Source organism: Salvia splendens, chromosome 19 (genome assembly GCF_004379255.2).
Source record: "Salvia splendens isolate huo1 chromosome 19, SspV2, whole genome shotgun sequence".
Lineage (NCBI taxonomy): Eukaryota > Viridiplantae > Streptophyta > Magnoliopsida > Lamiales > Lamiaceae > Salvia > Salvia splendens.
In genome coordinates, this window is record NC_056050.1 from 13,053,642 (window position 1) to 13,125,303 (window position 71,662).

Here is a 71,662-nt window from a genome sequence, read left to right on the forward strand (position 1 = left end):
TTAAATTGTAGTAGTGAAAGCACATCTTTGAAATTCTCATATCTCATCTGTTTTCTCAAATCAAGTAAAATGTGATATGTTCTTTCTGCTATCTTTTAATTACTTTCTTTTACATACTCCCTCCATCCCATAATAATTGTCACTCTTCTTGTGGGCACGATTTTAAGAAATATAAAGAAAAGTTGATTGAAAAAGTTAGTGGAATGTGAGAGCCACTTTTTTATATTGGTTTTATAATAAAATGTGGGTGGAGTGAGTTAGTGGAACGTGAGACATACTTACCATTTATGGTATAAATGAAGTATGACAATTATTATGTGATGGATCAAAATAAAAAAAAGTGATCATTATTGTGGGACGTTAGGAGTACTTTCTTTTACATGCTTTATTGTTTTCTTAGTAGTTTAATCATCTAAATCCCATGTGTCCAAATAGTTATAGGAGTATGAGCTGGATCCCAAACACTAAAAAGGACCCTTTTGTCTTCTCTTATACATGGCTTTCTTCGTTCAAAGTTGAACAACATTCACCTCATTTCTTTTTTCTATTTTAATTCGTTCATAAACGTTAATCTCTTTCCATTTTTGGTAGTCTGAATCACCTCTAATTCGTTCATAAACGTTAATCTCTTTCCATTTTTGGTAGTCTGAATCACCTCTAATTCATCTCGTGCATTCCTTTTCACACTCCTACTTCTATCATTTAGTTTTTTTTATTTAACTAATTCTATACTCCCTTCGTATCCAAAAAATAGAAACTATTATTTTCGTTTTAGTTGATCTCCTAAAAATATAAATATTCTATTTATGAAAATTTCCTTTTCTCAATGAAGTTGATCTTTTTCTTATTTTATTAATTTTATATTAAAAGTTAGTTATTCATAAAAAAGTTTTGTTTTTTAGGATGAAGAAAGTATTAAAATTCATACAGTTCATTATCAATATTTAAAAATAGCACACTAATATTTTAAGAGATCCATAAGAAAGAGCACATCTCCCAGTAAAGTCAAAGAGAAAGTCACTATTATTAGGGCTGCCAATTTTCGACACAACACGATAATCCGACACGAATCCGCACAAAATTATTGGGTTGGGGTCAAGTCTTATTGGGTTCGGGTCGGATGCGGGTCGGATAAGGTAACCCAGTAAGAAATAATATTAATATTTTTATTATTATTTTAAAAATATATATTACTTTAATTTTTTAATTTCTTATAAATTAGGTTTAAATAGTATAAATTGAATTTTAATTGTGTAAATTAGGTAAAAAATAAGGTTTAATTGTGTAATACCAGGTTCGAGTCGTTATTGTGTCAACCCGTATTATATCGTGTCGATAATGGGTTGGTGTCGGGTGCGGGTCGTGTTCGGATTTGAAGGCAGCAGGTCAGCTTCGTGTTCGGATTTACGGTTACCTTAACAGGTCGGGTTCGGGTTAGGCCTTATTAGGTTGGGTCGCTATCAGGTTGATCTGATAACGACCTAATCCGCACGATTTACCAGTGGCGGGTTCTTGAAAATGCGACTGCGGTTTTTCTTTTGATTCAAGTTATATGGAAGAGATAACTGAACCAGATGGATCGGTTAGCAAATGTCGTTGCCACTTAATCAAGTTGATCTCGCTTTCGCACGCCACCAATGTAATTTATGAACTCCCAGTTTTGCACTACTTTAACAGTAAAGCGGCAAGTTCGGGGTCGATCCCACAGAGAAGCTAGTGTATCAAGGGTGTGAGTAGTGAACAGGGGGTTGGATGCTGCCACGCTTTACTTTTGGGAGTTTTTAACTACTGATTTTTCCTTAGACAGAAAAGTAACTAACTACTTGTTCAAGGGAATTTTAACTATTGGGTCAATTGAATTTCAGACTGGAATGAAAATTAACTACTTAGAACAGTAAACATGATGATCAAAACAGAACAACTTCGATTTTATACTTAGGTTCCAAACGAGTACGGCGAACATTCGAAATACAGAAAGATCGAAACTTTAACTATAAAGCAACTTGAAATTAAACTAAGCTAACACTTCGGAAAATACGAAACAAGTAAACCGAGAAGATCCTCGGCATGAAACTTGAGACAATGCTGACAGATATAGGGTATTCTGCAACGCTCCCTTCGGTCACCCTTTTCTCTAACTAAGCATTACTTTATCTAAGCTATCTACAGAACTGAACTAAACTAGAGAACTAAACTAAACTAAAGACGGAAAGTAAAAGATCGGATCCCCTTTGTGTGGTGGCACACCCTCTATTTATAAGCTCGGCAACGACCTCTAGCTGGATAACTATCTTGGCAGGGAATATTCGCTCACGCTGAGAGTGAGCGACTCATCGATTGCTACGTGCTTTCCTTCTAGAATGACGATGCTTTTCAGTAACAGATTCATGACTCAGCTCCGTCCTTGCGTCTCATATATCAGCACATGTCTTCTTCTAGAACGTTGTCCTTGCTAACAGAATGATGCGTACCATCCAGCTCATTGCCTCACATGTCCTTCTTCTGGAAGCCAGTGGGCCCCTCCTTGACTGATTGATTACTCCCACTGATCAACTCCCCCGCTTTCTGGACTTTTTCGCCTATTGTACTTGCTTGATCAGTTTGGCCTAGTTGCCTTGGTCAAGCGGCATTTTTGCATATTTAACACTTGCTTTGCGCGATAAAACCGATCAAGTAGCGTACATTTTACCCTTAAACCGATGCATGAAATGACCATTATCAAACTGCTCACACTTAAAATATACTTGTCCCCAAGTATAAAGAAAAAGAAAAGAAAAAGAAAAGAAAAAGAAAAGGCAAATTTCAGGCATGGTTTACTCATTTCAATAAAGTAAAAGAAGACGAAAAAGAAAACAAGACTCGAAATGAAACATATATTCACATAGATGCATTAGATCGAATAAATTTCCAACAATCATACCCGAGGTCGAGGTCTGTCCATTTGCCAGCAGCTTATGTTTCTTCTTTTTCTCTTTTACTTGATCAAGGTGTCAGTTTGTCAAGATTGCTCAATTTCAAAACCACTGTTGCATTCATTTAGTCACTCATTTCTCACCAGAGATGTTAGGAATGTTCACTCGGTATTGCCATAAATTTAATACCTCGAATCGAATTGCACAAGATAGTTCCTTAAGGTCTTTGTCTCGGGTGTAGTGGGGCTTAAGGGTAGTGGTGTATCAAGGTAAGGTCCTAGGGGGCTAAGTTTTAAAATATAAACTGTAAAAAGAAAAAACACATGAGTCAAGAGACCATAGGTTTGAACCTTTTATTTTGCCACTAGATACCTCCCTTGGTCAAGTGGCGACTTTTAGCCTTAAATTTTTGGCTTATTTTTTCTAACTTTCAACTTACCGGGTCAGGTTACAACTTTTTCCTGCTCTATTTTTCTCAACTTTTTTTTGACCTGATTTATGACTTGATCAACCTGATTGGCTAACTCACTCAACCCGGCTACCCTTTTATTTTTACTCTCTATCGTACTACCCCTTACTTTGAAATGACTCATCTCTTGACCCCTTTTCCTCATGTGTTTGTAAAAGAAAAAGTGTATGGATATGTGTTCTGGTTTCAAAAGAACGGGTCAAAGTGTATGGGCTCCACTTAGCTAACTAAGTGGTGCCTTGCTTGACGAGGGGGGTTCGTGAAGCGAAAGAAGAAAAGGCTCAAATTGGTTAAGTCTTAATGCCTTTAGTCCTTACTACTTGTGCAATTTTCATCTAGATATAAAAAATTCAGCCTCTCGTAAAATTTTTTCTTTTGTAAAAATAGTAGAAAGTGTTCTGCTTTGGCTTATAACTCACATATAGAGAGGCTTCAAAGTAAGTTTAAAAATTGAGCATTTCCTTCATACTTGCGTCGTTCAAACTGATCAAGTTATTTTTGCAATTAAGTTTCTACATGTAAACATACTGATTTCTTTCTCTAACTCTTCTGAAATTAATCAAGTCTTCCACTTATCCAATTTTATGCATATTGCCTATTTATTACTAACTGATATTTTGTGTTTTCAAAATTTTGACATGTATGATTTTTATTTTCAGGAACTAACCTTCTCCCCTCCCACTGCATATGAACTCTTCCTCGAGGGACTGAATGCAGTGGAAAAGGGTTAGGTACAGGCAATGACACAACAGAAAAACAAGGAAAACTTCTCACACATAGACCAGACACTGGGCTAAGTGTGAAATAGTGCCGACAGTTAAACATGTCAATAAACATAGAGAAACAAAAATCAAAACAGATATAGGCATACCAACAAACACAGACAAAAACAAACATGTATAACATCTCACACTTAGACCCAACACATGTTTAAGTGTGAGGTGGAGCAGAATATCAGTCATACAAAAAAAATAGAATTAAAATTTTTTTGAGATTGAAATGAGCTGAGATGGAGGGGTTGTACTTAATGCTTTTGGGAAGGTTGACTGAGGGATGCTGTGGGTGGCCTGGAAGATGATGGGCGCCGAGGCAGAGCAGAGCTTATACAGGGAGGGAGGTGGTGGTTGGCTAGCAAGGGTCTGTTGACGAATAGCCACCAGAATCCTAGCTTGAGCAACTAGCTGGGCATGTGAGTTCTCCACCAGCTGCGTAAGCATCTGCTCTATGCGGAGCTTCCATTCGCGGTCAGCGCGTGCAGTCTCCTCTGGGTCTGCCCCTGTTATGGGCACCATCTCCAACCTCTACCTCTGTGGCCTGGCTGGGCTCGTCGGGCGATCAACCGGCCTCCTCCTTTCCTCGCGCCTGGTCTCTTGCTGCTCCATCTGCCTTCCTGCCTAGCTTTTGTGTAGAAGCGAAGCTTCCCGCCGGGTAGCCGTTCAAGTACAGGTATTCTGACAAAGAAATCCAGGTTAAATAGCTTGGGCTTAGGACAATGGCTGGGACGTTCCACGTCCCTGTGGAATACAAGGGTCCAATTCCACTTTAAATAGGCCCCGAGAAGATTGCAGACGTTGAGGTGTCGGGCTGGGCGAGTGGCAATCTGATTTATCAGTGCTCCTTCATGCTCCTTCAAGCCAGTAGCCAAGGTGCACCCTCCTCTGCTCCTTCATGCTCCACATAAAGTAGAGCTCGGCCAAAGTAATGATTGCCAGGGTATTGGCTTGGCCAAGGAGATTGCAGGCAAGATACACCTGAGCAAGGCGGAGGGCCGGATCAGCAATATGGGTTCCTCTGGACTCAGAGGCTTTGAAATCGGGGGGTCGTTCGTTACACAAGGCCTGCCAGACGGCCTGCTGATCGAAGTCCGGCTTCCTCTGAGGAAGACCAATGTCGCGCCTGAACCATTCTCCACTAGCGACCTAGGCCTCTGTATAGAGTCCCATCCTCATAGAGAACTCGTTCAGGCTCATTGTTCAGGAGACGCTCCTGGCCTCCAAGTTTGTACTTCCGGTAAACCGGAAGTACGTGAAAATTTTTTTGGCCAGGTTCTCGGAGACCAAGGTATTCTCGATCTCCAGCAGCCATTCAAAACCAATGCCGGTAATGTACTCGGTGAATCTCTCCTCAACCCAGAGTTTCTTGCCGGCCTCCAGGGCTAGCTGGTGGAGTTTCTTGCCGGCCTTCAGTCGCTTCGTAGGCGTCACCCTTTGGTGGATCTAGGTACATCTCCTCAGCCCATTTTTGGTCTTCAAATTTCAGCATCCGCTCGAGGAGGTCCGTAGTCAACACCACAGTTTGTCTGGAATAGTCGATGGTGGGGGGTGTTGTAGGCCTTCCTAGTTGCCTGCGGGATGTTCGGGCCCATCGGAGCTGCATTTCCTAAGTTTCACTGCCCTCATTTCCTTGTTGTGGAGGGGCAGGTCGGTCTGTATCAGCAATAACAATGCCCCGGGTTACAGGGCGCATCCTCTTAGGAGGAGGAGGAACACTTTCCTTCCCCTTCCTCTTTTTTTCTCTCTCTCAGCCTTCTGACGGCTGTCCTCAACAGCCTCAACCTGTGCCTCTCTCCCCTCTACGACCTCTTGGGCCTCCGGCTCCTCCTCGTCCACTAGTCGCCACATTGCACGGGGCTTCTCCACCTGCTCCTCCTGCGCCCTCTGCATGCTGGCCACCCTGGCCTCTATCTCCTCCATCAAACGCTCTATGTTTTCCCGATGCGCCCGACGGCGCTGCGGCTGTTCTTCCCTCTCCTCTGGATCATTCTCCACCGCTTGGTGGAAGACCCAGTCAGCCTCCCTTGGTTGCAGTAGGTTGTCACTGGGAGGCGGTTGAAGGTCCTCCGTGGAGTCGTCGTCTATGGTCACAACTTCTATCGGTTGTGAGGACCCTTGGAGGTGGGAGATAGAACTCCCGTCACTAGGTGGTGACAAGGCATTTTTTAGCAGATGTGCCCCCTGCATGTGGTGGCGGTACAGATTCTGCTCCGTCGGCAGGAGTGGCGGCGGGTTGCGCGCCTCCCTCTGCTTCTTCATCGGAGTCCCCACTATATTGTACCAGTGGGAGGACGGGTGTGGGTTCAGGTGCATGAAGGGGGGCTTGTGTTTGGGAGGTAGATGGAGGGTGTCGGGGAGGATTTTAGGAGGTGGAGGTTGTGGCTTTGTCCTTCGATAGGGATATTCCAAGTCGGGCTTTTACGGTGGCGTAAACCGTCGCGATATCTATCTTGGAGAGCATACTCCGGAGGATTCTCGTCAGGGCCGTAGGGCCTCTTCATTCACCTCGGGAGGTGGAACGGCGGTGGCGGTTTGTGGTGGAGGATTAGGGTTAGTTATTTGGGGTTGAGAGGAAGTTTCCCGGTCACCACTTTCGGCGCTGGAACTGGAGGAGGAGGATGAAGTCGGGAGTTGTTCAAGCAACATTGTCACTAGTAATGGCGGTAGGTCTTGGTGAAGAGGATGATAACTTGGGCAAAGGTTTTGATCTTGGGAGAATTTGGATGAGAGCAAAAAAAATGTACTGTAGGCGGCTTGGGTAAAAGTGGTATACGGATTTGAAATTTTCCTTTAATAATGATATCGCGGCTGTTAGGATCTTCGACTGTTGAGATCCCTGCGGCTTTTCAGATATTTGCGACTCTTCACGTACAAGTGCGCCTTTCTGAGTGCCAGGTGGCAAAGCTTCTCCGATAGGCTTCCTTCCTCTCTCCAGTACTGTTCTGTCCAATGCGGTAGTTGGCGCTTCCTGACACCTTTTCAGGAACTGCGCACGCCATTTCATCACCTACTCTGATCAACGAAAGTACAGTACCACCAATTAAATTCGAATTGCTCTTATCAAGTGGACAATTAATTTCTGATAAAAACTCAAATAGTTCCATTTGATCAACTTCCGTCTTTACTTCCGACTTTTAATTTCTAAGAATTAAAAACTAATACACAAAAAACTATTTACACTAACTACAAAGGATTTGACCGAGTTCCCCTGGGATGTCTCTTGATTAGTTTAATAGATTAAGAATTTGGTGCTTGATCAAGCAGATTACCCATGAGTACCCGATCACTCCTTTTACCTATTCAATGGATAAGATTAGGCATGGTCAGTGTAATTTCTTCCACTCTTCCCGCTTCGATCTTGTCTCTGTAGGGCTCAACCCGTTGACTATTTACCACGGAGGAGAACGATTTGGAGGAGTCTCCTTGGTGTATGTTTGCCTCATGTGTGTGCATTGCCATGATGGTACGAGGGTCTGCCCATTTTGAATTCCGCCTCATGGGTATCTGTTTGAGTTGACACTGGAAGAGTAGCTCTTTCTGCCCCACTATGAGCTCTTTCTTTCTCAAAGCGGGGTCGAGTCTGCGTTGTCGATCAAGGTGGGATGTCACTCCTTCTTCTAACATGGCGGGATGCATGCACAGATCTGGGTTAATCTTTATCAAGTCTGTTGTTTTCCACGTGACCACCTCTTGACCCAGCCTCAGTTCTTCAATCAAATGTCCTCCCTGTCCTTGCAGATTTGGTTTGACTAGTTTTTGATACGTCTGGTTGGACAGACTCTTGAGGGTAACTGGCGATACAGGTAGAGACAATAGTTGCCTTGTAGGTGCGGGACATTCCTTCAACATTCTTCTCAATGGGGCGGCTTGGTCAGGTGGTTTTTCAATCCTTGCCAGTTGAGTGATCTCTTTTGACTCAGCTGGTCATGGCGGCTTACAGAAATCCATAATTGTCCTTTTAATGGCTTGATCATCTATTTCCCCAGTCATCGTTGCATCGAACATTCAACTGCTTCCTTCTTAAGGTGTTCATCTTCAATGGAATCAGTGGACGGTCTTTTGAAGAGTTCATTTCCTAGATACCTTTACTCCAAAGGTCTGATAGTATCTACCGATTGTATGCTCTCACTGTCCTGTGGCTTTCTCACAGCTTCATCAATGTCGAATGTAAGCTGTTCTCCATTAAAATCCAGATTCATCGTCCCACGCCAATGACTGTGCTGGCTGTAGATAGGAATGGCCTTCCCAAAAGGACTCCAATAGACTCCTCGGCTCTTGGCTCTGTCATCTTTATGACGAAGAAGTTGGCGGAGTACATGAATTTGTTTACCTTGACGATTTCATCTGGAATTTTGGGTGAACATAAGACCCATCTGCTAGCTGTATCATCATATCGGTTTTGACAAGCTTAGCTTTTCCCAGCTTTTCTTATATAGAATACGGAATAACATTGATGGAAGCCCCTAGGTCGCACATTGTGTGCTCCATTCGAACGTATCTGATGGAAATTAGGAGCGTGAACACCCTTAGGTCAGTCTTCTTTGGTGGAAGATCGCTTGGTTGCTGTTCAAGGGTACGAGACTATCCTTCTTTCGTGACTTGATCAAGGGCTCTGGACTCAGAGCCTTTTTCATGATTGGGTCCGTCTACGGGTGCTGGAGAACTCGCATATAGGCTTTGATAAACTCTTCCTGATGTTAGAGATACTGCATTGACATTCTCTCGTCCAGTAAGTTGCTGCACTGTAGCTGGAATCTTTCCTTCATTTCCCCTCAGCTCGCCCAGCGACATGGTGACCTGTGATAACTGCTTTGTAAGCATATCTAGTGCAGTCCTCTATTCTCTCTGGGCTTCTTGGATTTCCCGCATTGTATAATTAGGAAGGTGCGGTACTATCATATCTCCTTGGCCATCGTTGGGTGTCGGTTGTATCTCTGATTTGGTGGTCCCCCACTATGGTTGGGCTGCGGGTAGTCAGATTGCCCATAATGCTCTTGCTGGTATTGCGGCTGGGTATGTTGTCGGTTGCTTCTTTGGTGTGGCGGAACATTACATACCATTTCGTTGTTTGGTTGCCTTCCCGGGTTGTTTGACTGGGGGCATTGCTGTTTGTATCCCCAGTTTCCCTCATTCTGTCTGCTTGACCAGTTTGGCTGCCCTACACTGGACCAGTTTCCTTGAGGTCCACTTGACCAACCTGCCTGTCCTCCCTGCATTCTGATCCCTCCGCTATTTGTCCTCTCCTGGTTTCGGGCTGGCCAGTTGGGCTGCCCCTCAGAGGGTTGCATTTGCTGTGTCGAGGGTTGAGGTGGTTGGCTTTGACTATGATCAGTCCACCTAGAGTTAGGGTGGCCTCTCCATGGAGCGTCTCTCTGTTTTCCCTGGATCCGGTTGCCATTCGCATTCCAGTGGCCGACGGAATTCACTTGGGCTTGCGGCTCCGCCTCAGGGGAAAACTCGCAATAGTAATAATGATGCTCTTCCGGTGGTGGTGGCGACGCATACTGCTGCTCTTTGGGTGCAGGTGGCGGAGGTGCTATGGATTTCTCTACTGCCTCAAGCAGCTTCTTCTCCATTTGCTCGAATCGAGCCTCCAATTTTTCATGACTGCGTGCCTCTGCTGTGTGTATTGCACTTCTTCGGTACTGGCCTTGACACGTTTCGTACGAGCGCTTGGCCTCAATGAGCCTCTCCAGGATGTTCTTGGCTTGGCTGAATGGGGTTTTTGAGAAATCTCCCTGAGCTGCTAGGTTAAGATCATTCTTGCTATCGAATGTCAGTCCACCGCAGAAGATCGAGTAGATCTCCCGCTCCCCCAGCTTGTGGTTGGGGCATGCTTGAAGCAGCCCTTGGAATCTATCCCAGTATTGGCCGAGGGGCTCATCGTACTCCTATCTGGCTTCTGTAATCTCCCGTTTGAGGGCGCTCATTTTTTACGCTGGAAATAAACGATCAAGGGATATCAATCGTAACTCTGCCCATGTCTTGATGGACCCTTCTGGCAGTCTCGACAGCCATACTCCAGCATCACCCTTCAAAACGAAGGGGATGGCTTTCAGCCTATAATCTTCAGATGTAGATCCAGCCGGTACGGGCAGGATATCACAGTATCGGCGAAATTCCTCCAGGAAGGCGTACGGACACACTTTTGAAAGGCCGTAAAAATGAGATAAAACGACCAGTACTCCTGACTTGATCGCGATGGTCCGCATCGCAGGAGTAACGGCAATGGCATGTGTGGGTTTCTTCTCGTCATGAGCGTGCAGAGAGCCAATTCCTGAGTCGTTGTCGACGAGGGCCATCTGTGCTTTTGCTTGTTCAAGTGGTGGTGGTCTGGACTGCGCATTCTGCTCTCCTTCTTCTTCGCTGGTCGGTTGATCAGCAGATACTGCTGCTGCTAGTGCGGCTCTGTAACGAGTGGTAACTACGCCGGCTTCCTAGACTCTCCAATGAGTGTTAGTGCCTCTGTATATAGGAGGGTGATTCCAGTGGCCGCCGCGATGGTAAATTCTCATCAACAGAAGAAAAACAAATGAGAAAAGAAGGAAACAAAATTATATACACATATGCGCTACACACAAACATAAAATAACACCATGCTTCACCGGCAACGGTGCCATTTTGGCGGGCTCTTGCAAATGCGACTGCGGTTTTTCTTTTGATTCTAGTTATATGGAAGAGATAACTGAACCAGATGGATCAGTTAGCAAATGTCGTTGCCAATTGATCAAGTTGATCTCGCTTTCGCACGCCACCAATGTAATTTATAAACTCTCAATTTTGCACTACTTTAACAGTAAAGCGGCAAGTTCGGGGTCGATCCCACAGAGAAGCTAGTGTATCAAGTGTGTGAGTAGTGAACAGGGGGTTGGCTACTGCCACGCTTTACTTTTGGGAGTTTTTAACTACTGATTTTACCTTAGACAGAAAAGTAACTAACTACTTGCTCAAAGGAATTTTAACTACTGAGTCAAGTGAATTTCAGACTGGAATGAAAATTAACTACTTAGAACAGTAAACATGATGATGAAAACAGAACAACTTCGATTTTATACTTAGGTTCCAAACGAGTACAGCGAACATTCGAAGTATAGAAAGATCAAAACTTTAATTATAAAGCAACTTGAAATTAAACTAAGCTAACACTTCGACAAATACGAAAGCAAGTAAACCGAGAAGATCCTCGGCAGGAAACTTGAGACAACGCTGACATATATAGGGTATTCTGCAACGCTCCCTTCGGTCACCCTTTTTTCTAACTAAGCATTACTTTATCTAAGCTATCTAGAGAACTGAACTAAACTAGAGAACTAAACTAAACTAATGACGGAAAGTAAAAGATCGGATCCCCTTTGCGTGGTGGCACACCCTCTATTTATAAGCTCGGCAACGACCTCCAACTGGATAACGATCTTGGCATGGAATATTCGCTCACGCTGAGAGTGAGCGACTCATCGATTGCTACATGCTTTCCTTCTAGAATGACGATGCTTTTCAGTAACAGATTCATGACTCAGCTCCGTCCTTCCGTCTCATATATTAGCACGTGTCCCCTTCTAGAACGTTGTCCTTTGTAACAGAATGATGCACACCATCCAGCTCATTGCCTTACATGTCCTTCTTCTGGAAGCCTGTGGTCCCTTCCTTGACTGTTTGATTACTCCCCTTGATCAACTCACCTGCTTTCTGGCCTTTTTCGCCTATTGTACTTACTTGATCAGTTTGGTCTTGTTGCCTTGGTCAAGCGGCATTTCTGCACATTTAACACTTGCTTTGCGCGATAAAACCGATCAAGTAGCGTACATTTTATCCCTAAATCGATTCATGAAATGAGCTAGCCCTAACTGTCATATGTTTATAGGATTTTAGTAAAATTAATAGTCCTATAGCCCGTTAGCATTTAGTAGCGTATTTAATTTGCATGCCATGAATCACTCCTTCCTTGTCCATGTAATATTATTTGAATTACCGTTTGTTGACAATTTCTATTAATTCCCATGTAAACTTTAAATCCAATAAAGTCACCGGCTATTAGTTCTCTAACTTTAGACTATGTATTCACCTCATTTTTCTATAAATGTGCCAACAAATTTATATGATTTCCTAATTTCAATACATGTATTTACTACTCTCATTATAGTACTCCCTCCTTTTATAGTTTAGACAAAATTTCTGGCATAGAGAAATAAATACAATAGAAATATAATAAAATAGGAAGATAGAGAACAAAATAAAAGATAGAATGAAGTAACAAAAATGATATATGTTACCTTTTTTGCTAAAGAAGAAATTATTCAACTATAATGAGACAACTCAAAAAAGAATACAACTCGGCTATAGATGGACGGGGAGAATATTATGTATTACTCCCTCCGCCAAAATCTGGCACATTTTTCCATATTAGGTTGTCCGTCATTTAAAGACACATTTACCTTTTTTCACTTTTATTAAGTGTAGTCACACTCCACTCACTCATTGCCCTCACATTGTACTGAAAAGTTGCTCCCTCCGGCCCATAAATATATGAGCATATGATATAATATGGGAATTAAGACAAAATTGGTAAAGTAAGAGAAGAGAGGGAAATGGTAGTTAAAGTAGTGTTAGTGGATAGTGAGACATCCATTATTAGTAGTGTTTTAATGGTGGTATAAGTTGTAAATAACTTGATGTATAGGGTAATAAATGAGATAACTTTCCATAAATGGAAATGTCCGTATTTTTATAGGACGAATGAAAATAGAAAGTAAACATATTTTTATGAGACGGAGGAAGTACTCCTGCCATCCCCAAAGAATATGAACTTTGGGTTCGACACGAGTTTTAATGTAAAATTGGTAAAGTAATAGAGGTAGAGAGAAAAAATAATTAAAGTATTGTTAGTGGATAATGAGTCCCACCTCATTAGAGAGAATACTTTCTTAAATTAGAAACTGCATATTCTTGTGAGACATACTAAAAAGGAAAGATTGCATATTCTTGTGGGACGGAGGGAGTAATATATAAAAATGGAATTAACACTACACTAACTTTTTTATTCATTTCTTTTATAACGTCAAACAATATCTTAAAACTCATGCCGAGTCAAAAATGTATCTTTAATTAGCGGGTGGAAAGAGTATGTATTAATATGATACGAATATTGAATTTAATAATTCATACCCCCTCTGTTTTTCATTTATAGTCTCATTTTGATTTCGATCGGATTTTAAGAAATTGTTTGACTCTGTGAAAAGAAAAATGGGGGAAATTAGTGGAATATGAATTTTACTTTTATATATTGATTTAATAATAGAATGTGAGCGTAATGATTTAGGTGAATGATGAGGTCCACTCGTTTAGAATGAAAAAGGTAAATGAGACTTTAAATCATTGACAATCCGAAATGTCAAATGGGACATTTTTCATAGACGGAAGGAGTATTTTTTTTAAAAAAAATTAACTCCTATATAAGGGATGAAATTACAAATAAACTCATGTACTATAGATAGAAGGAAAATACTATAGATAGCGGCAAGGAGCTTAGACAGACGGAAAGAGTATATGTTGGGGTTTGGTTCCCCTTAAACAACGGAAATCATACTTAAACAAATAAATCATGCATACAGATCTATTTGACTGATTATGAGATCAATTACTCACGTGTTAAATAATCAATTGCATCTAGAACAAATATAATTCACAAACAAAGAATCAAAACCCTAATTCATGAATTTCGTACAATTTAGAATTACCGATTTGATTCTCCAAAAAATCATCGATTACTTGTGACTTCTCCACATGATGTTCTTCGTACTCAACCACGAACCTTCTAATCTGTATCCTGAACTTAGATAACGACCTTTGGGTGGGCAAATTTTAGATAACGAACCTTCTAATCTGTATCCTGAACCTTGTCCGATTGTGGGTCAAATTTAACTGATCCAGCAGTATATCTGGACTGAAACCGAAAAAATGACTGACCCAGCAGTATATCTGGGCTTAAAATTTGGGCCAGTGGTCAAACCGATCAGTAAAAAATTAGACAAGTAGTCCAATCGATCAGAAAAAAAATCCAACCCTTCCAAGGTTCACCTTGAAGGGTTTGGGAGGGTGTTGGCAATAGAAACTAAAATAATATATTACAACTGTTCAACATCGTTATTCATATAGACTTGAAACCACTATATAATTCTAATGGGTCACTTCTCCTATTGCCAATTAGTTTTAGGATGGAACCCATGAATTATCCCTCGGGAAGGGTTTTTCAATATATATTTTGTAAGTTTCCTTTACTACTCTGTTTTTATAAGTATTTATTTATGTTTGGCTAAATTTGTAAGTATTGGATAAACTAGGAGATAAGATACTAAGGAATTAATTATGGAAATATAATTTTAATATCGAAAGGAAAATATACCCAGGTTTGATTAATTATTGATTTTTATGGCTATTTCCTTGGGTCTGGATTCGCCCTTTGTTGCCAATGTTTAGGCATTTTCTTGGGCTTGCCTCCATTGACATAGGATGACTGGCCATACTTAATCAATAAGAAATCAGTAAAATTCCTTTTGGTATATTTCTCCTTCCCTTATTAGGATGATAATTCTATAATTATGGCATCCCCCTCTTACGATCCTCAAGGTTTGTGAAACCTTGATAGATGGTATCAGAGCCATGTGATTTCTTGGTATCTTATTAACTAGATTGTCCAATACTTATTTTATCCATGTCTTTTACGGCCGATAATATTGTGAAAAACAGAATTGAGGAAGAATATGAGGTTCCTCAAGACATTGAATTATTAAATAAGTGGACTATTCCTAGGATTAATCCTAGAACTGTTTATAGATACGGGTTTTTTGATAATATCAAATTAACCCAGGTTGTCCAAACCACAGAGGAAACCATATCTCTAAATAAAGAGGATATGGAAATAAAACTTTTAAATAGTAAGAGTCTTGAAATTTATAAGAAAACTCATAAATTTTTACATATAGGTTTAGTTCAAATTGCTTTTAAACCTTTAACTTTAGAAGGTTTACCAGAAAGTTTTATAGCAGCCCTCAGAGATGCTAGAAATCTGGATTATAATTCTTCATTAATGGGTATTATACAGTCAAGTTTAGCTCATGGTCCTGTTTACTTTAATGTTTATCCTAATTTACAACTTTCATTATCAGATATTAATATATATGAGGCTTTAACTTTAAATGTTAAAACTCATGGCTATAATTATACTTCAGGATCTGAGGTTATATGTGTCTGTAGCAGGATATATTATAAACCGCTACATACTTTAAACCCAAGATGTAGAATCAAGGATAAATCTATAAATGAAACTGTTTTAATAGAAACTAATTTTAAAAAATCTGAGATCACTACTAGAAGATCTATTAAATGGGAAGAAATTGAATTTCCTAAAAACTGGATTATAGAGAATGCTGTCCCACGAGTTCCTCGAACTCAAAACAGGCCTTTAAGTATTACTCAAACGCCTGATGGGCAAGTTCAAATCGAATTTGAAAATCACAGAAGATCTAGTGACAGCTTATGCTCTAGATCTGATAAAGAAAATTATTTCTATATAGCCCCTAATTATAAGGTTGAATATCCCGAGTCCTCTAGAGCCTCTACCTCCAGAATAAGAGATACAGGAGTTAGAGAAGATAAAGTTGAAGGAATTAAAATAAAAGAAGATAATATTGCTAGAGGAATATATACTGTTGATCCAAACGCAACAGTATCAGAATTTAATTTCTCTGATTAAAATGGATAAAAGAAAATTTGATTTTAGTCAAGGATCCCCTGCCAGACTTAAAATACAGGAGGATTATAAAAAACCCATTTGGAAAGATTTTAGAGATTGGTTTGATACCAGCTTCTCTTCCCAAGAAAAGAAAGATTTTGCTGAAAAATTTTATAAAGAACTGGCTGAAATTAATCTTGAAATTTCGTTTGTTCCTTGGTTCATAAATACTTATGTAAAAAATTACATCTCTACTATTGAAAGAAATTATACTCTTTCCCAAACAGGAGAAATTATTAAATCTAGTTTTCCTCCTCATAGATCTTTTCAAATAGAAGAAGACAATGAAATTAGGTATTTTAAAGCTTTTCATAAATTGATTGATAACGAATCCTTTATTAATACCATGGGTTATATTAACGAGATAATTAAACAAAGAAATTTTACAAACCTTTATCTTATAAGGCTTGGAGAAAATATTAATTGTATAACAGGTAAGATTGAAAAAATAACTTCTGAATTAAAGAGTATTAAAGAACACTTTTATATTGAAAAAGAAGTCAAACAGGTTGTTTGTACTCCTAGTATACAACCTCCTCCTATCATAAAAGATTTTAAAATGAGAGCTAAGGATAACCTTGAAGAAGTTATAATTAAACAATTCAATAAATTTAAGATCAATACTCTCAATAAAGGAATGGAGGAAACTGATAGTGATGGTCAAAATATAGAAGAAATTTATAAACTGGAAAAAGTTAAATTTGCTGATAGACCAACCCAAAGGATGTATTATTATAATAGACCAACCCCCCAGGATGTCCTTATTGAAGAACAGGAGTATACAATAAATAATTCTTATAATGGGAAAAATATTTATGAATGGAATATTGATGGTTATAACGATAGACACATTCAAAATATTATCCATAGAATGCTCATGTATAGTACTGTGGCAAAAAACCTTGGTAATACTGATAGCCAAATTGCAAAAATGATAACAGCAGGCTTTACAGGTCAGTTAAAAGGTTGGTGGGATAATTATCTCACCACAGAAAATAGAAATATTATTCTTACCTCGGTAAAAACAGAAGACAATAATGTTATAGAAAATTCTGTTTATACTCTTGTCATAAATATTATGGAACACTTTACAGGAAGATGGTCTGATAATAGTGAGACTATTAGAACTCTACTTCAAAATTTAAGATGCAAAACTCTTACTAATTTTAGATGGTACAAAGATACTTTTTTAAGTAGGGTTATGGAACTCCCAGAAAGTAATAGTGCTCATTGGAAGTCTAAATTTATAGATGGGTTACCTTATCTCTTTGCTGAAAGAGTAAGAACCCAATTAAGACAAGGAAATATTAATATCAATTATGATAATTTTACTTATGGTAAATTAATAGGATTCTGTATCCAGGAAGGATTATCCCTTTGCAATGAGATAAAACTTGATAGGCAAATTAAGAAAAATAATCTTAATGAGAAGAAACAATTAGGGCAATTCTGTGACCAATTTGGAGTAGAAAATATCCCTGTTACAAAAGGAAACTTACAAAATATATATTGAAAAACCCTTCCCGAGGGATAATTTACAATAGGAGTAAGGATGGAGGGATACAAGAGAGAGAGAGAGAGGGGGTTCTTATCTCAACACATGAGATTCTGCTCTTTTCCTATCACAAGACCTTATTTAAAGACAACAAAGTCGGATTTCAAATCCGGATTTGAAATTTATGATTTTTCAGCTGACGTAAGGGCTGACGAAGGTGAATGCTGGCGAAAGCGAATGCACCCTTTATTCTTTCATCTTTCCACTTTGTTGGCTCTCATTTGCCTTATCTGGCGTCTTCTCGATCATCTTGATGAAGTTAGCAAAATTATCTTCTGTTGAGAAGCCTTCTTCTTCTTCGAATGGATCCTGAGCATCCCTAAAATTTTTATGCTCATTATTATTTGGAGAGAAATCTGGAGAGTTAATATCTGTATCTCCTTCTTCGTTTTCATCTTCATTTTCATCTTCATCCATATGATCAATGTCTTTTCCAATACTAGCCATATAATTTGCTATAAGTTCCTTCTCATTCATTTTTGAGATATTCTTCCTCAAGAATTCTTCAAAAGGAGAAATGTCTTTTTTCAGAGATTTATTAACTCTCTTTTGTTCTTTATAAAAAGAAACTTTTTCTTTTATTAATTGAAGAGTCTGGAGACCTTGGATATCTCCTCACTTGTCCTTCTCCATCATTGTAGGCCAAAACCTAGTGAAGAACTTCCTCTTAAGGCACGGAACATTATTATGATCAAAACCAATTTCTGGTTCCCATTTCCAGATCCACGGGATACCAAATTCTGCATAAAAATGAAGGGTCTCCATATTATGAAAAAGTCTATTTTGGTTCTCTGCTTCTATTAGTGCAGGAGAAACTTGTTTCCATTTAAAATATAAGGATTTAAATTCTTCTGGAAGTATTTTCTCAGAAGTTCCAAAGGTTTGCCACCAGTCACATACCCATGTTGGCAGTCCTTGTTCATAGACTTTTGGGCAGATTTTAATCCACCACGAATGTTTATGATAAGGATTTTGGTAAAAGAAGGTTTTATAATAAGCTTCCTTAATATCCCAGAATTGAAGTTTATAACTTCCCTGCCACCATTATTATTCTTAATCTGACATTCTCTTTCTCTTAGGGTTCCAAAACCCCAATCTTCAGCTGTTATAATTTGCTTAATAATTATCCTGCTAAAATTATAAACTTTAGCCTCCCTATAAGTTTTGAAATGCCTGATCTCACAAGCTCCCATACTTGTCAGGAATTCTTCATAAAAAACTCTTTTTTTATAAGAAGGAGCAGCATATGAGGCTGTATCCATATAACGCTGCATAAGCTTCCAAGGCTCTTTTTCCCATCTAAGGTCATGAGTTTCAAGGAAGATAATGATATCTTTGAAGGGAGAAGGAATATATTTTTCTTTTTCTTCTGATGAAGTTATTACCTCAGCATAGGATGTTGAACCTTGAACTCTATTAGCCCAAGATGATGTGGTTTCCTCATTATCCTTTTTTGAGTTCAGATATTCCTGAACTTTCTGAAGTAATTCTGGATTATCTTCCAGTTGGTCGATACCTGTGATATTTTCTTTAAAAAGTTTCTTATTACCATGCTGTATAATGGGGATTCCACCTCCTCTTCCTTTATAAAAGGAAGGGAATTGGCTCCTTTGGCCTCTTCCTCTGGGGAGCATAACTACAAAATGAAACGTTTTAGGTTAAACCAATGAGAATAATTATATTAATTTTGTCTTCACAATTTCTTATCAGTCTTTTGAGATTAAGAGCTTCTTCCAAGATAGGTCTGAGGGGAATGAAGGGTCTCCTTCTAATATAATACCTTTCTCTGTCAAGTTCTTCCATTCTAATCTTATAATTTAAAATCATATTTTGGAGATTCCGAATCTCCTGTTTATAGTAAATCCTGTAAGGATTAACCATTAGTAATAAATTCCCTGGTTAGGAAATCGGGTAAATTATTGTCCGATCCTTTTTTATAAATAATCTCAAAATCAAAAGGAGCAAGTTGCGCTTGCCATCTAGCAAACATCTGCTTAGAAACATCGTGCTTAAAATCTTTATCAAACAAAAATTTTGCTGCCTGGCAATCTGTTTTTATTAAAAAACTCTTATTAAATAAATCGTCTTGAAATTTTAAAACGCATTTAAGGATAGCCAAGATTTCTTTAACAACCGTAGCATAGTTCTTTTGACTACTATTCCATTTTCCTGAGTAATATCTAACAAGATATTCTTGTTTATTTTTGGGATCAATTTGTTTAAGGATACCTCCATATCCTATATTTGAGGCATCAGTTTCTATAACTTTTTCCCAATCAGGATTAGCAATTAAGAGGCAAGGGATATTTTTGACCTTCTCTTTTATCTTTTTAATAGCTTCTGTATGACTATTATTCCAGGGCTTAGGATCCTTCTTGAGCCTTTCATAAAGAATAGCTGTATCTTGAGCAAGATTTTTATAATAAGGAGAAATATAATTAATACTCCCAAGGAATCTTTGTAATTGAGTTTTATCTCTTATTTCATCTGGAAATTTAGACGCAAACTCGATGCTTCTATTAATAGGAATTATCTTTCCTTTCTCTATATTATGACCTAAAAATCTAACACAAATCTGAAACAATTTCATTTTAGGTTTGGATATAACAAGGCCATTATTTGAAATGAGATTTTTAAAAATTCTAAGATGTTCAAAATGAGTTTGGATGTCTTTTGAAAAGACTAAGATATCATCGATATAAACAATGATAAAATCACTGTAAGGATTGAATATATCATTCATGATTTTTTGGAATTCTGAAGGTGCGTTTTTTAAACCAAAAGGCATCACCTTCCACTCGAATTGTCCAAAAGGAACATTAAAAGCAGTTTTATAAACATCCCTTTTATTAATCTGAATCTGCCAATATCCAGATTTTAGATCAAATTTTGAAAATATAATAGCGTTTAAAAGCCTATCTAATAAATCTTTTTTATTGGGCATCGGATATCTAAACCATTTCAAGGCCTTATTAAGCGGTTTATAGTTAATAACTAACCTTGGAACTCCTCTTTCTTGCTCAGCTTGCTTATTAACATAGAAAGCTGTGCAGGACCAAGGGGATTTAGAGGGTTGTATGAGACCCTTTTCTTCAAGACTTTTGACTTCCTTTTTACAAAGATCCAGATACTCTTTATTCATTTGACCTGGTCTAGCTTTAGTAGGGATTCTAGATTCATCAAAATCGTCTTCATAATCAAGGTTAACAATATGCTTTTTTCTATCCCAAAAAGCATTAGGATGTTCATTACAAATTTGTTCAGTAAAATTATTTTCTATTAATTTAATTTTTTCTTTAAGCTTCGGATTTTCCAATTGGGCTTCAATATTAATAGAATTAATTTCTTGTTTTATAAAATTAATTTGGTTTTGTTTATTAATAATATTTTCTCTAATATTATTCAGGACTCTGGTAATAGGTTCTGTGACGAAAGGAAACTCTAAAGATATATCACCGAAATTTCCTATTATTCCTTTGTTATCAACTCTGATAGGTAAGATTTTCCTAAGGAAAGGAGTTCCTAATATAATTTGGTTGGAAATATTCTTAACTAAAAGAAAGCTATTAGGAATACAAGCTTTATTTTTACATATAAAGGCTTTAGGAAGTTTATAACTAATTTCCATTTTTTGATTATTAGCAGAGAATAAATTATGCGAGGTTTTTTCAAAGTATCTAGTAGGTATTAAACCCTCCTGAATACAATTAAGATCTGCTCCACTATCAACAAGAGCAATTAATTCTTTTTTATAGTTATTATCAATAAGAAGGATAATTTTTATAAACCATTTTTGAGAAGTGATTAATTCAAGTCTTGAAAGAAATAACCCTTCATCGTTGCTATTTGAAGTAGAAACTTCTTTTCCTTTTTCAATTGTTGAGATACGTAAATCTTGGATCCTTACGTTATTTCTTAGTTCTTTAATTTCTTTTTTAAGGTTATCTATCTCCGAATTTAAATCTTTTACCACTGGTTTATTAGAGTATTTTTGATTCATTAACCTTTTAACTTCGGCCATAGTATATGGCTCTGAATTATTATAGGTCATAGTATAAGGTTCAGAATCATCGTTATCTTTCTCAATTAAATCTTTATTTTTTAATTGATCAAAGATCTCAAGTCTTAATTTCTCATCTTTTATTGTTTTCAAAAGTTCCGTTATATCATTATTAGTTATAACATTTATATTACTAATACTTTCCACTTCATCCTGAAACTGGGCTATGATTTCGTAAAGATTATCACATTTACAAGAATCATTACTGGAATCTGAAACAGAACTATTTTCCGTTTCTTCACAAGCCATATCCTCATCGGAATTATGATCACTAAATTCTTCTTTTTGTTCTAAAATTTCTATAATAGAATCTTTGAGATCTTTATCTATCTCAAGATTGTTAATTTTTCTTCTTATATTTTTCTTATTTTTAACCCAGCAATTACTAGCATAGTGTCCTGGTTTTTTACAAAAATCACATATTAAAGGGATATTTTTTTTCTTTCTATAATTTTCCCTTTTTTCTCTTTTTTCCCTTCTTTTATAAGTTTTTCTAGTGGGGACATTATAATCTTTTCTTTTATCATATTTTTTAGTTTTTTCTTTTTTTTAAAGGAGGAGCAGCATATGAGGCTGTATCCATATAACGCTGCATAAGCTTCCAAGGCTCTTTTTCCCATCTAAGGTCATGAGTTTCAAGGAAGATAATGATATCTTTGAAGGGTGGGAAGAGAAGCTGGTATCAAACCAATCTCTAAAATCTTTCCAAATGGGTTTTTTATAATCCTCCTGTATTTTAAGTCTGGCAGGGGATCCTTGACTAAAATCAATTTCTCTGATTAAAATGGATAAAAGAAAATTTGATTTTAGTCAAGGATCCCCTGCCAGACTTAAAATATAGGAGGATTATAAAAAACCCATTTGGAAAGATTTTAGAGATTGGTTTGATACCAGCTTCTCTTCCCAAGAAAAGAAAGATTTTGCTGAAAAATTTTATAAAGAACTGGCTGAAATTAATCTTGAAATTTCGTTTGTTCCTTGGTTCATAAATACTTATGTAAAAAATTACATTTCTACTATTGAAAGAAATTATACTCTTTCCCAAACAGGAGAAATTATTAAATCTAGTTTTCCTCCTCATAGATCTTTTCAAATAGAAGAAGACAATGAAATTAGGTATTTTAAAGCTTTTCATAAATTGATTGATAACGAATCCTTTATTAATACCATGGGTTATATTAACGAGATAATTAAACAAAGAAATTTTACAAACCTTTATCTTATAAGGCTTGGAGAAAATATTAATTGTATAACAGGTAAGATTGAAAAAATAACTTCTGAATTAAAGAGTATTAAAGAACACTTTTATATTGAAAAAGAAGTCAAACAGGTTGTTTGTACTCCTAGTATACAACCTCCTCCTATCATAAAAGATTTTAAAATGAGAGCTAAGGATAACCTTGAAGAAGTTATAATTAAACAATTCAATAAATTTAAGATCAATACTCTCAATAAAGGAATGGAGGAAACTGATAGTGATGGTCAAAATATAGAAGAAATTTATAAACTGGAAAAAGTTAAATTTGCTGATAGACCAACCCAAAGGATGTATTATTATAATAGACCAACCCCCCAGGATGTCCTTATTGAAGAACAGGAGTATACAATAAATAATTCTTATAATGGGAAAAATATTTATGAATGGAATATTGATGGTTATAACGATAGACACATTCAAAATATTATCCATAGAATGCTCATGTATAGTACTGTGGCAAAAAACCTTGGTAATACTGATAGCCAAATTGCAAAAATGATAACAGCAGGCTTTACAGGTCAGTTAAAAGGTTGGTGGGATAATTATCTCACCACAGAAAATAGAAATATTATTCTTACCTCGGTAAAAACAGAAGACAATAATGTTATAGAAAATTCTGTTTATACTCTTGTCATAAATATTATGGAACACTTTACAGGAAGATGGTCTGATAATAGTGAGACTATTAGAACTCTACTTCAAAATTTAAGATGCAAAACTCTTACTAATTTTAGATGGTACAAAGATACTTTTTTAAGTAGGGTTATGGAACTCCCAGAAAGTAATAGTGCTCATTGGAAGTCTAAATTTATAGATGGGTTACCTTATCTCTTTGCTGAAAGAGTAAGAACCCAATTAAGACAAGGAAATATTAATATCAATTATGATAATTTTACTTATGGTAAATTAATAGGATTCTGTATCCAGGAAGGATTATCCCTTTGCAATGAGATAAAACTTGATAGGCAAATTAAGAAAAATAATCTTAATGAGAAGAAACAATTAGGGCAATTCTGTGACCAATTTGGAGTAGAAAATATCCCTGTTACAAAAGAAAAAACTAAAAAATATGATAAAAGAAAAGATTATAATATTATTTTTATTTTACTAATTGAAAAAAATGAAATTAAAATTTAATACTTTAATCACTTACTACGTGTTTTGGTCCATCGTTTAGTTTGTGTTTGGTTTTCATTTTTATTTCTTCGCGTCACAATTGTCGACGACCTCTTAAATCTTCATTTACTTGCTCATTTAGTCCAAAATTGTAGAATAATACAACTGGAATTATTCAGTGCATGATTATACTCTTCTCCAATTATTGAATGACAATGATTAAGACTTCATTATTAGTTAGATGAATTATAAATTTCATTTGTACACATGAAACACGTAGACAATATATTTATTTCAATGTGCACCATTAGACTAAGGGACATGAATCCTGTGAACCACTATATTTTATTTCAGTTTGCATCAATGACCATATAATGAAATTGGATTTGATTCGTTTTGCACCTTCCTATGTAGGAAAATGATAATACAAAAATTGCATCTCAATACGAAATCCAGACTATGAGATTTGACAATCTAATGATCAATAATTAATCAAAAACACGGATGGTCATTATAAAGCAGTTTTATGTCATATTATAAATTTCAGGTTTGAGGTCATATTACGATCATTTTAGGTCATCCTTACTATAATGACCTAAAACTTATTGATTCTGCATTTTTGTATTGAGATTGATTTTTGCATAGATCAAAACCGGATGTATAGATTAGTTTTCTACAATAAGTTTCAATAATTTAAGGATAAACTAAAGTCAACCATCAAGGTTACAGCCAGCCACAATCCTATATATAAATGGATGAGAAACCAAATTACCAAGAAACACAAGGCAAAAACATTACTATAATCAGAAAAATGTGTACCATTAGCATGCATGTATCCATCCTTAGCAAGCCACTAAATTCTCTCCACAGCTCATCGGAGAGGAGATCTTCAAAACCATGGCCGGTCTCTCGAATTGTGCCCGCTGCTCGCCTTCGTGCTTCTTGCTCCTCACAACGAGAAGAAGCTCATCAAATCCGACGCTCCGGAAACTACCAGCCTTCCCTTTGGGATTTCAATTACATTCAGTCTCTCAACACTCCTTATAAGGTGCGTACCATTAATTAGTATGTTGCTATATAATTATACCTAATTAATTTTCCTCCCTTTAATTTGATAGAGAAGCAGAGCTGATTGTGCAAGTGAAAATCTTGCTAAAGGAAAAATTGGAATTTGTACAACAGTTGGAGTTGATTGATGACTTGAAATATCTTGGCCTTTCTTATTTTTTTCATGATGAGATTAAGGAGATTTTGGGTTTTATACATAGATATTTCCATGATAAAGAAGTGGATGGAAGTGATTTGTATCTCACAGCTCTTGGATTCAGACTCCTTAGACAACATGGTTTTAATGTTTCACAAGGTTAGATTAATTATGCTTTGTATATATTTGATTTCTTTTCTATTGAGTTTTAAATATGAATCCGAACTTGTGTGTTAATTACAGAGGTTTTTGATTGCTTCTAGAACGAGAAGGGTAGCGATTTCAAGGCAAGCCTTGGCCGAGATACGAAAGGAATGTTACAACTCTACGAAGCATCTTTCCTTTTGAGAGAAGGTGAAGATACACTGGAGCTAGCAAGACAATTTGCAACAGAAAATCTGCAGAAAACTCTTGATGGAAGTGGTGATGAAATTGACAAAAATCTATCATTGTGGATTCAACATTCTTTGGAGATCCCTCTTCATTGGAGGACACCAAATCTTGAGGCAAAATGGATGATAGATGCTTACTCGAGGAGACCCGACTTCAATCCAACAATTCTTGAGCTTGCCAAACTAGACTTCAACATTGTTCAAGCAACACAAATAGAGGAACTCAAAGACATCTCAAGGTGAACTAGCTAGGACTATTTATTTATTAGGAACAATAGCCATTTAAACAACGAAATTTAGTTAAATTTGACTAAATTTCATTATTTATACTTCTATTTTTCCTATTAACAAGGTTGTAAGGACTTGCTTTATTTTGTTTAACCTTTATGTTGTCTAGATGGTGGAATAATTCATGTCTGTCTGAGAAACTACCGTTCGTGAGGGACAGGCTGGTGGAAAGCTACTTTTGGGCAATTGGAGTCTTTGAAACTCATCAACATTCGTATGAGAGAAAAACGGCCGCCAAGATAATAACTCTAATAACATCTCTTGATGATGTTTACGACATCTACGGTACACTAGACGAACTTGAATTGTTCACACTCACCCTACAGAGGTTCGTATAGAGTTTGGTCTTAATTTCAAACTCCAAAATCAAACACAAAAGTTATTTTTAGACCGTTTTTAGTTAAATTCAACAAATTCCAATTCTAAAAACAAAGATAGGATCTAATAAAGAACCCCATGTTTTTAAAATCAAAATTTCTAAAATGAACTAAAACGATTTGAATAATGACCTTCTGTGTTTTGTTTGACATTAAGATCAAGTTTCTTATGTTTTGGAATGCTAGGGGTGTGGCAAACTCAAGCACCCAGAAAACCATCAAGTTTTTGATAAAGTCGCACAAAATTTCAGTTTTGGCTGTCATTGAGCCAATGACAAAACCGAACCCAGAGTTTTATAGCAGGAAGTTCGGTCTTGCATATAAAGGGATGAATACAAATGGTCAAATATGGCTCTTCACGGCAAATGGGGTTGAAGTGGATGAATGGGATGTGTCGGAACAAGTGTTGCATGCGCGCTTCTCTTCTTGTGACCTCCCAATTCAGTTTCACCTGTCGGTAGTCTATGGAAAATGCACAAGAGTAGGAAGACACCCGCTTTGGAATAAACTTCGAGAGTTGGCTGTGGGTATGGAGGGATTGCCGTGGTTGGTAGGAGGAGATTTTAATATCTTCCTTTCTGAGGAGGAAAGGCAGGGGTCGAATAAGAACAGAGTGAAGGAGATGGCAGAATTTGCTGATGCGGTTAATGACTGTCAGCTGCTAGAGCTTGGCGCAGATGGTGCAAATTTTACGTGGGCTAGAGGAGATATCTTGGAAAAACTTGATAGAGCGCTGATCGGAGAGGGATGGCTTAATTTGTTCTCGGAGACTAGAGTTACAAATCTTCCAAGGGTGATGTCGGATCATAGTCCGCTGCTCATTCAATGCAGGCGTCCAGGCCCTCCGGTGCGACCACCTTTCAGGTTTCAAAATATGTGGGTGAGGCATCGTTCTTTCCAGGAGGTGGTGAAGGAGAGTTGGAATATACCTTTGGAAGAAAGGGGCCTTGTGAAGTTGCAGGTTAAGCTTAGTCGGCTAAAGAAATGCTTGAAATTGTGGAATAAAAATGTTTTTGGCAATATCTTTGAAAAGCTAAAGCTGGCAGAGGAGGAAGCTCAAGAAGCTCTTAACAGGTTTGAACAAAATAAGACTCCAGAAAACCGGGCTGAGATGAATAGGACAGTGGCTGAGCTGATCCTTAGAGTTAAAATGGAAGAAGATTACTGGAAGCAAAAAGCGGCTATACGTTGGTCGGTCGAAGGGGAAAGAAATTCAAAATTCTTCCAAGGATGGGTGAAATACAAAAGATCTAAAGCTAGGATCTTCTCCATTGAGGAGAGGGATCAAACCCTGACGGAGGATGAGGATATCAGAGCCTCAACCGTTAACTTTTTCCAGAAGCTGTTGTCTTCAGATATAGATACGCTAGTGGAACCAGACCTGGACATCTTGTCATCTATTCCAGCTGAGGTTAATATGAATGAGTTGGATAAGATGCCATTGATACAGGAGGTGCGGGATGCGGTCTTTGGTATCTGTCCGGATAGTGCTTCAGGGCGAGATGGGTTTTCTTCGTTATTCTACCAGAAGTGCTGGGATATCATCAGCCGAGATGTAATGGAGGCGGTTGTTGATTTCTTTCAGGGAGCGCAAATGCCGAGGGGAATTGCGGCGACAATGATTATACTTATCCCCAAGAAAAAGAATCCTACGAAGTGGACAAAATATAGGCCGATAAGTTTGTGTAATGTGTCAAATAAAATTATCTCAAAACTGCTGACATCAAGAATGGCAGCCCTCCTCCCCGTGCTCACGGCGCCAAATCAGAGCGGCTTTGTGAGGGGTCGGCTTCTCAGTGATAATGTGTTACTTGCTAAGGAGATGTTCTATGAGATAGGAAAATGTAACCCGTCTCCAAACTTGGTTCTTAAACTTGATATGGCAAAGGCGTACGATCGTGTCCAGTGGCCGTTCTTACTAAAAGTGTTAAAAAGAATGGGATTCTCAGATTTATGGCTGGGAATGATCGAGAGATGTGTTAATCCTTGCTGGTTCTCGGTCCTTATTAATGGTTCTCCAGCTGGTTTTTTCAAGTCTTCACGTGGACTACGTCAAGGGGATCCTCTGTCCCCCTCTTTATTTATCCTCGCGGCTGATTACTTATCCCGCCTTCTAGACCGACTTATCCTTGGAAAGAAGGAGATGAGGTTCTGTACAGCTCGATACTCAATGGGGGTCTTACATCTGGCATATGCGGATGATATAATCATCTTTACTCAAGCTAGAAGAGCAACCATCCGTAAAATTAATCACTGCCTCAAACATTATATGGAGGTCTCGGGCCAGTTGATAAATGAGGGGAAAAACTGCTTCTACATAGATGAGAAGCATAATGGCTGGGCTGCAGGGGTGAAGCTGACAGGGGGATTCCAACAAGGTACCCTGCCTTGCACATACCTTGGTGTTCCAATTTTCAGAGGAAGGAAGAAAACGCACCTCTTCATGTTTCTTCGTGAGAAAATGTCTGAGAAGGTGCAGAGCTGGAGCCATCGACACCTTTCGTTTGGGGGAAGATTGACCTTGATCAGAAGTATCTTGCAGGCTTTACCAATGCACATTTTCCAGGTTCTTGAACCAACCAAAGGGGCTATTAGATTGATGGAGCAGGTGCTAGCAAGATATTTTTGGGGCTCTTGTAATACGACGAACAAAACACACTGGATAAAATGGGAGGACGTTTGCAGACCAACGTGCGAAGGAGGCTTGGGTATACGCCGTATGGCAGACACTGTGGAGGCTTGTAGCTTTAAGCTCTGGTGGAGATTCCGTGAGAAGAGTTCTTTGTGGGCAGAATATATGCACAAGAAATATTGGTCTCGATCAGCTGCATTCTCCATCTACCGTTCTTGCCGTTTCAGCCCCACGTGGAGAAGACTATTCAAAGCGGGAAGTAAATGCCATCACCTTCTCAGATGGATGCTGGGTAAAGGAAACTTAAATTTCTGGGATGATGTCTGGGTGAAAAATCAGCCGCTCTCCCGCCTTAGTCTGCGTGAAGAAGCTCCTGAGTTTGCTTGGGTAAAGGATGTCTGGAGGGACTCGGAGTGGAATGAAGAGGTTCTCCGGGAATGGCTGGGAGAGCAAGGCGTACCGATAGAGTGGATAGAGGACATCTTGCTGACCCCTTTCGACATGGAGGAGGAGGATAAAGCTCGATGGACCCTGACCCCCCATGGAAATTTTACTCTTGCCTCGGCATGGGAGCAAGTCAGGCACAGAGGTGAGGAGAGGGAGGTTTTTAAAATCATCTGGAACAAGAGTATCACCCCCACAATATCTGTTTTTATGTGGCGATTGTTGGCTAACCGTCTCCCGATTGATGAGAAATTACAATGGAGGGGGGTGGCAATGGCCTCCAAGTGCCGCTGCTGTGCTATCCCAAAGAGTGAATCAAGGCTCCACCTTTTTGTGAATGGGGAGGCAGCCAAGGGAGTTTGGGATCACTTTGCGAGCTGGTTCCCTCAGGCCAAGGCCTTTGTTTGGCCACGGAATAATGTGGAAAGAAGGTTGAGATGGTGGCAGCAACAGTCCAGAAGCAGATATCGTCCTCATGTAAGTACCATCATTCCTTGCTTGATTTTATGGTACATATGGACAGAGAGAAATGGATGCATTCATCGTGGAACTAGCTTCAGGCTGGAGAATGTATGCTACAGGGTAGAATGGCACCTCAGAAACCTGGTGTTGGCTGGACATCTTGGCCAGGAGCAGTGGGAAGGTTGTGAACCGGGTGTGGCTTCCTTGAAAGGACGCCCGGCTAGGGAAAGGCCTAAAAAGGCTGAGACAGTGCAGTGGAGGCTTCTAGAGTCACCTTGGTTGAAACTTAATTCGGATGGAGCCTTTGAAAGGTCAGGGAACAGAGGGGGGGGTGGAGGTTTGCTGCGGAACTACCGAGGTGACCTAGTTGAAGCTTTTAGTTCTCCTTTGGAAGTGTCTTCAGGGTTGGAGGCGGAAATGATGGCCCTTTTGGAGGGTATCTTGATGGCCAAAGCGCATGGCTCGTACCTCTGGTTGGAATCAGATGCGGAAATCCTGTGCTCTACCCTTGCCAAGGGACTGCTGGGGCCGGCAGAGACAAGACACACTATGGCCAAGATCAGAAATGCTCTAAAGGGACTCACTTGGAAAATCACTTAAATCAGACGGGAAGGGAATAAAGTGGCAGACTATCTAGCTTCCATCGGAAAGGAGAGCACGGTCAAGCTGAGGTATACAGATAGATCAGCGCCGGCAAGAGTAAGAGCTATGGTGAGGTTGGACCAGATCGGCATGCCGAATTTTCGATTTTCTTAGTTTGTTTGGTTTTTTCGTGGCTGATATGATAGTTGTTTGGTTTGTTTTGATGTTTTCGTGGCTGCTTAAATAGTCTTGTTTGGTGTAGCTTTGATGTTTTGGACATTCCACTTTTGGGTCTGTCAGCTTGTAATTCCTTTTTGATATGATATATATGGGACAAGGGGCCTGCTACAAAAAAAAAAAAAAGATCAAGTTTTGTTTTTATAATCAATCGACTTCCTTATTACTTGACATTACGATTCATATCAACAATTTCAGATGGGATACAGAAGCAATCAATCGACTTCCTTATTACTTGCAATTGTTTTATTTGGTTATCCACAACTTTGTTTTCGAGCTAGCACACGACATTCTTAAAGAAGAGGGTGTCATCAATCTCTCATATCTACAGAAACCGGTAATTAATACGAGTATATATATATATATATAATTATCTTCTTAATTGAGATGAGAGGTTGTAACATGTCTAAGTATGAATTATTGGTAGTGGGTGGATTTGGTTGAAGCATATTTACAAGAGGCAAAGTGGTACTATAGTGGATACACACCAAGCATGGAAGAATATCTCAATAATTCTACCATTTCGATAGGAGCTCCTACTGTAATAGCCCAAGTTTTTCTTACATCCAAAAACCAGCTGTATAAATACAACCAAATAATTCGTCTTTCGGGGATGCTTGTACGGCTTCCAGACGATCTAGGAACATTGCCGGTACGTGCACAAAATTACTCTCAACACATCTTATCTTTATATACTTTTTTCTTCTCTCAAGTTATGTGATACAATAGAGTGGATATATTAATTTTGTGTATGAATAGTTTGAGATGAAGAGAGGGGACGTGGCGAAATCAATGCAATGCTACATGAAGGAGCGAAACGCAAGCATGGAAGAGGCGGAGGAACACGTGAGGTTTGTGATAAGGGAGGCGTGGAAGGAAATGAACACGGCCGGTGGTTGTCCGGTTAGGGATGATTTTGTTGAGGCAGCAGCTAATTTTGGAAGAGCGGCACAGTTTATGTATCTTGATGGAGATGGCAACCACTCTCAACTACATCAACGGATTGCCACTCTGCTCTTTCAACCATGTCATTGACTCACACTGTCTCTCAACAAAACAAAACAAAACAAAACATGTGCTTTAATATATCAGAGAATTTATTATTTTGGTGTGGTCCTGCTATTTCTTCCAGGATTTAAGTAGATTGTCTCGTATATTAATTTGGTGACAAACATGGTAAGTGTATTGTCTACCTATTTCGGCCTGGATTTAATTTGAGGACTCGTATAATTAATTTAGCTCAACTACATAATTTTTCGCCCAATCCATTCTCCCTCAATTTAAGCGGTCACGTGTCATGTCAATCTATATAAAGAAAAGTTTTCCAAGATTTAAGTAGAGGGACTAATAATTTTATTTTTACATTTTAATTTATCTATACACATTAATGGTAGGACCATCTTCAATTATCTCCCCTTACCTTTTCATTTGATTCACAATAACTATTGTTTTTGTGAAATAGTCCGAAATATTTTCCGTTTCAGGCATCGTCAAACTTTCGAACTCGCCACGTAGGATTTATAGTCGAACTTGTATCGCCTTATCAACGCCAGTGAAAGAATTCATCAAAATCTCCCAGGCTTGTTTTGACGTGGTGGCTGCACTTACTTTCTCGAACGTGGTTTCATCAATACCTTGATAGATATTGAACAATACCTTCTTGTCTCGTTTCCTTGCGTCTTTGAGGGCGTTCTTCTGGTTGTTTGTCAGGGCATCTTCGGCTTCTTGGGAGGTAAGTTCGGTGTAGCAGTCTTGAACAATGTCCCACAACTCTTGTGATTGCAACAAGACTCAGCATATGAATACTCCATTTCCATAATTGTGTTTCTCCAATTTGGGAATCTGAGGTTGAACTATGTTCAACGTTGCCGCCATAGGTAGAATTCAGTGGCGCCGCCCCTTCCTACTCCAGCGCTGGGGAAATCGCTACTTAAGTAACTCTAAGGAGACATTGGCCTAAGGCCACCGGCAACGCGTCTCGCGGGTGGCAAGTATCTCGTCCCGCCGAGACGAGACGGCGGCGAGACGCGTTGCAGCACCCCGTCTCGTCCCTGTCTCTCCGAGACGCCCGTCCCACCGAGACACCTCGCGGGCTATGTAGCCACGCGCTTGCGCGACGTGGCGCGCTTCGGCGCCATGCCTGACGCCCACTCGCGGTCCCGCGAGTGGGCTTCGTCACGCTGACGCAATAAATCATATTTTTAAAATTCAAATTTAATTGAAAAAGTAAAAAATAAAAAATCGAAAACGGTAATATTACCATTTTTCAAACATTTTCCTTTTTTTTACTATATAAATACTCCTATTTCATCCTCATTTCACACAAATACACATCAAATCCTCCAAATCATCTCCATTTCCTATCCAATTTTCATCTAACCTCTCATCACAAAATGTCCGGCGACAGAAACTCTGGCGGCGGCTCCGGCGGGTTTGACTTCAACACGTTTGGCGACTGGGGGGCATGTTGACAAACTCGTATTTATAATGTCGTGATTGGTATGAAGATGTGCATAATTGTTGAGTTTTTATGCTCAAATTTGTTATTTCCAGCCAATTACTCTGTTTCGAAGTTCACGTGTTTGTTGAGTTTTTCAGGCAAAAATATGAGAAATTGGAGCAAAATAGTACCACACGGTCGGGTGAATATATGTGGCTGAAAAGCCACCCGGCCGGGTGTCAGCGATAAGTCTGCCGGTTGAGTGCGACCCGGCCGGGTGAATTTCCTATTCAATAATTCCACCCGACCGGGTGGGAACCTTATAACGCCAAGACTCCAGAGAGCTCCACCCGGTCGGGTCCGACGAACTGACGATTTGATAAGTTTCCAGACGCGATTTTTGAAGGAAAATTAGAGGCAAGAGCTAGGGCAACTCGAAGCATTCACTCCCAGCCGCAAAAACACACACTCTCTCTCTGAAGAACTCTTGGAAGAAGATTGAAGATTCAAGCTTCGATTCATCCGCCAATTGTAATTCGTATCATGGTTTCCTCTGTTTTTCTTAGTTTCTTTTTGTTTTCTACTTTGAACATGAGTAACTAAACCCTTCATTTGGGATTCTTGGTGAAGATGCATTGATTCATAGTTTTAATCCAATTGATTCTATTTTTATCTTGCTCTTGCAATTGTTTGAATTATTCTTGTGCTTTTTCCTATCAATTGCTTGATCACCAATTGGGAGTGTAGGATTTCATAGAGTAATCGGGAGATGAAATATTGAATCTTGAAAGAGGAATAATTCACACCTTAATTCAATAAAACTTGGGAGAGTTGAGATTATGAGTGGAATCTTAAATCTAATTAAACTTTTGGGAGTTAGGTCTAAGATTTAGAAGGGGACTTCACTTATTACACCTAATCTACAGATTTCTCACCTCGGGAGGGGGTTTAATCTACAATTGTGATTGATTCAACAATTCTGGAGACTTTAAATGGTAAATTGGTGTTAATTGGGTTAGGCTATGAGTTGTGCATCGGATCCTTGAATTATGCATATTTCTCCATCATCTTACACAACTTGCTAAATTGAGTTCTTGTTTAATTGTTTTATTTTAATCTTTGCATTTACTTGTTTTCAGTAGTGGTAGTCTTAAAACCAAAATTTCTGATCGTCTGGATAGTAGTTGAAATTAGTTCGTGGTACTTAGGTTGACACTTAATTGTTTCTGTGGGATACGATATACTCTTGCTTGCTATTTGCTACGATAACCCCGTACACTTGCGGGTATTATTTGGGAAAAATAAAGTTAAGTCAAGTTTTTGGCGTCGTTGCTGGGGACAATTTTTGTGTTATATAGCTTGATATCGTGATAATAATCAAGATTACTACTTCAGACTTTACTGCTTTATTTTTGATTTTATATTTTTTTTGAGTTCTCACATTTGTGTTTCTTGTTCAGGTGTATGCACACACGTTCTAAAGGCTTGCCTCTAGAACCTTTCGATTCGGAGATCGAAGCAACAAACCGGAAAAGGAACTCCTATAGGAGACTCACACAGAAAATTCAAGCTTCGTCACCTAACCGCACAGGAGCACCTTCAGATCAGAGGGATCTTTCACCCATCCGATACCAGTTCAGGACCATATTCTATTTGATCCCGTCTCTCCTAGTCTGATGGAGTACGAAGGGGGTAACAACGGTCCACCACCTCCTCCTCCCAATTATGCTGAGCTTCTATGACAGCTGGAGGAGTTGCGTCAACAGGTCAACCGTGGACCACCTTTGCCTGTGCAGAATCAATGTGTACCAAGGCCAGACAAATCCAACTGTGCATAGCAACATCGCGGCCAATACCTTTGAGCTGAAAAGAGGACTAATCCAGATGGCGGAGAACATTGCTTTTAAGGGCAAATCCACTGACGACACTAACAAGAATATCACCAAGTTCATCCAGATTTGCAACACAACAAAGATGAATGGAGTGACAGATGAGCAGGTTCGCCTAAGGCTGTTTCCTTTCTCTTTAGAGGATTCAGCAAAGGATTGGTTGGAGAGTTTGGAGCCCGGATCGATTAGAACATGGGATGCTATGGTGGAAAATTTTTTGGAGAAATTCTACCCCCCTAGTGAAGCTATAAAGAGACAACACGAGATCATTGCATTTCAGATGACTCTTACAGAGAATATCAGAGATGCATGGGGGAGGTTCAAATCTTTGATGAAACGGTGTCCCAACCATGGGTTAACCCCGATAGTCCAAGTTATTACATTTTTCAAGGGCTGTGTGCCTGAAGCACAAAGGGAGTTGAACTTGAGCTCAGGTGGTAATTTTCTTAAGAAAGGAGTAAATGAAGCCTTGGAAGTAATAGATGAACTCGCATCTAATGACGAAGGATGGAGCAACGAAAGGAGTAAGGTGCATAGGGTAGCGTCCACCACAGATCATGATCCTATGAGCGCCCTATCCGACAAGCTGGATGCGCTAACTATGAAATTTGACTGCATGGGAATAGGTCACCCGTTTCAAGAATCCCAAGGAAATATGGAGGACGTTAACTATGTGAATCAAGGGGGCAACAACCGGTACTATAATAAACAACGCCCCAACTTTCAGGGTGGAGGTTATAATCAGTTTGGGAACAAGGGGCATCTCAATCTCTCTTATGGGAACCCCAATAATGCTCTGCAACCACCCCCGGGGTTCACGGTTAATAATGGAGTGGTTAATGATCCGAAGAAGATGACCACGGAAGACATACTCAAATCTTTCATGCTACAGTCCAATAAGCTAATGGAACAGAACAATCAAAGGATGGAGAAGGTGGAGACAGATGTGTAGAGTATGGCCACTCATTTGAAGAACATCGACACGCAGATCAGCCAGATTTCCCAGACTGTGAGTACTATTACTCAACCGGGAAAGTTTCCTTCGAACACCATTATAAATCCCAAAGATTGCAAAGCTGTGCAGTTGAGGAGTGGAAAAAGTTATGATGGACCTGCAATGCCATCAGAGGATAGAGTAACAGAAAAGGGACCTGAAGAGGAGGAGTTAGTCGAGGAAGTTGAGACCGAGATAGTACATATTACTTCCCCACCTAAGGAGAACATGGCCCCAACTCTACCTACACCACCTGCAGCAGCTTACACTCCCACTGACGTGAGGATTCCCTATCCTCAATGTGTGCAGAAGAAGAAGACAGATGCACAGTTCTCGAGATTCTTGGATATATTTAGGAAGGTGCAGATAAACATCCCATTGGTGGAGGCACTACAGCAGATGTCGAGCTATGCCAAGTTTCTGAAGGATGTGGTTTCCAACAAGAGGAGATGGATGGAGTATGAGACGGAGAATTTGACTGAAAGCTGCAGCGCCATTATTCAGAAGAAGTTGCCAGCTAAACTGAAGGATCCTGGAAGTTTTACCATCTCTTGCATAGTGGGAGATTTTCAAGAAGGGAGAGCGTTATGTGATCTGGGGGCGAGTATCAACCTGATGCCCTATTCATTCTTCCAGAAAATGAAGATTGGAGTGCTTAGACCCACTACTATATCACTACAGATGGCTGATAGAACGATGTCATATCCAAAGGGGATCGTTGAAGACATACTTGTCAAGGTCGGGGAATTTATTTTTCCAGCCGACTTTGTAGTACTTGATATGGAGGAAGATAGACACATCCCACTTCTTTAAGGCAGGCCTTTCCTAGCCACAGGGAGAGCACTGATTGATGTGCACAAAGGAGAACTTACTCTCCGACTGAATGATGAGAGTATCACATTCTCCATTTATGATGCTATGCAAAAACATGAGGATGCTTGGAGGTTCAAACCGTGTAACATGATCGAGGTGATTGACTGTTGTGTGAGAGAGGTAGCCCATGTTATCTCTTATCAAGACAGACTTGAGCGATGCCTATCGCAGTCTTTACTGGCTTCAGACAATCTACAAGTGTCTGAATTCATGGAGGAGCTACTTTATTTTGTGGGAGCTCTTAATTCTGGTGGGGAGATCCCAAGAAGGAACAACAAGTTTTTATCCCTCAAAGATCCGGCAGATGAGGAAGAGAAAGAAGAGAAGAAAGAGGAACTTAAGCCGTTGCCCTCACACCTCAAGTATGCCTTCCTTGGAAATAATGAGACGTATCCGGTAATTGTCTCCTCATTACTTACTCCCACTGAACTCGATAAACTGCTGCGAGTGCTCAGGAAGCATAAGGGAGCTATAGGATGGTCTATCTTAGACCTCAAAGGAATCAGCCCTACTCTTTGCATGCACAGGATTCTATTAGAAGAAGGATCTAAACCTAAAGCTCAGAATCAAAGGAGGCTCAACCCGATAATACAGAATGTGGTGAAAAAGGAGGTATTGAAGTGGTTGAAAGCCGGGATTGTATATGCTATTTCTGACAGTGATTGGGTAAGTCCCACCCAAGTCGTGGCCAAGAAAGATGGAATGAGTGTGATTCAAGGTGGCAATGATGAGATGATAGCCACAAGACTGGTGAGAGGATGGCGAGTTTGCATTGACTACCGAATCCTCAATGCAGCAACGAGGAAGGACCATTTCCCCCTCCCGTTTATTGATCAGATGCTTGACATATTAGGGGGATATGAGTACTACTGCTTCCTCGATGGCTATTCTGGATACAATCAAATCCTGATTGCCCAGAGGATCAATATAAATCGGCCTTTATTTGCCCGTATGGTGTCTATGCCTTTCGGAGGATGTCTTTTGGACTGTGCAATGCCCCTGCCACGTTCCAGAGATGTATGATGTCCATCTTTCACGACATGGTGGAAGATATTATGGAAGTTTTCATGGATGACTTCTCGGTTTTTGGGTCTTCATATGATCATTGCTTGGATAATCTGACTAGAGTATTGCAGAGGTGCGAGGAGACCAACTTAGTGCTGAATTGGGAAAAGTGCCACTTCATGGTGCGGGATGGCATTGTGCTTGGGCACAAAATATCTGCTGCAGGACTCGAAGTTGATAGAGCCAAGATCGTTGCGATTGAGCAAATGCCACCACCGTCTAGTGAGAAAGCCATACGGAGTTTCTTGGGGCACGCGGGGTTTTATCGGCGATTCATAAAGGATTTTTCTCAGATAGCCTGCCCCCTTTCCAATCTGCTAGCCAAGGATGTCAAGTTCAATTTCTCAGCAGAATGTCTGCAAGCCTTTGAAATTCTGCAGAAGGCGTTGGTGAGTGCTCCCGTACTTATAGCTCCAGATTGGTCACAGCCTTTCGAAATTATGTGCGATGCCAGTGACGTGGCCGTGGGTTCAGCATTGGGGCAGAAGAGGGATAAAGTGTTTAGAGTGATCTACTATGCTAGCCGGACTCTAGATCCAGCTCAGGCAAATTACACTACCACGGAGAAGGAGATGTTGGTTGTGGTATATTCTTTCGACAAGTTTCGGCCGTACCTCATTGGAGCGAAGACGATTGTGTTTACAGATCATGCCGCCATCCGTTATTTGTTTGCTAAAGTGGATGCAAAGCCTCGGTTAATTCGTTGGGTTCTTTTGCTGCAAGAATTCGACTTGGAGATTCGGGACAGAAAGGGGTGTGAGAATGTGGTGGCCGATCACTTATCTAGATTGGAACATTGTTTTGAAGGAGAGAACTTGAAGAAGCCTATCAACGAGGAGTTCCCGGATGAGCATCTCTTCTATGCTTAGAGCTCATTGCCATGGTTTGCAGATATTGTGAACTTCCTAGTAGCCAAGGTGGTCCCAGAGGGCATCAACAAGCATCAAATGAGGAAGTTCTTTCATGATGTCAAGTTCTATTTTTGGGATGAGCCGTTCTTATTTAGAAGATGCGCAGATATGGTGATTAGGAGATGCACTCCAAATGAGCAATGGGAAGCGGTTCAGAAACTGCCACTCAAGTCCTAGTGGAGGACATTTTGGAGCTAATCGGACGGCGATGAAAGTACTTCAATGCAGATTTTACTAGCCTAGCATCTATGGAGATTGTCAACAGTTCGTTCTTCATTGCGATATATGCCAAAGAACTGGGGGTGTCTCCAAGAGAAAGGAAATGCCGATGACAACTATTGTGGAGATAGAGCTTTTCGATGTGTGGGGGATCGACTTCATGGGTCCATTCCCACCATCATCTGGCCGTCAATACATCCTTTTGGCAATAGATTACGTTTCCCGTTGGGTGGAAGCAATCCCCACTCCGGTCAACTCTTCCAAGGTGGTTATCAAGTTTGTCAAGAAGAACATTTTTACGAGGTTTGGGGTGCCGAGAGCCTTACTTAGTGATGGGGGTTCTCATTTCAAGAACAAGTGGTTGGAAGTCGTGTTAAATAAATATGGTGTCAAGCACCGAATCACTTCCCCATATCATCCTCAAGCCAATGGTCAAACTGAATTAGCCAATCGAGAAATCAAAGGCATCTTGGAGAAGACGGTGAACGCCAATAGAAAGGACTGGGGTTTGAAGCTCGATGATGCCCTGTGGGCGTATAGAACGGCTTATAAAACGCCAATTGGCGTGTCACCCTACCAGTTGGTGTTTGGGAAGTCTTGTCATCTTTCCGTGGAGCTTGAGCACAAATCATATTGGGCAGTGAAACAGTTAAATGCCGACTACTACAAGGCGGGAAAAGAGAGACGGTCCTATCTGAATTTGCTTGATGAATTTCGGAATGAGGCGTTCAAAAATTCTGCCATCTACAATGAGCGACTCAAAACGTATCACGATAAGTTGATTGAGAAGCGGGAGTTCTTCCCGGGAGAGTTGGTGTTGTTATTCAATGCTCGGATGAAACTCTTCCCGGGAAAGCTTAAGTCAAGGTGGTCCGGCCCTTTTAAAGTCAGAACTGTGATGAAGAATGGAGCTTTAGAGATTGAAGCCGATGATGGGAGAGTGTTCACGGCCAATGGGCAGAATGTGAAGAAATTTCATACTATGGAACAGAAGGAAGAAGTTTTCTGACTCTCCTTGGAGCCCCAGTAATCTGCTATGGAGGCAACCCCTAGTAGGTAACTTTTTTGGATTTTTTTTCCTATCAAAATGTGGAGTTGGTTGTGCTTGGAAGTTGTCATTGTACAGGATTATATGTGAAAAACGGATCTAAGGGGTGCAACATGCTGATTTAGCAGAAAAAATTGCCCAGAAAATCGACTCGGCCGGGTAGGTTTTTGCGTTGAATTTAGCAGCATGCGTTGATTTAGCAGTATGCGTTGAATCGCCCAGAAAATCCACCCGGTCGGGTCCTATTTTTTGTTCATTGACGGTCCCGTAAGTTTCACCCGGCCGGGTGAATTTTCAGTTCATTAATAACACCCGGCCGGGTCGTTGTTTTGGTGAAGGATTACTCCAGTAAGTTTCACCCGGCCGGGTGGATTTTCAGTTCATTAATTCTGCCGGGTTCGACTCGGCGAGCCCTAATTATAAACCAGGTACACCAGGCTCTATCCATCTTTCTTCTTACCCGGCGTTTTGCCTCCCCTCTCTCTCCCCCTTCGTTTTCTTCACAAACACACAAATTCACACTAATCTCACACACCCATCTCAAATTATCTAATGTTTGAGTGTTTTGGTCCGATTAATTTGTGGATTTGGTGGATTTCACTCAAGAACTCAAAGAGAAAGCCCTAATTTTTGAATTCTCTCACTCTAAGCAACAAAGGTATGTTTTTCACCCCTAATCTTCTATATCCATGGATACGAAGTTGTATTTGGTGATTGGTTGGAATGTTATGGCTTGTGCAAGTTGAATTGATGTTAGTTTTGTACTTCAATTGTAAGAATGTATGAGCTAAATTGTTACTTGTATGGTGAGATGAGATCTTTAACTATGAAATGGTGAGTTGAGTGAATTTCATTGCTTGCAATTGATGCTTGATGTGTGCTATGCGATTGCTATCGCTTGCGAGATTGATGCGGATGAAATTGTTGCTTGAGCTGTTATCCTATAATGGGGGTGGTTATTGAGGATTTTGTGAATTTTAGGGATTGAGTCTATCTCCCTCATTGTGTGATGTATTTTAGGGATTGTGCCTTTTCCCTCGGTATTGTGTATGATGAAAAGTAACTGTAGGAAGCGAGTCTATCTTCCTAATCGCTTTTGCCGTACTTGCTTGTTTACTTGGTGTGCATCGGGATTGAGTCTATTTCCCTTTCTGATAATGGTTAGCCGATGTTTGTTCCCTATGTTTGGAGTACAATCTTTCTAACATGCCTGATTCTAGGTACTTATCACATGGCCCCAACCACCCTAAAACCTCACACCGTGGGTGTCACACTCCGCCGAGGTGAGTCAAAGAAATGGGATGCATTGGCGGCACTAGATAGCATGCCATGTAGATATCCAAGTCTGAACGCGCTCAACGGCCTCGGTATCAAACATTCTTGGGACATCCTCGTTGAGGCCGGCCACCTCACGTACCTGTTCGCGAGGAAGTTCGGGTCATACAAGGCCCTAACAGTAGAGTTCTTCACCACACTAAAGGTGAAGTACTCCGTAAAACGGATCGACTCGATGTCCTTCCGACTCATGAATGAGGCGCACAACCTTACAGTCAAAGAATTTAATGAGCTCTTCCAGTTGATGGAAGGAGATGAAGAAGGCCTTTTGGAGGACTCTCGGCCTGCGGACTATAGGAGAGAGGAGTTCTGGCGAATGATTACCAATGAACCGGCTTTCAACCCATCGAGAACCAAAATCAACGCCATTACAAACCCCGGTGCTAAGATATATGGCGAAGGCCCTAGTCTACCTCCCCTTTGGCCACACGGAAGCAGGAAGTATTTCGACAGAGATGCTATTCCTACTGTGGGGGATGCTCAGCCGAAGAAGGATCAACCTGGGTCATTATATGATTAAGCACTTGGAGAGACAGTCGAAGAGGACGACAGGGAAACTATGTTGCGGGGGGATCGTGGCAGCTTTGGCACATAAATTCGGGTTCAGTTTTGACAACCGGATACAGGATCAAGGCCCCGCGCTACTGGATTGGGACACGCTCAAGAAGGCAGCCATTATAATGGTTGATAGTCGGGGCATAGGGTATTTCAGGATAGAACCAGGGAGGTGCATCAGATTCCCTAACCCGTAGCTCTTCGCAGTCGGGGGATGGAACTACCAAGAAAACTGTAAAATGAACTCCCCGGCCCATGTGGAGAGGATCGAAAATGACCCCCCTCAAGGGGAAGGTGCCCCAGACGCTAGGCCAGTCTTCGTAGAACTGGACTCTTTGCCGCAGCCTAATATCCCCGAGGAACCTCTGCAAATCCAAGATGCACCGCCGGCCATGGAAGAGGAGGATGATGAGATCGCCTCTGAGTTTGAAGTCGGTCAAAGCACCGAGGGGGAGACCATCCAGAGATGCCTATTTGGCGGAAATTGCCGCAGGAATACGCTCGCTTCAGGTGAGCTATGACCAACAAGAGGCCCACTGGAATCAGGCGAATGCGGAGGCGATGGCTTGGAGAGCCCAGTGCCACACCCGGTTGGACAACTTTGGGAACCGGCTTGATCACTATGGGGAACAACTGCAAAACCTGCACACCCGCTTCGATGCTAGTGATGCAGCACAACAGGCTTTCTACCAGGCTTACCACGCGAGATTCCCACCACCTTCGGAATAGAGGTACCTCAACCATCCACTGCTCTTCAAACTTATTCTATTCCTTGTCTTGAATAAGTTTGGGGGTATCTGACGTGGATCGGTTGCTCTTTTCTTCCGCTTGTTGAAAGATTATCTTCTTGAAACTATTGTCTTTCTTATTCTCCCCCTTCACTTAGTCATTTTGTGTAAGTCCCGCCCGTGGAACTTGAATTCGAATATTGATGAATGTAAGATAATTTGTGCTAAGACAAGGGTTGATGGCTGATGATGATAATTGATTTATCTTGAAAATTTTAGTTAGAATGGTTAGGGACATGCGTGATCAATTCATGATTTAATTGTGAGTGAAGTGCTTGTTTGCTTGGTCAATGCTAATCCCGGTGAGATTTGAGCCATATTTCGTTCATGTGTGATATAATTGGGTACATATCTTTGCTTCTAGAACTTGCTTCTCGCCATGTCAAGTCTATACAGTGGATGTGAACTTAGGAAATGAAGTTAGGCATTTTTTTTATTATCCCCATACACTTGTAAATCCCTAGTTAGCTCTCATAGCCAAAATGTATTTGATTGTTGAAAAGCAATATCTTGAATCACTCTCCAAAGTGAAAAGCCTTGAGTAAAGGGAAGCACAGTGGTAGTAAGTGTAAGGAAGGGGTTCGAAAGAAAAAGAAAAAAAGAAAAAAAGGAGGTATATATATATATATATATAAGCTGTGTTGTTGAAGATAACATAAGTGGGCCTTGGAGGCTAGGAGGAAGCATGATGAAATCGAGCTTAGCTGAGTTTTGTTTTGGGAAAATGGTTAGTATTGGATTGTGTGCTTCAAGTATATTCTTCAGTCACTACAACCTAAATGTTCCCTACCGTCCAAAGAGCCTACACTACAACCCGAATAAAGACCTTTCTGATCTTAGGTTCACTTTTACAACCGAGCAGAGGAGACGTTTGACGTTGAGCAAGCCTATGGTAAGCTTTACATGTTACTTGATTTAAGTGTTCGTATTATCTCTTATACTTGAGTGAGAGGGAAAATGAAAAAAAAAGAGAGCACACTCCCAAAAACCTTGTGAGAGCATTGACACCAAGTGATATACGAGACAGTAACTTCAACCTTGCTTAAAAAAAAACTGTCTGAAGCAATACATCAATCTTGCATCTATGCATGAAATTGTTCTTCATGATTTCGTATTCTTATTTGAGGACAAACAAGAGTCTAAGTTTGGGGGAGTTGACAAACTCGTATTTATAGTGTCGTGATTGGTATGAAGATGTGCATAATTGTTGAGTTTTTATGCTCAAAATTGTTATTTTCAGCCAATTACTCTATGTTTTGGAGTTCACGTGTTTGTTGAGTTTTTCAGGCAAAAATATGAGAAATTGGAGCAAAATAGTGCCACCCGGTCGGGTGAATATATGTGGCTGAAAAGCCACCCGGCCGGGTGTCAGCTATAAGTCTGCCGGTTGAGTGCGACCCGACCGGGTGAATTTCCTATACAATAATTCCACCCCGGCCCGGTGGGAACCTTATAACGCCAAGACTCCAGAGAGCTCCACCCGGCCGGGTTCGACGAACTGACGATTTGATAAGTTTCCAGACGCGATTTTTGAAGGAAAATAAGAGGCAAGAGCTAGGGCAACTCGAGGCATTCACTCCCAGCCGCAAAAACACACTCTCCTCTCTGAAGAACTCTTGGAAGAAGATTGAAGATTCAAGCTTCGATTCATCCGCCAATTGTAATTCGTATCATGGTTTCCTCTGTTTTTCTTAGTTTCTTTTTGTTTTCTACTTTGAACATGAGTAACTAAACCCCTCATGTGGGATTCTTGGTGAAGATGCATTGATTCATAGTTTTAATCCAATTGATTCCATTTTTATCTTGCTCTTGCAATTGTTTGAATTATTCTTGTGCTTTTTCCTATCAATTGCTTGATCTCCAATTGGGAGTGTAGAATTTCTTAGAGTAATCGGGAGATGAAATATTGAATCTTGAAAGAGGAATAATTCACACCTTAATTCAATAAAACTCGAGAGAGTTGAGATTATGAGTGAAATCTTTAATCTAATCAAACTTTTGGGAGTTAGGTCTAAGATTTAGAAGGGGACTTCACTTATTACACCTAATCTACAGATTTCTCACATCGGGAGGGGGTTTAATCTACAATTGTGATTGATTCAACAATTCTGGAGACTCTAAATGGTAAATCGGTGTTAATTGGGTTAGGCTATGAGTTGTGCAGCGGATCCTTGAATTCTGCATATTTCTCCATCATCTTACACAACTTGCTAAATTGCGTTCTTGTTTAATTGTTCTATTTTAATCATTGCGTTTACTTGTTTTCAGTAGTGGTAGTCTTAAAACCAAAATTTCTGATCGTCTGGATAGTAGTTGAAATTAGTTCGTGGTACTTAGGTTGACACTTAATTGTCTCTGTGGGATACGATATACTCTTGCTTGCTATTTGCTACGATAACCCCCGTACACTTGCGGGTATTATTTGGGTAAAATAAAGTTAAGTCACATGTACAACGTGTTAGGTGGTTCCGGTTCCGGTTCGACTACGCCGGGCACCCAGGGCTTGTCGACGTCGGGGGGTACTAACCACCCCATTTTGATGTGGATGCATACGCTCATCCCTCCGCCCCCAGGTATTCGCAGGAATTATCCCAAACTCGGTAGGATTATGTGGATGAACCCCATCCGGAAGGAGGACGAGGTGGTGGAAGCTCCAGGGCATTCGACGCCATGGAGGAAGAGGCGGAAGCGGCCGAGGAGGATGATGATGTAGGCCGGCATCCGTACATCTGCAAGGACACGATGGTGGTGTACAACGCCTGGATCAGCGTCTCATACGATCCCATCATCGGAAATCAACAATCTCGGAAGTGCTTCTGGGAAAAGGTCACTAAGGCCAACAACGAGATCAATCCAAGAGGGTCCCGCTGCCGCACATTGAAGATGCTCCGGGCTCGCTTTGATCGAGTCGACAGGGGTCAAAAAATTCAGCGGCATCTACAACAACGAAGCGGCTCATTACCAAAACGGAGCCACATGAGCCGACATTCTGAGATCGGCTTTGCTAGTCTACTTCGATGACACCGGCAAAGAATTCAGACGTGTCGATGTCTGGGAGGCCGTCAAAGACGAGGAAAGGTGGGCCGGCGGTGTGCGGTCCAACTCGGGCTCGAAGCACACGGCCAATATTCGTCTAGTGGGGCAGTTCGGGCAGCGCCGCACAAGAGGCTGCCTCGCAGGAGGTTGAGGGCACGACAGACGATGCCGAGGGGTCCTCTCGTGTGCGCCGTCGGCCGCATGGGTCCAAGGCGGCTAAGGCGGCTAGAGGGAGGAAGGGCCAAGGTGAATCAAGCCAGTTGGGCTCGGGCTTGAACACCCTATTGTCCATGTACTTGACCGCCACTATGGCGGACACTTCCCGCATGACGCCTCCATAATACCAAGTCCATCTTGCTGGAAGTGAGTATATGGCAAGACAAATTGGTATTCCGCCTCCAAGTAGCTTGAGTGCACCGCCACCGCCTTCGGGAGATGATTCGCCGGCGGAGTAGTTTTTTTAATTTCTATAAAATTGTGTTTTAAATTATGTTTTTTTATTTATTTTGCCACAAATTTAATTATGTATTTTTTTAGGATTTTAAGTTGTATTTTTATTTTATTTAATGAAGTGTGTTTTTATTAATTGAATTTGTTGGGAAAAAATAAAAAATAAAATTGAATGAATAGTAAGTGAACAGATAGTTAAAAGACGGATAAGAGATGGAGGGTTGCTGGTTCTGTCTCTTAATTAAGAGATGGAATGAAAAGTACAGTATATCCCATGAATAGTTAATGGATAAGACGGTTAAAAGACGAATAAGAGACGTCGTTGCGGATAACCTAAGAAGTGACCTAGAAGAGAGTGTGATATTGAAGAGAAGAAAGAGAAAGTGATAGAATGTGACTTGTGAGGTCTTCGAAATTGTGAAGCAAAGGAGAGAAATGATGGATGTCAAAATTAATTTAAACAAATAAATGACTTATTACCTTCCCCAAGCATGAGTCAGAGTGTCACGTGACTCAGTTAACAATAATGCCTAACCTATATTAATACAAATACTATTAATTAATGTTTAATTTGGGGTCAGTCCATAATTAGCTGTTTGCATGATGGGGAATTAGGTTGGTAAGTTTATAAGAGTGTCCATAATGGTGGCCCTTGAAGGCCATCAAAGTTGGCCTGGCCGTCATTTGTGGCTCTTTTGTGGCCCTCTGCAATGGTAAATTAGTAAAATTAACAAAAACAACAAGGGCCACGAAATGTGGCCCCTCTAAAAAAAAATAATTTGTTTGCTTTTTCAATGATATTTTTTAATTTAATTATATTAAATTTTATTAGACTAATAATTTTGAAAATAAACATAATTTAATAAAGTTACGAATTAAAGACAAATTTTCGTCATACTATAGATATAGGAAAATTCTACAACAAAAATTTTTAAAAAACACAACCTAAAAAGATAAAAGGACGCCACCGCCTCCTACTCGGTGGCGTCATCGGAATCCGGCACATCTTCTTCACCACCTTCTCTCCCGCCACCGCCGCCACCGCCCCCACTGCTGCTAGCTTCGCCCGTCACCGACACATCGGTCCACCCCAACTTCAACCTCAATCTAATAATGAGGTCGTAGCACATCTTCTTGGTAAGAGGGTCTGTCGACTTCTCATACAAGTTGCTTCATCATCTGCACCTCCAGTGTTTGAGCCAACGCCGCGTTCGGTGATGGGCGCGGTGCCGACGCGCTTGCAGCAGAGACTTGGGATGCGGTTCTAGCTTTCCGGATGGCGGATTGTTGGCCCTGCGGGCGTTGGCGCCCTGACATTGTCGAGGGGGCTCCTCCAACACATCGTCATTCAGGTCGAATGCACGTGAGTCGCTACCACTGCTGTAGGTGCCATGGCACGGAGTTTTATCTGCTTCCCAGTAGAACCAGTCTCATCATCGCAGATCGCCTTGAATTGAGGGGAGTCTCGGATAAGCATATATTCATTCCAGTAGGTGAACTTGGGCCAGTCTTCAGTATTAAACAACTGATATGATAACGCCCGTACGTCGGTTTCGCTGCGGCCGCTTTCGGCATTCTGGAGTTGTCTCTCGTAAATGCTAATGAACCTCTTCACAGCTCTACTGATCTGTCCGAACTTCTTCTGGATCTGGCCTTCATCACGCTCGGCACTGACTTCTGGTTTGAAGCTGTGGTACACCGTCAGGACGCGCCTCCAGAAGCAAATGTTGGTCTGATCCGTACCGATGACCGGATTCATCGTGACCGCTTCCCAGGCCCGCGCAACAGCAAGGATTCATCGTCGTTGTATGGGACCCCCGTCGAGCACCACCGCTCCACCCGCCGCCTCGGCCGCCGCCGCTGCCGCTTCCACCTCCCGTCCCCTGCTCTCTATCTCCGCCGCCGCCATTTCAGCCTCGGCCACCGCCTCGCCCCTCACCACCGCCGGTTCGGCCACCCCCGGTGGGGGCCCCCACCTACACACTGCCGGATGTCAGGGTCTCCAGTGTACCCATTAATTGTTCCCATGTGAATCTATCAGTTTCAGACAGAGGAGACTGAGAGTATTGAAATTGGAAGGATTGGAAGTACTGAGACGGGTTGTTGATCGTGTCCATATTCGGCTGGTAGTCACCGAACCCCAATTGTTGGCGAACCATGTTCCTCTGCTAGGATGACTGGACCCGGTATTGGGGCGATTGCGGACTCCACATCTGATAGGGAAGTTGCTGTATCCCGAGTCTCCGTACCCCGGGGAATCACCATCTCCACCTTGCATTTTTTGTAGGATGTTAATTAGGGATTGGAAGTGGAAAAAATGAAAATGGAAGTTTATATTTATAAAAAAAAATTTAAAAAAAATTATTTTTTTCGCGGCCCAGCCGCAAAACGTGGCCCACTGCAGTAGAGAGCCACGGCTCACACGACTCAGCCGCGTGAAGGCCGCAGCCGCGGCTCCCCCACTGTGGACACTCTAAGTAATGTGTTAAATTCGATATTTTATTGTGTATATGCCTGTTTTTTTCATGTTGAAGTGATGACAAACATATAAATATAAAATAAATATTTCTGTATATGTTTTGTACAGTGTTCCGGTTCGACCGATGATTGGACCGATTGGACCAGTTGAACCGTGCACCGATAACCTTATCGGTTCGCTTACCGGTCCGGTTTTTAAAACATTGCTTTTAGAGCGGTGATCCCCCCTCCCATTGCCACCCACGAATTTACAACTTTAAACTCATGTAGTTATATTCATTCATTTACTTGCCCAATCAATAAACTTGGAAAGAAACATTTACTTCAAACTTGAAGGGAAAATTTTGTTTTCCTACCTAATTTTTTTAAATATTAAATCCCTATCTATATCTCATTTTACAACTTTGATACGGTTTTCGAGAGTTGAAGAAACAACAAAATAACAAATACTCCGTGCCGAGGAAGATGACCATTTCCTTGGGTGGTACATGATTGATAAGTCGCATTCTAGGCCTTGGTTACTGGTCAGTATAATGTGCTTTATTGGATAATATCTGCAAAATAGTTGTTAAAGTTTGCAGGTTGAAGTACTAAATCAGGAGGGAAGGTTCAGAAGGAATTCGAGTGAGAAAGCTGCGAAAAGTGTGCAAACTGGTCAGTATGAGCAGAAAATACGCAAACTGGCCAGGATGGATGCTACAGAACTGGACACGAGAAGAAAGGACTTGCTTGGAATAATCACATATCTAAAGAAGGGCAAAATTATCATTCCACACGAAGAGAAAGCCCTAGAAATTAGGGCAAGCCACCCTATAAATAGGAGCTGAACATAAAGAAAAGGGAGGAATCTACACACCACTTTACTTAGGACTTATCATCACTTTTGAGGAGAATAGCTCCACTAGCTCTTAGTTCCATCTAAATCCAGGATCCTGACTTGAAGATTCCGGCCACCTGCCGGCGAGGAGCATCATGCCTGATTCATTCCAGCCGCCGTAGTTCCAGAAATTCCTCCAGTTTCAGTTTCCGATGAGCCAAACAATCTTTTACTTGCTTTGTTTTTAAGATTTCTTAGTTTAAGTACTTGTTTTTGCTTGCCTTTGATTTGGATTCCAGTAGCTACTTAGTTGGAATATCTTTTGGGTGATAATCTTGAATGCAATGAAGTTTATTGTGGTTTTATTTTGTGTTTCAGCTTGCTTATTATTTCTTTCTGCCAAGTAGCTAGATCTGGTAGTTTTACGTTGATTTCCGTGGTTTAAGTGCTTGAATCTGCTTTGCTTAGTTAGATCTAGGTTTTCTTGGAGTGTTTACAAGTTTTAATAAGTTTCTAAAAAATGCATGGGAATCGTTTCTGCTTGCTTCTGTCACCTTGTCTCGCTGACCAGTTTGCGTAGATCTCAGTTTTCTTAGCTTTCGTTCTCGATTTCAAGTTAAATATTGCATTTACGAATTTTCAAGCTTGATCATTCATCAATGGAGTTTTTTAGATCTTGTTGTTTAGCTTGGTGAAGAAGATAATGTCACAATCAAAGAATGGGACCACTTGTGTTGCTTTTGTTGCTTTTTGCTTTTGTACTTGCACTTTTTCAGCTTTTCTGCACACCAAGGAGGCAGTCTGCCAGCATGTCCTTTGATTCTGTTTACCTTTTGTCTAGTCATTTTTAGTAAGTTTTGTCTAGTAGCTTCTCACATACACACTCGTACCCTAATTTACACACGCACTTTAATTTCTCTTAGCACGCAGCATTTAGAGCCCACCCTGACCTACTGGTCAGGAGGGGTATAGGTTCCATTTCATTTTCCGACTAGGTAAAACTCAACCCCAAAAAAGCGTGGTAGCTAACCAACCGCTCCCAGAATGTCATCGCAAGTGTATCTCGCCTACATCCATCTCTGTGGGATTCGACCCTTACTCCACTATACTAGCCAGTAGAAGTGGGTTGAGGTATTTTTTGTTGATAGGGAAGATAGACACAGACCCAACGACACAGCTAGGTCTAGGTACCCTCCTGGCCAGCTGACACACACACACAGAGTCATAGTCTCATCTTTTCCCTCCTATCAAATGGCGCCGTTGCCGGGGATGGATGGCGTTTTTGCATACATTTGTTGCATGACACTTTGGTGTACATATAGTTAATTATTTTTCTTTTCTTTTGTTTATTAGTTTATGAGGAGTTTTGTTAAGAATTTTGGTGTAAATATTGTAGATAAACTTTTCTTTATTTTTTGTGTTCCGCAGTTAAATGAAACTGAGTCCAACTGGCCAAAGGAAGAAGGGGTGAATCCAGTCACCACTCATTCAGAATTAACCACTGCCTTGCCTGTTGACTTGGATGCGAGCGATGAGGAGGATCGCGGCACAGCCATCAAGAGTAAACCGGAATCAATATCCGCAGCTGAAGATGAGAAAGCCAACATGGCTGACGACCAGGAAGATGATCCCGAGATAAGCTCATTGTACGCCCACTTGGATGGTGAACCACCGCAAGCAATCATCATGACCCTAGGACAAGAAGCAGTCTACGTGAAGCCTCGTATTATGGCCGTCCTGCCTGTGTTCTTGGGGAGGAGTTGTGACAACCCATACGAGTTCTTGCATGAATTTTGCAAAATCTGCAAGGCTCAAAAGCGGCCAGCGGGGTCGAGCGAAAATGATTACAGACTGAAGGCCCTTCCCCTTGCCCTTAAAGGGGAGGCGAATACTTGGTTCAAGAGGCTACCACCAAATTGTATCAGAACCTGGTCTGACTTCAAGATGATGTTCTTGGATCAGTTCTTCCCAGCGGCCAGGACAAGCGCACTAAGAGAAAAAATTCGAGGAGTTACACAAAGTTATGATGATACCCTTACTCAGTACTGGTCAAGATACATGGGTCTGTTGGATGCATGTCCGAACCATCGCATGACGGATATTGAGATACACCATACCTTCTATGAGGGGATGAACAAGGCAACCAAGGATCTTGTAAACTCATCGTCCGGAGGAAGCTTCACGCAACTACGGGTCAGCGAAGCGAAGAGGGTCCTAGGGAAGCTACTGAGTGCAAAGAAGGAGTACGACAATTCAAGGGATGGATACAGCCGAGAAAGGGTTGCAAGTGCCTCGTTTACTGATCAGGAGCAGAAGCTTGAACAGGAGATGGATTTGAAGATGGATGAGTTGAAGAAGACACTTCTGAGTGCAATTGAGAAAAACACTCCACCACCTTCCTCAACTGGGAGCTACAAGGGTGCAAAGCAAGGGAATCAAGGGTTGACCTATGATCAGCCAAACGACTTGGCCAGTATGGAGCAGGTCAATGCTGCCGGCTACTTTAATTCAAGTGGGAATTGGATCCAGGGTAGGCAACGGGATGCACCATGGAGGGATCACCCGAACTTTCGTTGGGGAGATGAGAACCAGAATCAAAACCAAGGTCAAGGTCAGAACCAACAAACCATGAGGAGTGAATTTCAGTCAAATAATGAAGTGGTGCAAGGCATGCAAAACGCCCAGAAAGAGCATAAAGAAAATATGGACATGTTGAATAAGCAACTGTCCTACCTGGCCAGTTCGATGAACGAGATTTGTGGGAATGCGGAAAGGCTCCCAGTTATGGTGCACATACATGACAAGCCTAATGTTAGCAAGGTGACATTGTGGTCAAGAACATCATACAAGGAGCTTGAAGGGAATGAGTCATTTGGGGAATCAAGCAAGACGAAGGATATGGAGGACATACTGATCAAGAGGAGTGGTCCTGATAAAACTGAACCAGTTGCTGAACCTCAAATCAACCAGGGTCTGGAAGAGAGTTCAAGGGAAGCCACCAAAGAACCTGATGAAGAGGATATTGAAGAGACTATTTGTCGGAAGTCAAGATTCGCTAGAGCCACTTGGGCTCACCTACTGGCCGAGAAGAATGCAGAGAGAAAACAAGGGATGAAGCGTGCATCGAGGCGAATCATCGGGCGTAGGATTGGGAAAAAGAAGGGGCCCAACAAGGTTCATGATCTTGTAGAGATCTCAAGTGAGGAGGACAAGACTCCTTGCAACAAAAAGAAGAGAAAGGACACTGATACTGACCAGGAAGATAGTGGACCTCCTACAAAACCTGGGGAGGATCCAAAACATAATACAACCAAGTCAGAGACCCCTGCTGTTGCTGGACATCCGTCATCGACCCTTACTATCCAGGAAGGGGGTTCTCCTACAAAACCTGGGGAGAACCCGACTGCAACTTTCTCCCAGCCAGTACAGAAGGCCAACATCGACAATCCACTTGCCATCCCTGCTGCCCAGAAAGAGACACCAGTACCAGAAACTGACTTACAGGAAAATCAAGGCAAAGAAAGAAAATGCAACCAAGAAAGAAAGAGGAAAGGCTATGGGGCAGCAAAGCAAAAGAAGGAGACGAAGAAGCCCAGGGTGGTCCTATCGGCCATTATGATCAAGAAGCTGGGACAAGTGCCCAAACTGATCGGGAGCAAGGTCCCCAGCAACCATCATCTGCGGCCCATGGAAAAGAGGAAAATCAAGGGGACTTTCAAGAATCATAAGAAAAAGAGTGGCACCCCTGATGTGTACCAACAAAGGAACTCAAGAAGAAAACTGCACAAGGCTCCTGACCAAAGAGGATTCAGAAGAGAAGATGACCAACCCTACCAACTGACCAGTTAGCTTTCTTTTTATTTTTAGTAAACTTGAGTTTTTTTTTCTAGCTGTGTTGTTTTTTCTTGTACATGTTTTAGCATGCGTATACCCTCATTCATAACACTTAGTCTATTCCATAGTCTAAGAGTGAGAAGACGAGGGTTTACAACATTATATGTGTTTAGGATGTTTAAGGCATAAGGCAAGAAGGCGACTGGCCAGGAGGACATACAAGAAAAAACAACTGGAGAAGGAAATCGAAAGGGATAGAGAAAATCGACCAGGAAAAATCCCAGGTCCAAAAAAAATAAGAAGGAATAAGGGTGGCAAAGCCACATAAAGAAATGTTGAAGAAAATGGTCGTAAACACTTGACCACAAAAAGAAGGAATAAGGGTGGCGAAGCCACAAAGAAGCTACTGACCAGTTGGAGTCCAATATCAGGAAACGTCCAGCCGAAAGGAAGCAACAGCCAAGAGCCCAAATGCACACAGTTCCCCCACATCAAAATAAAGTAGTAGTCTTTGAACCTTAGAGCCTTAGGAACATACACCTCAAACACTACAAACCAATAGCCCCATTACAAGCCTTAAAGCCCTTCAGGAGCCGCACGTGAGATCTGAGTCCGAAGCATCTGTGGTTCAGCATTTAGAGAGAAGATAGTCCTAACATCCCTGGTGAGGAATGAGTTACTGAGCGAATCTGGTGTTTGGCCGAGAGTTTGGGTGATCTTGACGAGCAGATATACTGACTGGGAAGGAAAAGGGGCGCGGCAGAAGTTCAAGGCTGTCTAAGGCCGGATTGCACTTAATCCCGAGGGGATGGATGGTTGAAAATATAGCCCGTTCAATGTGTTTAAGTGCTTGTGAGTCTGTTTATGTGTGTTGTCCGTCGTTTATGTGTTTTTCTTTGCGTCCAAGTTTTAGAGTCTTAGGTCGGTCAGGGGTGTAACCAGGCTAGAATTCGACTTATTTCTTTTTGTTTGTTCTTCACGCTTGAGGACAAGCATGTGGTAAGTGTGAGCAGTTTGATAAGTCGCATTCTAGGCCTTGGTTACTGGTTAGTATAATGTGCTTTATTGGATAATATCTGCAAAATAGTTGTTAAAGTTTGCAGGTGGAAGTACTAAATCAGGAGGGAAGGTTCAGAAGGAATTCGAGTGAGAAAGCTGCGAAAAGTGTGCAAACTGGTCAGTATGAGCAGAAAATACGCAAACTGGCCAGGATGGATGCTACAGAACTGGACACGAGAAGGAAGGACTTGCTTGGAATAATCACATATCTAAAGAAGGGCAAAATTGTCATTCCACATGAAGAGAAAGCCCTAGAAATTAGGGCAAGCCACCCTATAAATAGGAGCTGAACATAAAGAAAAGGGAGGAATCTACACACCACTTTACTTAGGACTTATCATCACTTTTGATGAGAATAGCTCCACTAGCTCTTAGTTCCATCTAAATCCAGCATCCTGACTTGAAGATTCCGGCCACCTGCCGGCGAGGAGCATCATGCCTGATTCATTCCAGCCGCTGTAGTTCCAGAAATTCCTCCAGTTTCAGTTTCCGATGAGCCAAACAATCTTTTACTTGCTTTGTTTTTAAGATTTCTTAGTTTAAGTACTTGTTTTTGCTTGCCTTTGATTTGGATTCCAGTAGCTACTTAGTTGGAATATCTTTTGGGTGATAATCTTGAATGCAATGAAGTTTATTGTGGTTTTATTTTGTGTTTCAGCTTGCTTATTATTTCTTTCTGCCAAGTAGCTAGATCTGGTAGTTTTACGTTGATTTCTGTGGTTTAAGTGCTTGAATCTGCTTTGCTTAGTTAGATCTAGGTTTTCTTGGAGTGTTTACAAGTTTTAATCGAGTTAAGTTTCTAAAAAATGCATCGGAATCGTTTCTGCTTGCTTCTGTCACCTTGTCTCGCTGACCAGTTTGCGTAGATCTCAGTTTTCTTAGCTTTCGTTCTCGATTTAAATATTGCATTTACGAATTTTCAAGCTTGATCATTCATCAATGGAATTTTTTAGATCTTGTTGTTTAGCTTGGTGAAGAAGATAATGTCACAATCAAAGAATGGGACCACTTGTGTTGCTTTTGTTGCTTTTTGCTTTTGTACTTGCACTTTTTCAGCTTTTCTGCACACCCAGGAGGCAGTCTGCCAGCATGTCCTTTGATTCTGTTTACCTTTTGTCTAGTCATTTTTAGTAAGTTTTGTCTAGTAGCTTCTCACATACACACTCGTACCCTAATTTACACACGCACTTTAATTTCTCTTAGCACGCAGCATACCCTGACCTACTGGTCAGGAGGGGTATAGGTTCCATTTCATTTTCCGACTAGGTAAAACTCAACCCCAAAAAAGCGTGGTAGCTAACCAACCGCTCCCAGAATGTCATCGCAAGTGTATCTCGCCTACATCCATCTCTGTGGGATTCGACCCTTACTCCACTATACTAGCCAGTAGAAGTGGGTTGAGGTATTTTTTGTTGATAGGGAAGATAGACACAGACCCAACGACACAGCTAGGTCTAGGTACCCTCCTAGCCAGCTGACACACACACACAGAGTCATAGTCTCATCTTTTCCCTCCTATCAATGATTTAATGCAATTTAATTTTATGTGTTGAGTGGAAAAAATAAAGAAAAAGAGAGAATAAAGTAAAGATAAATGTACTTCTATTTTTAATAATGTGTTATATTGGTTATGGCAAATTAAAAAAGAAAGTAGGTGATCTTCGGTGGGTTGGACGAAGGGAGTACTATAATACAATATCAACTATATGAAGTAGCTAACTTAGTATGACATATCTGTAAAGATATGCAAACCACAAAATTTTTAAAATTTTTATCTTCTAACACTTATGTACAACAATCTGATGTTGTAGAGATTCTCGTCATGATTGCATACAATGAAAGTGACAAGCGACATCAACTTAGCAACAATTATGAAATACAAACCGGAACAAAACCCACCACTAGTTATCTCACGACCGCCCTTTTAGGGTATAATAAATGCGGCGATCGCGACTTAAACGGACTTAAATATAACAAGAAAAATAGGCTAGGGTTTCATCAAGGAGGTTTGACCAAAGTATTTAATGAACAATTAAGTATAAAACAAGAAGAGGACTCAGGTTTAAATAATGGGTTGGGCCGGCAATTAATACTCAAAGGAAACGATTAAGAGTTTGACATTATCCAACGAAATCACAAGAAACCAATAACCGGACAAATTCAAGTTTGGGCCCAACAACAAATAAGTAAAAGAAATATCGCAGTGGAAAACGACCAAGAGAAGCAGTGACGTCATGTGTGAAGACACACGACACCCATAGTTCAAAGATAAACATTAAGTTCTTCAAGTTACTTGCTCTACACCACCAACCTCTCGCCGCCGCTTGAAAGGTAATCTTTTCTTTTTTTCACTCAAGTGTTACGTAAGGCAAGTGTGCACAGAGAAAACTAATACAAATGCTTGGTCAAGACACCATGCTCCTCAAATCCACTGGATCACCAGGTCCAGGAACTCAAGAGAACAACTGTGTTTTTGTCGTTGGACACACTCGACTCCCTTTCAAAAATAAATCCCTCAACCCGAATACTATAAATTAGTATAGAGAAGTGGGGTCGATCCCACGAAGATGGATTCGTGAAGTAGTGCTTAGAGACTCTGGAAATAAGCGGCTGCTGCCACGCAAAAAGGGTTGAGAATTTTAACTACCTCTGGACCTAGACACGGAATGTAAATGCTAGACCTAGGACACGGAATGTAAATGCTAGACCTAGGACACGGAAAAGGAAATAGAAACAGACTTCATTACTGAGAGACACATTTTACTTCCTAGATCAAGTAAACGATTAACTAATTAAGACTAGACAGAGAGAATAAAACAGCGGGGACCATGACTCCGAATATGGTAAGTACGGCTAAAGCTGCAAATAACAAACTCATGCTCCAACTAACAATGACATGCAATTTCCTAACCGATTAAAACACGCAAATGGAGAAAACAGAGCATATATCTAGAAACTCACCATGAACTGGAAATACATCAGATCTACGTAAACTAGGCGAAATAAAATGAAAACATGTAAACTAGGCATAAGGTTAAATCAACCTCGCTCAGATTCACGTCAGACACTTAATCCACTCCGGATCCAAGCGATCCGAACCCATCAACAGACGCAATCCACTCCATAACTCCAGTTTTCACAGATCTGCTCCTATTAACTCCAGATTCAAACAATCACAAACAACTCCACAACACCAGCAAACTCAATCCTCCGATTCAACCACAAACAAACTCAGATCACTCCGATCTCCCTTACTATGCTCAGTTTCAACAGACAATTGCGAAACGCATCCAAAACAAGTAAACTAACACAGATTCCAGAAGATCATGGCAGTAAAACCAGAAGTCAACTACATCGACATAACAGAAAATAAAACTTGCATAAAAAACGGAATAGACGGTAAAAGCAAAAAGAGGACCGAGCTTCGAACAGCGAAGCTCGGCGAAATCAGTAAAATACGAAGCATAAATTAAACTGTTTTTCGCCCCACAGAAGGACGGTGTTGCAACCAAATCGACATGTAGAAAGCTAGATGTGAACCCCCCGAGTGCGAACCCTGCATCTCCCTTCGAAAAGAACCCAAGTGTGTGAAAAAGTGAACTAAGCTACAGGCCGTTAGCGAGGTCTCCAACCGAGAAGATCCCTCCAGCGTGCATGCTTCTCCCTTTTATAGACGTGGACATAGCCTTCTAGAGTCTTCGTAGAAATCTCTATTCTACCCTTCAACTCCGAGGCTTCCTCCGTCGAGCAGTTTTCCGCATAATGTCCACTCTTTCTCCTTCTTCCTAGGTCCACGCAACTATCTCCCTCCTTTGCTGGATCTGGCGAAAATCTTCACACACCTGGCTTAAAACGTGTGTTAGATGAATTTTCGCAAATTAAAGCCCTGGACCTATGCATGAAATTAGCCTTATCAAACTGCTCACACTTAAACCATGCTTGTCCTTAAATATGAAAGACAAGAAAATGAAATAAGGCGAATTTCAATGCATGGTTCCCAAGAACGACTCTACAAACAAGATTCTAACAAAAACAAAATCCTAGACCTAGACAATTTACAGACTCAGAAAAGAAAAATAACACACAAAACACAACACATAAACATGCACTAGTTTCAACTTTTAGGCGACTGTCCCCACAAGCTTAAGTTCTCTCTGATCGTCTATAGTCTTCAAATCCTCCTTCTTCCTTCGTCGCCCTAACCGGTTCGTCAGTTTATCAAGAAGCCTATGGATTTCCTAGCGGTTAGGTTTGCTCGATCACTCATTCCTCACTAGGGATGTTAGGATAAAAAACGCTCCAAAGTTTAAGTTACACCACTGATGCGTTGGGTTATGAGAGTTTTTTCCTTTTTATCATCTCCTTTTTTTTCTGGGTCAGGTAACTATTGCCTCCTGCCCTTGGAATTGTTTTTCTTCTCTTCCCCTTTTTTCATATATATTTTTTATATCTCCTGGACTTCGTCCAGCTTATACCTCCGAATTTTTTATTTTCATTCTCCCCCTGGACTTTGTCCAGCTTATACCTCCTTTTTTTTTACTTTACCTTTCTCCTTCCCCTGGACTTCGTCCAGCTTATACCTCATTTTTCTGGACTTCGTTCAGCTTATACCACCAGTTCTGGACTTTGTCCAGCTTATTTCTCCATAACCCATTTTTTCTGCTTTACACTCTACTCCCTAAGTATCAAGTGGTTGCTCAATTTTTACAAGTTAACTCAAAGTGTTTAGGCTTATAACTCACTTTTATAGTAGGGTTGTGATAAGTCGTATTCTAGGCCTTGGTTACGGGTCAGTATGATGTGCTTAATTGATTATATTTGCAAAACAGTTGTTTAAAGTGTGCAGGTTAAGCATTCTAGCCAGTAGGGAAGTTTCGGAATGTTCAGGTGAAGGAGGCGCCAGCATGATCTCATACTGATCAGTATTCGTGCTAAAACGGCTTGAGATGGAGAAGACGGATAGCTGGGACGGATTACCCACAATTAAGGGCAAAGAAGTCAAATTGCAACGAGGATTTACCCTAAAATCAAGGGTAGCCTCCCTATAAAAGGAAGCCAAATTGGAGAGAGAGAGATACACATTCACTCATTCACCACCATCTTTAGGTAGAAAGTTTTCTCGGTAGTTTCAGTCTTTCAGCCGTGTCCCGCTTCTTGCCTCGCCGTAGCCATGATCACTTGACGTTCAGATGTTCCCAGAATTCCAGTCATCGTCCATTCCAGCCAGCAAGATCGTAGTTTAGAGTCTCATCGCCCGGAGTGGCAAAACACTTTTACATTGCTTTCGTAGTTTTAAATTTCTCGCTTTCCTTACGTTGGATCTTGTTTGCCTTTGGATATTTTCTGCTTTTGAAGTACTTTGTTGAAGATCCGAACGTGTTTATGCTATGAAGTTGATTTCCGTTTCGTTTATTGTGGTGTTTCTTTATTCCCTTGCCTAGTTAGCTTAGATCTAAAGTTTCTCGGTGTTTAAAGTGCTGAATCTCTCAATTCCGTTTACGTAACAAATTTCTTTAGGATAGATAAACAAGTACTGTTTGATCGGAAAGTAGATCGTTGCATGCAAAGCTTAGTTTTAATTTCTGAATCGTTCTTTCATGTTGACCAGTATGCAGAAGTCCAGTTTCAGTGTTTGATTTCAGATTTGATTTCTTAGTTTTGGATCTGTGTTTGTGAGTTGTTAATCTGAGTTTTCCGTGTTGAATCTGGAATTGTTATCTGAATTTTGGAAGTGTTTGTTGAAGAAGATGATGTCTATTTCAATTGGAGGGGACCACTTACTTTTCGAGATGCTTTTGCTTTTGTCCTTCACTATTAGTTAAGCCCTGTCGGCCTAGTCATCAAACTTCCACTACACTCTGAATATTCTGTTTAGCCCAAAATAGAAACCCGTACCTTCCAAATATTTTCTGTTACAAAATTGCCTCCCCATTCCACGTACACAGTTACATTCCAAATGTTTTCCTTACCGTCTGACCAGTAGAACACCTCCTTTAAGTTCCAGCCTAGGTAGAAACTCAACCCAAGCGTGGTAGCTAACCAAATCTTCCAATTGTCACCGCGGTAGTTTAAGAACGCACCATCTCTGTGGGATTCGACCCTTACCACCACTATACTGATCAGTAGAAGTGGGTTGAGGAATCTTTGAAACCAAGGTCTAGGTTAGTTAGGATCTCTATCCTGATCAGTAGGATATATCCTTGCTTGAACGACACCTACGCACCCAGGTCCTTTCAAATGGCGCCGCTGCCGGGGATGGATAGCGTTATTTGCAATTACTGTGAGTGATACTTCGGTGTATATATTGTGCATAACCTTTCTTTTTTTCTTTTCTTTTCAGTTTATGAGAAGCAGTTCGGCTCCTGACCAGTGGAGGCCGAAGATACTTCAGCGAGGATCGATACTCGTAACCACTCGATCCGGGTTGTCGACGGCTTTATCTGACTTAGGTTCGAGTAGCGACGAAGAGCAATACAACATAGAAGGACCAATACCAGAGGAGATACCACTGTTGGAAGGCATTCCAGTTCAGATGGCCGCCAACGAAGATGAGGATCCAGAGATCGGTACCCTTAACGCGCATACCGAGGGAGAACCATCGCAAGCCATAGTCATCACTCCAGGGCAAACCGCCTGCGATGTGAAGCCTCATGTGATCGCGATTCTGCCTACATACTGTGGGAAGAGCTATGAAGGGCCGTATGAGTTTCTGCATGAGTTTTGTAAAATTTGTAGGGCGCAGAGGAGACCAGCAGGAGCGAATGAGGATGATTATAGGTTGAAGGCCTTGCCATTTGTGCTCAAGGGGGAAGCCAACACCTGGTTCATGCGCCTGCCCCCCAACTCCATTGAGACTTGGGCCGATTTCAAGTCAGCATTCCTAGGCGAGTTTTTCCCGTCATCAAAGACAAGCGCGCTGAAAAGGGAAATAACTAATGTGAAGCAAGGGTATGATGAACCCTTGAGCGATTATTGGGCAAGATACATGGGTCTTTTGGAATCATGTCCCAACCATCGCATGGCGGACATTGAAGTGCATCATACTTTCTACGAAGGTATGAACGCGGTAACCAAGGATCTAACAAATTCATCGTCAGGAGGAAGCTTCACACAATTACGGGTCAGCGAAGCGAAGAGAGTCCTAAGGAAGCTACTGAATGCAAAAAAAGAGTATGACCATTCAAGGGAAGGATACAACCGAGAGCGGGCTGCTGTTGTCTCGTCTACTGATCAGGAAAATAAACTGGAGCAGAAAATGGACTTGAAGATGGATGAGCTGAAGAAGTCACTTCTGAGTGCGATCGAGAAAAGCACCCCACCACCTCCCCTAGCTGGGAATTACAAAGGTGCAGAACGGGGAAATCAAGGACCGAACTATGAACAGCCTAGTGACTACGTGAATATGGAACAGGTCAATGCTGCGGGGTACTTCAATTCCAGTGGGCATTGGATTCAGGGTAGACAACGGGATGCACCATGGAGGGATCATCCAAACTTTCGATGGGGAGACGGGGGCCAAAATCAGAACCAAGGACAGAACCAGTATAACCCCAATCCAAACCAAAACCCTAACCGTGGACTAGCAAACCCAAACTACCAGCCCAACTGGTCAGGAAGAAACCAACAAACCCAAAATCAAAGCCCACAAAGCCAAAACCCGAATCTTGTTTATGTACCACCCCACCAGAGAAACTTCCACAGTTTCCAAAATCAGCCAAATCATGCACCCCAACACCATCAGAACCAAAATCAGTTTCAAGCCCAGCACCAGAATCAATATCCTCAAGATCAGTACGTCCCTCCTGCCCAGTATAACCAATACCCGCCTAATCAAGGCCAGCAAAACTTCCAGAACTATCAACACCAAGGGCCGAATCATTTCCAAAATCCGAAAAGGCCAAGGAGGTCCGTTGAGGACATGATGGGTGAAATGCTAGCGTCACAACAGAGCATCAAAGGAGACTTGCAATCCCATAACGAGGTCGTGCAGGGGATGCAAAATGCCCAGAAAGAACATAAGGCGAACATGGATATGATGAATAGGCAGTTAGCCCAACTGGCCAGTTCGGTGGGGGATTTGAAGGGAAATGCAGGTAAACTCCCATCTACAGTCCAAATGCCCGACAAGGCAAATGTGAGTAAGGTTACGTTGCGGACCGGAACTACTTATGACGCGCCTCAACCCATTCTGATTTTACATACCCTGCTGATTTTTATGTGATCAAAATGAGTGAGCATGAAGCGAGGGAGTCTAGTGGAGTCTTGTTAGGAAGACCATTTTTGAGAACGGCCAAGACGATCGTGGATATGGCTGAGGGGACTATTTGCATTGATTTTCATGGGGAGAAGTTTACCTTTGATATAAATGATGCCATGAAGAAACCTATTGATTCTGAAAATCTATGCTATGTTGATGTGATTGACCCTTTAGTCCAAGATTTTCTTAAGACCGAACTATTGCAGGAGAAACTCCAGGCTTTAGATGTTTATGAACAGGCTGACGTAGAAGCTGCTGCATGGTGTGATCTGATCAGTAGCCAGGGGTTGACCGATGAAGAAATTGAAGGAGCAATCAAGGATTTTTGTCAAAAGTCGGAGTTCATAGGAGCCGCAGGGGCTCAGCTACCAGTCAGTATAGAAGAACCATCAGAAGGAGATTTAGAAAAAGGGGAAGAGTCCGAGAAAAACCCCCTAACCGAAGACACACTTCCACCCCAAGTTGAGCTGAAGAAGTTACCCTCGAATTTGAAGTATGCCTTCCTCGGAGGTGAGAACTCCTATCCAGTGATCATCAGCAGCAGCCTTACGAAGGAACAAGAAGCTAGGCTACTGACCGTGCTGAGCAAGAACAAGAAGGCGATTGGATGGAGTCTTACAGATTTAGTTGGAATTAGCCCCGACGTCTGCATGCACCATATTAGACTGGAAGAGGGAGCAAAGGCACATCGAGATGCCCAAAGGAAAGTAAACCCTAACATGCGAGAGGAAATATTGAAAGAAATCTTGAAGTTGTTGTCGCTAGGGATTATCTATTCAGTGCCAGACAGTGAGTGGGTCAGCCCGATCCACATGGTTCCAAAGAAGTCGGGAATCCAAGTCGTCCAAAATGAGAGGAATGAGCTGATTCCAACGAGGCTAGTCACGGGTTGGCGAATGTGCATCGATTACCGCAAGCTGAACAATGCAACAAGGAAGGATCACTTCCCTCTGCCTTTTATCGACCAGATGTTGGAGCGACTCGCTGGGAAGAAGTACTTTTGCTTCTTGGATGGGTACAGCGGATATTTCCAAATCTACGTGGATCCTGAAGACCAGGATAAGACCACCTTCACTTGCCCATTCGGAACTTATGCATACCGGCGCATGCCTTTCGGCCTATGCAACGCTCCAGGTACGTTTCAACGTTGCATGATGAGCATATTTTCTGATTTGATTGAGGATTGCATAGAGATATTCATGGATGAATTTACGGTCTACGGAGACTCGTTCGATTCTTGCCTTCATCATTTGGATATAGTTCTTGAGAGATGTCAAGCGAAGAGTTTGGTTTTGAACTTTGAGAAGTGCCATTTTATGGTCACCGAAGGGATTGTTCTGGGACACGTGGTCTCGGAAAGGGGAATCCAGGTGGATCGAGCAAAGGTGGACGTTATATCTAAATTACCGTTCCCTACTGATCAGAAGGGGATTAGGGGTTTTCTGGGGCATGCCGGATTTTATCGACGATTTATTAAGGATTTCTCCAAAATCGCCCAACCCCTTACCAGGCTACTTCAAAATGACGTGGAGTTCGTTTTTGATGAGCAATGCAAGGCTGCGTTCAATCTTCTCAAGGAAAAGCTGATATCCGCACCTATCATACGGGCTCCTGACTGGGACCATCCTTTCGAAGTAATGTGCGACGCCAGCGACTTTGCGGTAGGGGCCGTGCTGGGTCAGAAGATTGATGGGAAGAGGTACGTAATTTTTTATGCGTCCAAGACTTTGAATCAAGCCCAGTGGAATTACGATACCACTGAAAAGGAGATGCTGGCAGTGGTGTATTCTTTCGAGAAGTTCCGGCCATATTTCTTGGGATCCAAGGTCATAGTATATACTGACCATGCAGCCATTAAGTATCTGATTGCCAAGAAGGAATCCAAACCACGCTTGATCCGATGGGTACTCTTGTTACAAGAATTTGATTGGGAGGTGGAAGATAAGAGAGGAGTCGAGAACAAGGTGGCAGACCATTTGAGCAGAATAATGCAAGATGGAAACAGTGACGAAGTGCATGATAAGTTTCCAGAGGAACATTTATGTGAGGTGATTTTTGCGCCCAGGAAAATTGATTGGGAAGAAGTGTACAAACTTACTGGTCAGAATGATACAGCAAAAGGAAAGGAGAAGGTAGGGCAGGAGCCATGGTATGCGGACCTGGCCAACTACCTAGTAACTGGAAAACTTCCAGAAGCACCAAGTGTTACCAAGGCACAAAGAATGAAGATCAAGAGTGAAGCAAAATACTACTTTTGGGACGACCCCTACCTATGGAGGGTAGGATCCGATCAAGTGATAAGAAGGTGCATTCCTGACTGGGAGCAGCGGGATGTTCTAACCCACTGCCATTCGTTAGCATGCGGAGGACATTTCGGATCCAAGAAGACGGCAAGGAAGATTATGGATAGCGCTTTTATTGGCCAACACTCAACAAAGATGCGTACGAGTTCTGCAGAAGTTGCGAGCGTTGCCAACTGACCGGTGGAATATCTGCCCGGGACGAAATGCCGCAGGTACCCATAATAGTTTGCGAGCTATTCGACATATGGGGAATGGATTTCATGGGGCCTTTTCCTTCGTCCTATGGCAATCTGTATATCCTAGTCGCGGTAGATTACGTCTCCAAATGGGTAGAAGCCAAGGCCACAAGTACGTGTGAAGCAAAGGAGGTGGCCAAGTTCTTAAAGAGTCATATCTTCAGCCGGTTCGGAGTTCCAAGGGCGATCATATCAGATCAAGGTACACACTTCTGTAATCGCACAATTGAAGCCTTAATGAAGAAATACGGTGTGCACCATAGACTTTCCAGCCCGTACCATCCGCAAGCCAATGGTCAAGCGGAGATCTCTAACCGTGAGATAAAGAAGATTTTGGAGGAGACTGTGAACACTTCGAGGAAAGACTGGAGTGTGAGGTTAGAGGATGCTCTCTGGGCGTATCGAACAGCCTACAAAACCCCCATAGGCATGTCCCCTTACCGGATCGTTTTTGGGAAGATGTGCCATTTACCGATTGGGATCGAGCATCGAGCATACTGGGCAGTACAGAAAGTGAATATGGATGCTACAGCCTGCGAAGAGGAAAGGAAGCTGCAGCTGCAGGAGCTTGAGGAACTTAGATTTGAGTCATTCGACTCAGCCATGTGGTACAAGGAGCGAACCAAACTGTGGCATGATCGAAATCTGAGAACTAAGGAGCTCCACGTTGGCCAGAAAGTACTACTCTTCCAGTCAAGATTGAAGCTTATGCCAGGGAAACTCAAGTCCAAATGGACAGGACCTTACATCATAACTGCACTCAGATCCAATGGAGCAGTAGAAATTTCAGGGAGTTTTCCTAACTCGGAACCTTTCATAGTAAATGGACATAGGTTGAAAATATTCAGGGAGAATAGCGAAGTGGGTGTAGTGGATGAAATTCCACTGCAAACACTTACATCGGTTTCATACTGATCAGTAAGATAGGAATTTGGAATTCCACATGGCTAGTTCCATTTTGATAATTTTCTGCGTATACTGGCCAAGTAGGATTCCAAATTACCCAAGAAAGGTGTAAATATTGTAAATACGTAATTTGTCTTTGCATGTCAGATAATTTCTAAGAAAATCCAAAAATATTTTCGGGCCTTAAATTTAATTTGGAGTACACATTGACCAAGAGACTACCTATTTGGTGCTATTTCAATTCTAATTTAAGAGCCCATTTGAATTATTTCCCTTATTAGGCAAGTAATGGTAGGTTTCGAGAAAAGACGAAATTTTGAATTAAGACTTATGCAGCTTTTGCAGGGTGGCAGCGGCAGGAGTGGCGTGGAGCAGAGAGAGTAGACGCGATAGCCAATCAGGGGCCAGCATTCCTAACCGCCTTCCGTCCAAGCGTCGCGACCGGCAACTCCCTATAGCCGGTTGTAACCACCTGCAACTGCTATCTCTCGCCTAAATTAAACGACCGTCCCAAACTTTATCCCTCACAAACCCTCATTTTCAAATTCCCTTTTTTTTTCAAGAGATATTATCCCATACTCTCTCAAGAAAGCGTAAATCACAAACCCTCATTTTCTTCCATTTTCTCCCAGATATCAAGACCAAATTCCACTCTTTACAAGCCCTAATTTTCAGCCATGGGGAAGAAAGCATTTGCTACCAAAATCAAACCGCCCTCAAAGAAAACCAGTGAGGAAGGAAACCTTGAAATACCACCACCACTAAACCCACAACGTCCCGTGCCAACACAACAAGCCCCGCCGATGGTCTCTCTGGATGCAATGGCGGAGTTTCTCCGATTGCAGGATCCGAATAGGAATTGGGCAGCGGAGTTAGAGTATTTTAACCAAGGTAGAGGGCAAGGGAGCGGAGCCGGAGCAACTCATGCGGCAACCATGCCAGTAACCACTACGCAACCCTTGACCCCTATTTCATCTACATTGCCGATTCCGTCGATGATTCCCCAAGAAAGCAACCCCCCAACTGAAGCCGAAATGACAGAGACGGAAGGAATTTTTCCGACGACCCAGGAAGCCGAACTTGAGGATCTCGAGGCCATTGCGGCTTATTATGCCTCTGATGAAGAAGAAAGAGCGGAAAGGCTGAGAAGGGAGCAACAAGACCAGGAAGGGGGAGAAGGAATTGAGGAGACGCCAGAAGTGGAAGCAGTTCGCCAAGAAGTAATTAGGGAGGAGATCGACCTGAATAAGTCGGCCCAAAAGCGCGGACTCATGACGGAAACGGAGTTTGAATCAACAGTGGAAGAGGTGAATCGCAGGGAAGATACTGCTCTAATGGCTGAGGGTCTAGACCTCGCATCGAGGGCAGTAGGAGAGGATGAACAAGCTTTTACAGAACCCATACCGAAGGATAAGGCATCCCAGTCAGTAGGGGAAGAGGGGAGGGATGGTTGAAAATATAGCCCGATCTATGTGTTTTCAGTCTTTTATGTGTTTATGTTTCTCTGTGTTTGTTTGTGTTTTTCTTTGCGTCATAGTTTAGAGTCTAAGTTAAGTAGATTCGGTCAGGGGAGTAACCAGGCTAGAATTCGACTTATTCTTTTCTTTGTTTGTTCTTCACGCTTGAGGACAAGCCTGTGGTAAGTGTGAGCAGTTTGATAAGTCGTATTCTAGGCCTTGGTTACGGGTCAGTATGATGTGCTTAATTGATTATATTTGCAAAACAGTTGTTTAAAGTGTGCAGGTTAAGCATTCTAGCCAGTAGGGAAGTTTCGGAATGTTCAGGTGAAGGAGGCGCCAGCATGATCTCATACTGATCAGTATTCGTGCTAAAACGGCTTGAGATGGAGAAGACGGATAGCTGGGACGGATTACCCACAATTAAGGGCAAAGAAGTCAAATTGCAACGAGGATTTACCCTAAAATCAAGGGTAGCCTCCCTATAAAAGGAAGCCAAATTGGAGAGAGAGGGATACACATTCACTCATTCACCACCATTTTTAGGTAGAAAGTTTTCTCGATAGTTTCAGTCTTTCAGCCGTGTCCCGCTTCTTGCCTCGCCGTAGCCATGATCACTTGACGTTCAGATGTTCCCAGAATTCCAGTCATCGTCCATTCCAGCCAGCAAGATCGTAGTTTAGAGTCTCATCGCCCGGAGTGGCAAAACACTTTTACATTGCTTTCGTAGTTTTAAATTTCTCACTTTCCTTACGTTGGATCTTGTTTGCCTTTGTATATTTTTTGCTTTTGAAGTACTTTGTTGAAGATCCGAACGTGTTTATGCTATGAAGTTGATTTCCGTTTCGTTTATTGTGGTGTTTCTTTATTCCCTTGCCTAGTTAGCTTAGATCTAAAGTTTCTCGGTGTTTAAAGTGCTGAATCTCTCAATTCCATTTACGTAATAAATTTCTTTAGGATAGATAAACAAGTACTGTTTGATCGGAAAGTAGATCGTTGCATGCAAAGCTTAGTTTTAATTTCTGAATCGTTCTTTCATGTTGACCAGTATGCAGAAGTCCAGTTTCAGTGTTTGATTTCAGATTTGATTTCTTAGTTTTGGATCTGTGTTTGTGAGTTGTTAATCTGAGTTTTCCGTGTTGAATCTGGAATTGTTATCTGAATTTTGGAAGTGTTTGTTGAAGAAGATGATGTCTATTTCAATTGGAGGGGACCACTTACTTTTCGAGATGCTTTTGCTTTTGTCCTTCACTTTTAGTTAAGCCCTGTCGGCCTAGTCATCAAACTTCCACTACACTCTGAATATTCTGTTTAGCCCAAAATAGAAACCCGTACCTTCCAAATATTTTCTGTTACAAAATTGCCTCCCCATTCCACGTACACAGTTACATTCCAAATGTTTTCCTTACCGTCTGACCAGTAGAACACCTCCTTTAAGTTCCAGCCTAGGTAGAAACTCAACCCAAGCGTGGTAGCTAACCAAATCTTCCAATTGTCACCGCAGTAGTTTAAGAACGCACCATCTCTGTGGGATTCGACCCTTACCACCACTATACTGATCAGTAGAAGTGGGTTGAGGAATCTTTGAAACCAAGGTCTAGGTTAGTTAGGATCTCTATCCTGATCAGTAGGATATATCCTTGCTTGAACGACATCAAAGTTGACGTGTATCCTTTCTTCAATTGCTCTTACTAAGGGGATTTTCTGCCTTATTGTATCCACTAGCTCATGCGACATGTAACACACAGAAAAACTCTAAGACTCACATTCACACACTACACCTATTCCCTCCCCCTCCCACTTCACTCAAGCTTGTCCCCATGCTATCCTAGTGAAGGGGGAAAATAGGGAAAAACATAAGACAGACCACAAAACAAAGAAACATCATGCTAAGTGTGGGAAGTAGCAACACATATGTACAGAACAAACATGCTGGCACATAAAATCAAAAACAGAAAGCAATAAAAGATGAAAAGAAAAAGTTACTTGGGTTGGGGGGATTAATTCGGGGTCTAGCCCCCTCAGGAGCCAGACTTGGGCAGCTCGGCCAGCTGGGTCACCTTAACTTTCTTTCTTGCCGGCGATTCCGGCTTCTCCGTCCTTTCTTCTGTCTGTCCGGGTACGGTCTTCTTCAAGGTCAAGGACTTGGTCACGGAAGGAGTAGTCAAAGGCCTCGCCGCCTGGGGAGGCTTCTGGAGGGACAGACTCCCCTGCCCTGGCGATGCAGAAATGCTGTCGGGGCCAGGAGGCAACTCTGGTGCGTCAGGGAACTTCCTTTTGAACCATTTAGCCATCATCATCATTAGTGCGACGGCCTCCGTCATCTTCTCTGTATGCCTGGATGATGTTGCTACAAGATCAGAGATCCGCCCTTTGAGGGCCACGATCTCTTCTCTGACCTTCCCGACCTCCATTCTCATCTCGTCCACCTCCGTTCTCACTCCGGCGACCTCTTTCCGTACTCTCTCAGCCTCGACACCTTCCCTTCCTTTACCCCGTAGGGCCACGATCTCTTCTCTCACCATTTTAATTTCGGACCTCATCCATCCGACCTCCATTCTCATCTCGTCCACTTCAATACTGGCTCCGGCTCCCACATTTGCTGTCTCATGTTTCACCTGCACATCCGACCTGCCGATTTCGTAGAAGCACGTCTCCTTCCCAGACATGTATATCAGTCCCTTATTGAAGAAGTAGTCAACATTGAACACCTCCGGGGGCATGCACATCTCCACGTCCCGGCATGACTTTGCGATCTTCAATATCACATTGCGTTGCAGATATGCCCCCAAGAGGTGGCATGTGTGCATATGTCTGGAAGGATTTGCGGCCATTTGGTGGCAGGCCTGGGCTAGCCAGTATCCTAAGTACACATGAATTCCCTTTGCCATGCACCAAGTGAAGTACAGGTCGGGCGTGGTTAAAGCAGCGCTCGCCGTTCCTATCAAGTTGTAACTGATGAATGTTTGAGCAAACCGCAAGATCTGATCGCCAATATGAGAGGCCTTCGAATAACTTGTCTTAAACTGACCCACGTTTGGGTGGGTTATGAACTCCCAGGCGCTCTGTGGGCGGAAACCTGGAGTAAACTTTGGTGGTCCCACCACCCTTTCACTCCACAGTCCTTCATCATTCTGTGTCCGAGACAACAACCCATGCGGAGAGTCCACTCGCGGATACTCATTTCATGCTCTTCATTGAAGAGGCAGAAAGTGATAGCGTCGACATCCAAATCGTTCGTAGACTTCAGCCGGAAGGTTGAAAAGAACTCACGCGCAACTGCTGTTGGAACCTCGAAAGAGCTATGTTTCAGTAACCAATCAAAACCGATCGCGTCGATATACTCCCGGAATTTGGCATCGGAAGCAATCTCTTTGAGTTCCGCAGGGTCATACCTTTTTCCGGACATCGCAAGCTTACCTTGGGCACTCTTTTCTTTAAATGTCGCTGCACGCCTAGGGTCAGAGAATTTCCTCATGGCGTTCAGCAGGTCCTTGGTCAACCAAACTTCTTTACTGTCGAAATTAAGCTCCTCATCAGGGTCTTCTGCAGAGTTACTAGACCCAGAGGGGCTATCGGGCTCAGTAGCATAAGGCACCTTCACAGCTGGAGCAAGAGAAGTTTTAACAGCCTGCCCTTTTGCTCGCTTGGTCGAGGAAGTAACGGCCTGCTTCCCCTTTCTCTTTTTGTCCGCCGCCTGGAGGCGTCCTTCTTCGTCACCCCCCCCACTGGGTCGAGGGGAGTTGTCCTGTTCTTTGGCTGCAGTCCTTGGACCCAGCGCTTCCCTTGTTGTCTGTTGAACGGAATCGTCAATACCTTCTAACACGCTTCGGCGGGTTTGCCTCCGAGCTTCCCTTGCATCTATCGGTAAAAGTGTCCCCTCTGGGACATCTGTCAAATCCACAACGAACTCTGCCCTTTCATCAATAGAGTCCCGTAAAACACTAGTAATGAGGGCTTCTCCCTCTCCAGACATCAAAGGGGTCGCCCCCGCAATATAAACAGGGGATTCTACCCCAACCAATTCTTGTTCCTCTTGGGCTTCAGTACCCACCGATGTTTCAGGGGTCCCCCCCTCACCAACTATTTTCTCAGAAATTTGGGCCTCATCGCCTCCAGATTCGTTTAGGGTTTCCCCACCCACTACATTCGTACTAACACCA

At 41.6% G+C, this 71,662-nt stretch overlaps 5 protein-coding genes across 8 annotated transcripts; 4 read left to right on the plus strand and 1 right to left on the minus strand.

Moving 5' to 3' along the window:
• The first annotated feature begins 24,838 nt into the window (after positions 1-24,838).
• LOC121779791 lies at positions 24,839-30,713 on the plus strand. 4 transcript variants are annotated; one of them, XM_042177212.1, is made up of 5 exons: positions 24,840-24,979; positions 25,050-25,294; positions 25,399-25,766; positions 25,925-26,143; positions 26,379-30,713. In XM_042177212.1, the coding sequence occupies exons 2-5, from the start codon at positions 25,163-25,165 to the stop codon at positions 30,328-30,330; spliced, it is 4,671 nt and encodes a 1,556-aa protein (XP_042033146.1). In that variant the 5' UTR covers positions 24,840-24,979; positions 25,050-25,162; the 3' UTR covers positions 30,331-30,713. The 4 variants fall into 4 exon arrangements, with proteins under 4 accessions (XP_042033147.1, XP_042033145.1, XP_042033146.1 ...); XM_042177214.1 differs by having other exon boundaries at positions 24,940-24,979; positions 25,200-25,294; positions 25,379-25,766; XM_042177213.1 differs by having other exon boundaries at positions 24,839-25,294; positions 25,379-25,766.
• Positions 30,439-34,666, plus strand: LOC121779032 (R-linalool synthase, chloroplastic-like). The gene is made up of 5 exons (XM_042176384.1): positions 30,439-30,446; positions 30,748-30,886; positions 30,977-31,201; positions 31,309-31,508; positions 34,450-34,666. The coding sequence occupies exons 1-5, from the start codon at positions 30,439-30,441 to the stop codon at positions 34,664-34,666; spliced, it is 789 nt and encodes a 262-aa protein (XP_042032318.1).
• A 48-nt stretch (positions 34,667-34,714) lies between these two features.
• On the plus strand, positions 34,715-35,830 carry LOC121779033. Its single transcript, XM_042176385.1, has one exon. It carries the CDS (start codon positions 34,715-34,717, stop codon positions 35,828-35,830), a length of 1,116 nt encoding a protein of 371 aa, XP_042032319.1.
• Positions 35,831-35,833: 3 nt separating this feature from the next.
• LOC121779034 lies at positions 35,834-36,685 on the plus strand. The gene has a single exon (XM_042176386.1). It carries the CDS (start codon positions 35,834-35,836, stop codon positions 36,683-36,685), a length of 852 nt encoding a protein of 283 aa, XP_042032320.1.
• A 10,815-nt stretch (positions 36,686-47,500) lies between these two features.
• On the minus strand, positions 47,501-47,911 carry LOC121779035. The gene has a single exon (XM_042176387.1). The coding sequence runs from the start codon at positions 47,909-47,911 to the stop codon at positions 47,501-47,503; it is 411 nt and encodes a 136-aa protein (XP_042032321.1).
• Between the last annotated feature and the right edge of the window lie 23,751 nt (positions 47,912-71,662).

What these genes read in the sequence shown, in the direction of transcription:
- LOC121779791 (XM_042177211.1), top strand. Translation starts at nt 25,163, where the DNA reads ATGATGAGATTAAGGAGATTTTGGGTTTTATACATAGATATTTCCATG. An exon ending in GAACTCAAAGACATCTCAAG is followed by an intron (nt 25,767 to 25,924) that starts GTGAACTAGCTA and finishes TATGTTGTCTAG; the next exon opens with ATGGTGGAATAATTCATGTC. An exon ending in TTCACACTCACCCTACAGAG is followed by an intron (nt 26,144 to 26,378) that starts GTTCGTATAGAG and finishes TTGGAATGCTAG; the next exon opens with GGGTGTGGCAAACTCAAGCA.
- LOC121779032 (XM_042176384.1), top strand. An exon ending in TCTCATATCTACAGAAACCG is followed by an intron (nt 30,887 to 30,976) that starts GTAATTAATACG and finishes AATTATTGGTAG; the next exon opens with TGGGTGGATTTGGTTGAAGC. An exon ending in ACGATCTAGGAACATTGCCG is followed by an intron (nt 31,202 to 31,308) that starts GTACGTGCACAA and finishes GTGTATGAATAG; the next exon opens with TTTGAGATGAAGAGAGGGGA.
- LOC121779033 (XM_042176385.1), top strand. Translation starts at nt 34,715, where the DNA reads ATGCTGAGCTTCTATGACAGCTGGAGGAGTTGCGTCAACAGGTCAACC.
- LOC121779034 (XM_042176386.1), top strand. Translation starts at nt 35,834, where the DNA reads ATGGCCACTCATTTGAAGAACATCGACACGCAGATCAGCCAGATTTCC.
- LOC121779035 (XM_042176387.1), bottom strand. Translation starts at nt 47,911, where the DNA reads ATGAATCCGGTCATCGGTACGGATCAGACCAACATTTGCTTCTGGAGG.